We start from the raw sequence: 60,948 nt of genomic DNA, 5'->3' as shown, positions 1-60,948 counted from the left end.
CCGCTGGCGCTGTTGCCACTGGCTGCAGAGTCAAAAAGCCCAGGTTCAATGTTGTAAGCAAGCAATTTGGCTGTTGTAACTTTACAGTTTCTCGGTACATACAAATATTGATCATACAATGTGACATTATAAAAGTTTCTTTTGTACATTTGGTTGATATCCATAAAATGGTAGTTACTGTTGTAACATGTCACAGTGTACAGCATGGAATTTAATTCGGACACTCTAATAATCCCGGTTTCGATTTCGGGCCCGATAATCGTATTCCGTTTCACAGGGTATCAGCACATCGTTAATAATATTTGAAATGTAAAAATTATTCGTTTAATTTATTTCAATAATAATTTAATATAATTTTTAGAGTAAGTCGTACTAACACTGTATGGACGACCAAGGTCTGAAATAAATGATTTTTTATTTTTTATTTTTTTTATTTTTTTTTATTACTGTCTCTAATAGGGTTTTTGAAACGCTTGTAATACCTTCTATATTAACCAAACGTTGTCCTAAAATTCAACTTTTACCCTAAAACGGCTTTAAATATGTTAAATCAACAAAATATCTTTTGTTAGATGCTTTCGCGTCCAAAACGCTCTTTGGAAATTGTGTGACGTCACAGTTTACGGTTTGACACATAACTATATACATTCACACGTAACATCAAGGTCTGGTCACACACATTTACCTATACGCACACATATACAGCTTGTCCACCACCAAAATGGCTACGGCTTGAGTATAAAATTTTGGACTGAGAACATGACAACGGAGCCTTGGTTGATCGAACTGTCAAACCGAGAGTTGTGACGTCATCAGAATCTTCAATGTCGTTTCGACTTGGGTCACGTGACGTGTGTTAAAAGATATTTTAAATTCAATATTTACAAAAATATGCTCATTAGAGGTCCACTAAAGATAGTTTAACATGTTTTTATAATCCATAAGAATTTATTGGGATACAATTCTACGCTAAAATTTGTAAATTGAAACAACCCTATTGCCAAAAATGTTCAATGTTTTATATTTTTGCATATTTGCATTTCAAATATTGTAAACAATGTGCTGATATTTGGTGAAACGGAAAAATATTCTGTCTCGGGCCCAAAATCGGGTCTAATATTAGGCCTGACAAAGTGTGGATGTAATTGGCACTTAAGGAACTTTGTAGAGTTAGAAGCTTGGCCCTGCATAAGATCTTCGTGAACTTTTTGAGAGTGCGAGCCTCATGGTTTCGTCTTGGCTACATTTTACATGAAAATGTTTATTTAGAGGGATAACACTTACTAATGACCTAGTACATCATCAGAAAAAATAACCAGGCCGAAAAGCTACTAAGACACAAGATGTTCCCTTATCCTGCCGCGGCATTTATTTATTCAACATGCTCACATGTGACAGCAAAGAATATAATACTCACCAGGAGCTTGACAGTCACCCTAAAGAAAGAAAGGGGTCTCCTCGAGCTATCTCGTCCAGTACACGGTTTTTGTGGTGAGAGCGCAGTCTATGCCAAAGTTCTAGTATAATATACAGCAGCGGTATCATGGTCGCATTTTTATCAGGCATGGTGACAAATGATAAAGCGCCATCTTAGCCCCACAGGACAGTCTATGCTTGGTCTATTCTTTAATATGGTAAGTCAATGACATTCTCAAGCTAAATGCACCGAGTGCACGAGTAAAGAATTTTATGCACATTTAATTCTGAATGACATGTTAACCATAGATTATAGATACTTCAAAACGTCATGGCATCGCTGTCAGTGTCAACTTCTTTCAGAAAGTTTGACAGGTGAGTGAAGTGCGATTTGTGTATACAATTTAGAAAATCGGTATAAATCTTTGAATATTGGGGTGATTTTTGATAAAATTCGACTGCAATAGACGCAGTGTGTCCCTGTTAATGATTGTGAAATAATATTTTGTTGATAAAACTTGTGTTTTTTTGCAGTTACTTGTCATACTTTGGAACATCTTCAACATGGTAAATATCTCTTGTTTTTGACTTTAATATTAACCAAATACGTGGTCGAGGCCCACATAATGATTAAGCATATTTAAACAGGTATATTTTCTCACATAGTGATTTATTTTTTGGTTTCAACTTAACCTCTCTTGTTGTTATTCCTCGATCGCGGCCCGACCCGACCCAATGAAGCTTGATGTTGTGTTGTATGTTGCAGCCGCGCGAAATCAAGGACATTAAGGATTTCCTCCTGAAGGCGAGAAGGAAAGACGCTAAATGTAAGTAGACTCAAGTTGTAATTTTTCTAAGTAACGTAAAAATGAAATCTTAAAAACGTTCGATAAGTACGCAGTGTCATTTAAATTGGGAGATTTTACGTAAAAGTTGTGAAAGTAGTGATCAGCCGGGTCCACGCAGAGTCCGAGGCGACGCGCTCGGGCGAGGTAAACGCGCGCGCTGCCGCGGCCGAGGCATGTCTACACTGGCCGTATTGTGCGTGAGGAAATTGCCTCGCGCGTATGCTCGCTCTGTGTGGACCCAGCTATCTATGTAAACAATGTTGGTGCAACCCTAAGACAAACAAGACAAGTTTCACCCAATTTGTGAATTCATCAACCTACTACAATGTTGCCAACAAGGAGACTAATAAATATTTTGCCTTGAAGATGGTTAAAATATGTATTCTGGATATGTTCTGTATGTTATAGCATAATTGTTGGTTTTATGAGAGGAACCTATTTTTTCAAATGTAATAATTTTTGCAGCTGTGAAGATAAAGAAGAACCCTGAGAATGTGAAGTTCAAGGTGCGCTGCTCACGCTTCCTTTACACCCTGGTCATCACCGACAAGGAGAAGGCCGAGAAGCTAAAGCAGAGCCTGCCCCCAGGTATGAGCCCCACTGAAATAACTATTACTTTATGGTCAATACAATGAATGTGAAGGAAGGAATTAAGGCTTAGTACAAGAACAAAGTCAATGTCACAGTGTGGTTTTTTTTCCACTGACAATTCCAAATACCAAGTTTATAGTAGTATGGAAACTTTGAAAATCATGGAAGTGGTAGAGGGTAATCCTAATGGTATATCCTAATGTTAGCACAAGTTTTTTGTATTTTAAAATAAATTACATGGTGAATTTAACCTTTTGAACGCCAGACGACAAAGGAACATGCCGTGCCCCGGACGCTGGCTATCACGATTATTTAAGCGAAATTGAACTTTACGGAGTCTCGCGTTAGTCCCTATTGCATTGGCGAAACTGTCGGCTGTAGCCGTCGTTGGCGTCCTTGGCAAGTCGTCGTCAGATGTCGGCCATAGCCGACGGTGGCGGTCAAAGGGTTAATTGCATATAGTGCTTATGTGTTTTGAGTATGATATTGACAAATTTGTTTATGATAATGATGACTAAGAAAGTAGAAACATCTCAACTGTGTATTTTATCTAATTATAAAGCTTTTTACAAGCTTTTATATAATTTTTAACTTTCAATGTTTCCATGTATGTAGTATGAATGTTCAGGTTAAATCTTGCAAGCTACATTAGGTCTAATTTAGATTCCCATTATTGAATTGGGTTGAAACTTAACATACATATTGATACCCTAGTTTAGAGTCATACTAATTATCTGGCAAATTTGGTTGTAATAACAACTTTAATATCTGTGCACTATGGTACTAATTACAACCATTTTTTCTCCGTAATCTATATGATAGTTAACTAGGATATCAATATGTAAGTTGGGTGACAAGGTGCTCACAATTGTACCATTGAGATGATCTGCTCAGACACAGGTGGCCATAGGAACTCGGTGATATAACAATAACAACACAACCTATTTATGTTTGGGTTTGTTAGAATTGTCTTGATGAGTATTATTTGCAATAAGTTTTGTTTTGTTGTACAATAAGTTTGTTTTCATTGTTGCAGGTCTCCAGGTGAAGGAAGTGAAGTAATGACTAAGCATAGCCAATAAAACATAAAATCCACTGCTGTGTTTCACTTAAACTATTCAATTAGGAAAAAGGATAATTTACATGGTATTCATTTTTCACTTAAAAGTTAGAAACAATAAATAGAAAAAATCATCACCACATCTTTGATGATTTCGTATAATCGTGAGCGAATTTTTATTTATTTTATAAATACTAATAAACAAATTATAAAGCCTACAATATGTAAATTGAAATTAAAAATAAATAAATTTTCAATTAAAAATATCATACGAGATGCATTCCATGTAAATAGGCCTTTTTAACCTTTCAAACGCCAAGAACACCTAAAGTCGTCGGAACTAGTCGTGCCCACTACAGGTGTCATGGCGGATGCTGTCAAAGTAACCTTCACACTGTCAAGCAAGGTTTACAGTAGCTCGCTTGCGCCCGGGTTAAAGGTTAAAGGCCCTTTGGAAACCTTTGCTATCACATATACCGTAGCTCAATTACTGAATAAAGCAGAGACGCTTTTCAGCCACATATTTTGACCAAGGTGTTGTTTGTGATGTTAGGGCTTGTAGAGTTAGAAGCTTAGCTCTACAAGAGATCTGATAACTTTTTGACAGTGCGAGCCTCATGGTTTCGTCTTGGCAACGTTTTACAAATTAAGGTTAGATGGGGTTAGCGAATCACCGGGCAAGAGAAACACGTAGGGAATCCCCATACAGCTTTAGTGCTGAGCAAAATAAACTAGAAGTCGGACCAACATAAGTTGGCAGCGATTTTGACAGCTTCGATAGTGCAAGTGTTATTTTAGTGAGAGTCAGAATGGCGGGTGTACCTAAATAAAATTAAATGAAAACCATACCATATTTTTGTACCTAATTTGTACTATTAAAAAGTACCCCCTTAAAAAAAATTTTACTTCACGGTACTTAAAGTTATCACCAAAAAACTACACCCGCCATCCTGACAGTCAGAATGGCGGGTGTACTTTATTACGCTATATTCCCGTGGTTATTGGTAAATTCTATAAAAGCCAAATTTTTGTACCTTCATATGAGCCATTTTATTTGTGGTTTCCAACTTTTACTTATATTTTGCTTGCTATTACACTTTTGCAGGCGTTATAACTTTTTAAGTTATCGATCTCATTTTTAAGAAAAAACGCTAAGGTACAAATATTTTTATTAAGCCAGGATTTAGTACCTTTAATGTTTAATCTGTTAAAGTTCAAATAACTCAGAAAATCATGACTTAAAAAAGGCTAGGCGCCAGTTCAAAGAAATCCTAAGAAAAAACATTTTTAATTCCAAATACCAAGTTCCTGGCGTAATAAAAACAATTGTACCTTAGTGTACCACTTCAAAATAGCGAGTATAACCAAGATTTACTCTATACAAGACTTTATCTTAAAATTAGGTCGAATGAAAAAATAAAATAAAAATACACGTGAGGTTATGTTGCGGGTAAGGCTAGAACCTCGCCAAATATCACCAAGGGGGGGGGTGCACAAGCCCTGATTAGTACATCAGTCGATTTCAAATAATAGGTACATAAATATTTATAAATATTTACATAGAAAACACCCATGACTCAGGAACAAAATATCCATGCTCATCACACGAATAAATGCGTTTACCAGGATTTGAACCCGGGACCATCGGCTTCTGAGGCAGGGTCACTACCCAGTACCCACTAGGCCAAACCAGTCGTCACATAGACTATGTGATTATTTATAAGCCAATGTCTATTCAAATAAAACTCTTTTCAGTCAACACCAAAGATATGTTTGCACGTGGTTTGCACTTCTGCACCTTAATTCTTTAGTAATACCTAAGACGTATTACAGTCTATGTCGTAGATTGATCTTACTCCTTACAGTTGCTGAATCTTGCAAGTAATCTAACTTGACTGATTGTAGCGTTATGGTTCCAAGTTCCAATAATGTTCATAATAGTAGTCGTCCATAATAGGACGTGTCCATTTACACCCATAGCATGTCTGGAAAAGTAACGCAATGGCACCAAGTGTTTACTGACCCGCCTCAACCTTCCACCCTGTATCCCGACAGGCCCGACATGCCGGCGCGCCGCGACAGGACCGGCACCGCGGCGCGGCAGTCACCGCGCACCCGCCGTGCCCAGCGTTCGTTAGGCTCTTCCGCGGCCCCGCGTGTACTTGAACAACTTCGCTGCTTTACGAACTTGTTCAACTTTTCTTTCTGTAGTGTGACTTTGATTTTAAGTTAACATGCATTGTAATGAAGTTTTAGATGGAGGTTTAAGGAGTTTGCCAAGTTTTGGATTGTAACAAGCCGCTATTACGTAAGTGACTTCAATTAATTATACTTCGTTTTTTAGGGTTCAGTACCTTAAAAGGAAAAACGGAATATAAGGGTTCCGTTTAATATAAGCAGAGATCGGACAAATTTGCGTCATTGCTCGCAATAATGTGGACATGACTCCAAAATTAATCAAATATGTAATCATTTAATTAATTTCTTACTTGACTTAAATTTTAATTCCTAGTCAATAAATACAAAAGTTGTGGGCGATAACCTCAAAATCGGGATAAACTAAACAAAGAACAGAAAATAAACTCTGAATTATACTGGAATAATAATATTCCTATAAAACTACTTAAGTTTGCCCATTAACATCAGTGGAGTGCGAGCGGAGTTTTTCAGCACTTAAGTATATTTTTGATGTAAAAGAAATAGACTGACTGCAGAAAATTTGGAAAAAATACTGATTATTTTCTTTAATAAATCTATACTTTATCAAACTTTTGTATTTATTGACTAGGAATTAAAATTTAAGTCAAGTAAGAAATTAATTAAATGATTACATATTTGATTAATTTTGGAGTCATGTCAACATTATTGCGAGCAATGACGCAAATTTGTCCGATCTCTGAATATAAGGGATCACTTTGTTGTCCGTCCGTCCGTTCGTCAGTCAATTCTCTTTATCTCAGGAACGCGTGGAGGTATCGAGTTGAAATTAATACCGTATACTCAGGTCTACAGTCCCTTAATGCAGTGAAAAAATCAAATATCTAAGTTAACGTAAAAAGAGATACGGCCGTTTATGCCGCAAAAACGTATATGTCGACTCTCTCAAGGGAATCGAAATTTATAGGGTAGTTCCGTTGACCTGGAACTAAGAAAGTTGGCAAGTAAGATATATGAGTGATACTTACCTATCGTCTTATTACAGGGAAAATCTGAAAACTCAATTTACTTCAAAATAGTACCGCAAAAAGTACCCGATTTGGAATTTCAAGCTTACTTCTGCGAAGTTCTTTGTAACGCTAAAAAGACGAAGTAGTTACCTGCCTACTGCCCATAGGTATATGTGGACGGTAAACAAAACATGTACCTATCGAGAGAATCGTCTCATAAATATGGAATACATATTACACTGGAATAATATGCTATGGGACATATTTTTGAGTAAGATGTGTACATCCATATTTTTACACTTGACTGTACATTTTATGTTGGTAGGTTATTCATTATTAGTATCGAATCGATATTAGTATGTACTTTTTACTGTCGACAGAACCGCATTTAGACTTTTCGACACAGTTCAATGAAATAGCCGGAAATCGTTATATTTTATAAAGTTGCCAACAGCAACACAAAATAATAGTTATACATTGGTATAACCACCAAGCCATTGCATTGCATTGGAGCCAAGCTTCTAACTCTACAAACCCTAACTTCACAAACTACACCTTAGTCAAAATAATATGAATTACCATTTTTGTATTGATTACATTACCTACGAAATTTCATTAAAAAAAACAATATGTATATTGAAAGAGGTAATAATAATATGAATATAAATTAATTAAAACAAAAAAATGGTCATTATACTTATTTGTAATAATTATGTCCTAAAAACAAAATTAACGGATCGTTTACAAACATTCTTGTCCTTGTAAAATTAAAATCACTACTTAATTGAATAAATTAATGAGTATGAATGTGAGTTGAATTTTTAATTTAATTTATTTATTTAAGAAACAAACAGTCTTTTATAGTTATATATAGCACAGGAACTTTTCTTAAAACTAGACTTACAGTTTCCTTAATAAAAATATTTTAACATCATGCTTATTAAGTAGTTTCTACATAGTAAAACAGAGCTATTTGTGCGCGCAAAAACAAAAAACAAACAAAAGAAAAGAAAAATTATGAGAATAAAAACATAAGAGCATTATAACAACCTTATGGTATTGTTTACAAACTGAAATCTCAAGGATTTATTATCTATTAATAAAGAAATTATAAAAAGCAGTAACATCTAATACTGAGATTATTTCTTTATAGCGCCAATCTAAACATTTGGGTTACTAATTATTACACTGCATAGATAGTGTTTTAAATCTATTAAGTATTTTATTGCTAATGTCGACTCCATAGCTCGCTATTAGTCATACCGTGCGATAAAAACTTCGATGCCTGGTAATGATATTTTTCTCTTTGCGATTCTCATGATTCTCAGTCCGTAGCGCTACGCCGTAGCGTGTTTTCTAAACCGATGCTACACGAAAGACGCTACGCCGACGAACAATTGAGATATAAATCCCAGTAGTTACCACCAACGGCCCGATTCGAAGAATGAGATACGATAACGATAAGTTCTGGTTTAGATAAGTTCTCATTTAGATATCGTTTGTATGTCATATAATTGACAGAAGCAGTTCGATTCCGGCAACCAATGTCACTTTGACGTTAGAAATATCGTATATAGATCTCATTGGGATCACAGCGGAATCGAAATAAACGTCAATTTTGACATGTCGGTTAGTTATCGATTTTTTAAAGATCTATCTTAATCATTCTTCGAATAGGGCCGCAACTCACTTTGGTGGTTGTAGCCGCCGTGCAGGTCAGGATGTCGACGACTTAAATAAAACTTCGATTTATAATGAAGCGAAGTATAATCTTCCAAAGGGTACTGTTTACAAGGGTTCTTGTCAAAACGGTTCAATGTAGAAATTAGGTGTTGATAGTATGGAGGATGATGAAAAAGTGATTTGCAATATATGATCAGTACAAAAAGGTAGTTTAAATTTAGATGCTTCTAATTGGCCGCGATACAGAGTATGTTGAGCGCTCCTATTGGTGCTTTTAAAAAGTGCGCTTAGCTACTGCATTGATTTTTATATAATAATAAGTTGCATTCGCAACAGTGGTAACTAGTGGGAATTTTCATTCCCAGTTGTTACCACCAACAATTCTAATGTTTATTAAAACTGACAAAAATATCATAATCTCAATAAACGTTTTTTTTAAATAAGGTTATCGGTAAAAATATGAAATAATTCTACACAAATCAGTTTAACAATATAGCCACGACCAGCAAAACAAAAAGGAGCAATACAAATACGAGTACACACACATAGTTTACGAAATCACCTGTCGACGTAAAACATTCCCACTTCATATTTATCTAGGTATTTTTGTTAATATTTAACATTAAAATATGTTGGTTGGTGGTATCTACTGGGATTTTTTCTCAGTTGTTACCACTGGGAACAGGTGGGAAAAAAATCCCAGTTGTTACCACACACAAGCTGTTTTTTTAAATCAAAAATCTAAATATTTCTAGCGGTTTTTAGGGTTCCGTAGCCAAATGGCAAAAAACGGAACCCTTATGGATTCGTCATGTCCGTCTGTCTGTCCGATTATGTCACAGCCACTTTTTTCCGAAACTATAAGAACTATACTGTTCAAACTTGGTAAGTTGATGTATTCTAGTAACCGCATTAAGATTTTCACACAAAAATAGAAAAAAAAACAATAAATTTTGGGGGTTCCCCATACTTAGAACTGAAACTCAATTTTTTTTCCATCAAACCCATACGTGTGGTGTATCTATGGATAGGTCTTCAAAAATGATATTGTGGTTTCGAATATAATTTTTTTCTAAACTGAATAGTTTGCGCGAGAGACACTTCCAAAGTGGTAAAATGTGTCCCCCCCCCCCCTGTAACTTTTAAAATAAGAGAATGATAAAACTAAAAAAAATATATGATGTACATTACCATGCAAACTTCCACCGAAAATTGGTTTGTACGAGATCTAGTAAGTAGTTTTTTTTAATACGTCATAAAATTAAAAAAAAATATTTTTTTCATCAAACCCATACGTGTGGGTGGATAGGTCTTCAAAAATGATATTGAGGTTTCTAATATCATTTTTTTCTAAACTGAATAGTTTGTGCGAGAGACACTTCCAAAGTGGTAAAATGTGTCCCCCCCCCTGTAACTTCTAAAAGAATAGAATGATAAAACTAAAAAAAATATATTACATACATTACCATGCAAACTTTTGAACGAGATAAGTAGTTTTTTTTTTTAACTTTTTTTTTTGATAAATGGTACGGAACTCTTCATGGGCGAGTCCGAGGCCGCTTTTTTCTTCTTCCTCTTCCTAGCGTTTGTCCCGTTTTATTGCCACGGCTTACGGGAACCTGGGGTCTGCTTGGCAACTAATCCCAAGAATTGGCGTAGGCAGTAGTTTTTACGAAAGCGACTGCCATCTGACCTTCCAACCTCCTCCTCGGTTTCCTCACGATATTTTCCTTCATCGAAAAGGGATTGGTAAATATCAAATGATATATTGTACATATGTTCCGAAAAACTCATTGGTACGAGCTGGGGTTTGAACCCACGACCTCCTGATTGACGCACGCTCTTACCTCGTACCGCTAGGCTTACCTACAAAGCGGTTTCCTCTTTTAAATAATTTATAATTCAAATGTTTTAATTTAACCACCAGATGTATTCAGATTGGTTGGGGAGCCCAAGAGGGGATTTTTGTAGTTACTCGAGCGAGTGATATCTTGCTACCCCGTGGAGTCTACTTTAACCACTTTTAGCCGTCTATGTTGATCCGTTGGTTGGTGTGGTGTTCAACTAATTGTTAATCTAATTCTGCTTTACTATTACTAAATTTGACAATTATTTGTAAGAATTTTCTTAATCTGACGGTTATAATGTGAAAATCGTGCGTCGAGCTTGGGATAGTCAGATTAAGGAAATGCATAAAAATAATTGACAGATTAAGTTATAGAAAAATTATAGCATTAACTTGGACCAAAATGACCAAAGCCACAATCTACCTAACTATTTTTTTACCCTCCACCATCCCCCCGAAATTTTCAAAAATCTGTAGACGCTGTCGTGCTCAGTACTGGATAAGACAACTTTTTATATCCTTTATTTCTTCCTATCATCTAATCCTTCGATTCCAATAGGTCTCTAGGTCTCTACGGCGCTCAAGTAATTACACATTTAGCATCGCCGGCTCCCCAGCTAGAATGTTTAGGCACTAACAATGTGTTGACAGTAACCGAGTCGTGTTCAAATGTTTGTCAGCGGCTTGTATTGTACACGACGTATGTAAACGTCGATGGCACGGCCAGTTGGGCGGGGGCGGGGACATCGTGTCCGCAAAACGTTATGCAGTTATACTTACGTTCATTGAACAGATTAAACGTTGAACCGTGGACTAGACACAGCAAATGCTTTTGTACTTTTTTGTACGCGCTCCATTAACAATAAACAATAATGCTTGGGCTCTGATAATTATTGAAAATAAATTTTGCTATTGATGTTACTTATCTCATTTGTATTTTAATGTTGGTAATTGTGTTATTTAAATTTAATTATTTTTATTATTATTTGTGTGTTTTTAGGGTTCCGTAATCAACTAGGAACCTTTATAGTTTTGCCATGTCCGTCTGTCTGTCTGACTGTCCGAGGCTTTGCTCCGTGGTCGTTAGTGCTAGAATGATGAAATTTGGCATGGACATATAAACCAATAAAGCCGACAAAGTCGTACAATAAAATCTATTTTTTTTTTGCTTATTTTACTCGTTCTATTTTTTTTTAATATTTAATTTGTCTAAAATAGCTTGATTGGCTGTATGAGTAAATGAGTAAGGTACTCATGTTCACATGTACACATGTTCTTGGCCGGTTTTTTTAATAATAATAATAGAACCCATAAAGTTATAACATAAACTTTATGGGCTCTTGACCTGAATTGTAACGTTTTATTATTTATTTATTTATTTACTCTCTTGTTCCAGGGTTTAATTTTGTCAGATATTTGTTGTTGTGGATGTTGACTGTATTTAAAATCATTTATTTCACACCATCCATGAAATAAAGCATCACCAGGGTGCCTAGCCAAGATGCCAATCGTTTGCGCCGTAGCGAACGAAACGGTAATCTCTCTAACACACTTGATAGATACATTAGCGTTTCGTTCGCTACGGAGACGATTGGCCTCTTGGCTAGGCACCCTGAACATTGACAGAGAAACGTAGGCAGCAGTTATTAGTACGGTCGCCAAGCCGCTCCGAGGCCAGATTTAATAGCCATAGTTGCCTGAAAATAAATGTTATTTAATTTAATTTAATTTAATTGACTCAGCTCGGCCTTACCCACAACCGGTATCAATGTGTTCGGACAGTTCTCCTGATCACCGTACATGCGGTAGTAAAGCGGAAAAATGGTGGAGGGGATAGTAATGACGTCACAAAGATGGCGGCCGGACCTATTCTTTTTGGCGGTGTATCTCGAAAACCACTTAACCGATTTTAATCATCGAGGTGTCAAATAATAGCTTATATTATGGAGATTATTTCCTTTTCTACAAACATTTACGTGAAACCTATAGGAAAAAAAATAATCACAAAAAACAGTTTTTTTATAAAATTATTATTTTTTATTTTGTAAAAATCTCCGTAAATATTAGCATTTCGCAAATTTTGTTTAATATAAAACATATTGCTTCATTATCAAGGAATATAATGAGCCTTAAAACATACAGATCGAGTAATAAACAATGAAGCTACACTCGTTTATTTGCGCATGGGTAACGATAACTGGCTTTTACCGGTCGAAACTGTGGTGACTGTTACGATACGTATTGAATGGAATTTATAGAGTATCGGTTTTAATTACTGAAATTATAATTAAAATTATAAAAACCAGACACAATAATGTTACCTTACTTCGACGTTTAGTCTCTTTTTTCGTCTTAATCATAGGTAGGTACATATTTCTTTTTACTTAAAAATTTTATACAGGGTGAACTTTTAACCACCAGTCATACTCTGCGCAGCGACTTTATAGGTCATACTTAACAACTTTTACTATGGGACCAATTCCGAAATCGCGAAAAAATTTTGACTGTCCCATATAAAGGTGCGACCAACTTTACCAGACCAACACTTTTCCAAACTGAGCTACAGCTGTCCGATGAAGTTAAGTACTTAGGACTAACTCTCGACAATAAACTCAATTGGAACAACCACATCAACAAACGGATAGACAAGGCGGGAGTTGTATTCTGGCAGTGCAGAAGGATGATTGGTAAGAGGTGGGGACTCAACCCGAAAATTACCCTCTGGCTCTATAAGACGATAATCCGCCCCTTACTCTGTTACGGTGCTCTGGTTTGGTGGCCAAGAACAAACCTAGGCAACGTACGAGACAAACTACAAAGACTTCAAAGGCTCGCATGCGCGGCCACCACTGGCTGCACGAGGTCTACCTCGACTGCAGCCATGGAGGTCATGCTGAACCTTCCACCGCTGCACCTACACATACAGCAAGAGGCCAGTCTCTCAGCGGTAAGGTTGCGAACCCTCAAGATATGGTCTAACATCACAGGAGCTCTTCACACAAAATGCCTGGAAAAGGTGTATGACGAATTTCCAGTGCTTAGGTCAGGCACGGACCGGATTCACAAACAAGCTATCTTCGATAAAAGGTACAAAATACAGTTATATGAGGACGACAATCATGAAGGACTCAATCCCCGGGAGCTGAGAATCTTCACTGATGGGTCCAAAACAGACAGCGGATCGGGCTCTGGAACCTTCTCAGAAGACCTGAACATGTCGATCACCACTCCGCTAGGAGCCCATAACTCGGTATTCCAAGCTGAGTGCATGGGCATCATAAACGCGGCGGCTGCCATCACTGCAAGGAAGGTAGTAGGATCCTCCATCCGCATACTCTCCGACAGTAGAGCAGTCTTAATGGCTCTAAATAGCCATATAGTTACATCCAAACTTATACACGAATGCCACGAACGACTAATGGAGGTATGTCATAATAACAAGATCACCCTACAATGGATCAAGGGACACAGTGGATCCCGAGGTAACGATGCTGCGGACGAGCTTGCCAGGCAAGGATCGAATGCGGGGGCGATTGGTCCGGAACCGATTCTTCCGATACCATTTAGCAAGGTACGCTCAATGCTGCTGGCACGTACAGGGAAACTACACACAGAACACTGGCTGAACCAGACTGGATGCAGACAGGCAAAAGAAGCCATGCCTGGCATCAACGGAAAACTCACAAGGGCGCTCCTGCAACTAGGGAAGGTCCGACTGAGTATGGTAACCAGTGTCATAACAGGTCATGGACTATTTAACAAACATCTTTTCACAACAGGTGTCACAGACAGTCTCCTGTGCCGAGGTTGCATGGAGACAGAAGAAACAGCCTCTCACGTGGTGCTGGAATGCAGCGGAGTGACTCCATACAGGGCTAAACATCTCGGATCTCCGAGAGACCTCCCCGAGGTCCTACTCAACATCAAAGGTTTGATAGGATTCCTCGAGGAGCTGGGCTGGCAGGACTAGCCCACCCCCAACATATCACGCAAAATAGGCGCAAGTCGTCGAGTTGCGGAAAAATCGCCCGAATACAATACAATACAATACAATACAAGGTGCGACCAGACCGCAGCTTAAAAAAACGGTCACGATACGGAATCGCAGTGACGCGTCGTATGCGTACCGTTTTTGACGCATGCTCCCCACACCGCTGTTTAAAAAACGGTGACGGTACGGAATCGCAGTGACGTGCTTCACGCGAATCTTTTTTGTTCGCAAAACAGTTGCGTCTTTTACGTCACCGGTACGGTGTCTGCCATAAGATCTCCGTGTAATATTTTTTGCGATTTTTACGCAGTTCAATTTACGGTGCGTCAGCTTATTTTAAGCAGCGGTGTGGCGAGCATGCGTCATGGACCCGGGTACGTCCTTAAACTACGTCCAAAAGAGAGGTATGGGCATTGTGAATATCATCTCGCTTTGTGTGGTAGGGCACAGCCAGTGGGTGTCATTCCAGATCCAAATTTTCTTGCGTGATTCGGCATTGGTCCCATAATAAAAGTTGTTCAGTATGACCTGTAAAGTCACTGCGCAGAGTATGGCTGGTGGTTAAAATTTCATCTTATACCTATATTCGACACAAGTAGTAAGTACTTACAGACCAACTATGATACACATTTTGCCTGTATAGTGATACATAGTGAATAAATTAATACCTGATTTAAAAAATAAAACAAAAATAACAAATAGCATGTTATTTAATTCAGTAATCACTAATCAGTCTTAAACAATGAACATCATACTTTTAGATTAGACAACAAAATGTATATTTATACTGTGTTTCGACTTGAAAGATTTTACTGCTTTAAAACATAAGACAAACCTACCAACCAAATGTATAAAAAAAAATGTTTTTTGTGATTATTATTTTTTATTATTTTAGGTTTCACGTAAATGTTTGTAAAAAGGAAATAATCTCCATAATATAAGCTATTAGTTGACACCTCGATGAATACAATCGGTTAAGTGGTTTTCGAGATACACCGCCAAAAAGAATAGGTCCGGACGCCATCTTTGTGACGTCATTACTATCCCCTCCCACCATTTTTCCGCTTTACTACCGCATGTACGGTGATCAGGAGAAACGCCCGAACACATTGATACCGGTTGTGGGTAAGGCCGAGCTGAGTCAATTAAATCTGGCCTCGGAGCGGCTTGGGAACTACTAATAGTAAAAGTTGTTCAGTATGACCTATAAAGTCGCTGCGCAGAGTATGACTGGTGGTTAAAAGTTCACCCTGTATAAAAATTTTTAGTAAAAAGAAATATGTACCTACCTATGATTAAGATGAAAAAAGAGACTAAACGTCGAAGTAAGGTAACATTATTGTGTCTGGTTTTTATAATTGTCATTATAATTTCAGTAATTAAAACCGATACTCTATAAATTCCATTCAATACGTATCGTAACAGTCACCACAGTTTCGACCGGTAAAAGCCAGTTATCGTTACCCATGCGCAAATAAATGAGTGTAGCTTCATTGTTTATTACTCGATCTGTATGTTTTAAGGCTCATTATATTCCTTGATAATGAAGCAATATGTTTTATATTAAACAAAATTTGCGAAATGCTAATATTTACGGAGATTTTTACAAAATAAAAAATAATAATTTTATAAAAAAACTGTTTTTTGTGATTATTTTTTTTCCTATAGGTTTCACGTAAATTTTTGTAGAAAAGGAAATAATCTCCATAATATAAGCTATTATTTGACACCTCGATGATTAAAATCGGTTAAGTGGTTTTCGAGATACACCGCCAAAAAGAATAGGTCCGGCCGCCATCTTTGTGACGTCATTACTATCCCCTCCACCATTTTTCCGCTTTACTACCGCATGTACGGTGATCAGGAGAACTGTCCGAACACATTGATACCGGTTGTGGGTAAGGCCGAGCCGAGTCAATTAAATCGCGTTTCTAGAGGGCTTTTGAGATTTGGCGACCGTACTATATGGCCCGGCCGCGCTTGCGAGTTGAGCCTCGCGGTGTATTGTAGAGGGGAGCGGGGCGCGGGGTGCGAAATCGCTCTAGCCGGCTTGCAATTGTGGACTCTTAATTGGTGATTTTAATTTTATAATCAAGGACAAGAATGTTAACGAGTGTCTAAACGGTGCTTTAGTTTTGTCTTTGAATATACAACGTATTGCACCAGCCACTGGAAGTTGTATAATAGGTCATACTGAGCAAATGTTACTATGAGACAATTTCGGGGTTGGTCCCATAGTAAAGGTTGTTCAGTATGACCTAAACTATACAACGTGTACCCACCCCAATTTCAGTGGCTGTACAAAAAGAACCATTTTTTGAAAGGACCATTTTTGTATTGTTATATTACGAAATTTCTTACAAAAAAATATGTAAATTAAAAGAGGTAAAAGTAACATGAATATACAAAAAAATACATTATTCTTATTTGTAATATTTATGTCCTGAAAGACAAAATTGAAGGATCGTCTATAAGCTCGTCATTATTCCTGTCTTTGATGATAAAATTAAAATGACTAATTAAATAAATGGGTATGTATGACTTGAATTTTATTGCTAATGTTGACTCCGTAGCTCGCTAACGTCTTACCGTGCGATAAAAACTCCGATGCCTAGGTATAATATATAGTCCAGTTTCAATACGATCAAACCAACATGTTTATAGTCCACAGTTTCAATACGATCAAACCAATATGTTTATAGTCCACAGTTTCAATACGGTCGAACCAATCGTTTCAGCTTTGTGTACATTATTTCTTTCATTTTGAAAATATTTTGTCTCATTCAAATATTAGTCATCATAGTTGCTTGTTTTATCTAGTCAACCTAAGCTCCTTGCTGCGAATAACGGCTACATCAAGTTATTTCCGCTCGCCGCTGGCAACCTACCAAATCCCGAGGGGCGCCCGGGCAGCTAACTTACTATCCTTGCCGAAACCATGAAACTATTTCAGTATTTTATGCATTTTGCCTTCTACCATTTAGAACAATACTAAGCCAATTGCAATTTCTATCACTTGGTTGTTTGACTACGCTCCGAGTACTTGATAGTATTTTAAATAATTAAATGCTAAAAACTAAGCAAAGCTTGTACTATGGGTACTAGGTGACGATATATATACGTACATACATACATGTAATCACGCCTATTTCCCGGAGAGGTAGCTAGTTGCTACCATTCCTCATACACACTTGTCGGCGTCGGTTTAGGGTGCTCTTGACCTGGCCTTTCTTCAGGATTTCCCCGATTTGATCAGAGAAAGTCCGCCGAGGTCTACTTCTTCCAGCTCCCTCTTCTACTTCTTCTTTGTACACTCTCTTTGTTAACCTTCTTTCACTCATTCTTTCCACGTGTCCAAACCATCTCATCACGTTTCTCAATTTTTGTCACTACATCTTCGTTCAGTCCACACTTTTCCCTTATCATACTGTTCCTAATTCTATCTTGTAATTTCACCATACACGCACTTCTCAACGCTCTCATTTCCACTGCATTCACTTGGCTCTTGGCTTATATAGATAAATACATACTTATATATAAAGAAAACACCCATCACACAAATAAATGCCCTTACTGGGATTCGAACTCCAGACCATCGATTTCATAGGCAGGGTGGTGACCCAATAGGCCAGACCGGTCGTCAGGTCGTCGATCAATCGTCGATGATGACTTGTTCATGAAAATCCAATAAAAACGTCGACTCGGACCAAGCAGCATGGCAATTGCAACGACAAAGTGTGACAATGTTAAACTCCTATGAAAATATGACGTTTATAATGAAATTCTTTCACTTTGTTCTATTCAAGTCGGTGTATGGATAGCTAAAAGACGAGACTCTAGCGTCTTTTAAGCGTTGGGGTCTTGTCAGCATTATGAACAATGGTGTCGCTGCACACTTGCGCTAACGTTGCGTCGAGCAGCAGCCATAGAGTTAACTAGATGCCAACGCTCGGGACACGCCAGCGTGGGGTCTCTCTAAAGGTGCGTGTGTGTAGGGAGCGGTGGCGGGACGGTGGCGCGCGCGGCGCGCATGGCGGCGCGCGTGCTGCTCGCGCTGGCGCTGGTGGCGCCGCGCCGCGCCGCGCACGCGCCGTGCGTCGCCGCGCCGCTCTGTCTGTGCGCTGATGACCGCTTCACCTGCGACGCTGTGCAGTTTCACCGGTTCCCCAACACAGGTACACTTTGAACATGACCTTGAAAAAAAAAATGAAATCTCTCCCCCGGGCGCTCCACATCTCGGCGCTAAATATATACCCAACCACAACGCAATCCCGCTTACTTCAGCCCTGCCAACCAACCAACGCCAACGGTTTTTAAGTGTAAATACTAGCACACATAAAAAAAGCATACATAAAAAATAACGTTTGAAAAAGTTACGAAACCTTAAAATTACCAATTAATTATATATTTAAGATTGCATGTCAGGTTAGGTGGCCTTTGAAATCAACACCGTCATGATATGGGTCGCGAGTCTAGATCTGGCGAATGTCTTGCGCACTGCTGGGGTGGACATCATTCGCTACATACAGTTGGTCACTACAGTTAGCGAACTTTAGCCATACCTTTAGAAAATCATCTTAAAAATGACAACCGTGCAATCAGCTTGCTTGTTTGCTGGGCGCGTGTACCTCTCGCTTAGTCTTTATATAGGAAGACAGCATAGTTTATACGGAACTTGACTCCATACGCCGCGTACAGCGTCAACCTACACTCATAGTGTTGTGTTCCTGCCGGTGAGTAAGGTTCCCAGAGCTCAACGAGGGGGCGGGGGTTTAGGGTCGGCAACGCGCATGTAACGCTTCTGGAGTTGCAGGCGTACATAGGCTACGGACACTGTTTACCATCAGGCGGGCCGTATGCTTGTTTGCCACCGACATAGTATAAAAAAACCTAACGTGCGTGTTTTGCAGAGGTTAACGTGCGGCACGTGTCGGTGTGGGGCGCGCGGCTCGGCGCGCTGGACGACTCGGCGCTGGACGCGCGCGTGCTGCAAACCCTCGTGCTCGTCGCATGCCGGCTGGGCGCGCTGCAGCCTGCTGCGCTCGCGTCGGTACCCTTCTCACAATACTTTCTACTACTAAGACAAAGATGTTTCTTCCTTCTTTCATAAATCTCACAAATACGGATCGAAGGACCACTCTTCGTCCGTTCTTTTAGAAACTGTAACTGCATTCTACCAGGGTGAGGAGTACTTTCTACACTTTACTAGACGACGACACATATAAATAAAACTCGTGGAAACTCTGGAACACTTCTTATGAGACCTATGTAGCTTTCGTAGGTAGGGTCCGTACCGAGTAGTAGTAACACCTTAGTCAAAATGGTTTGGCCGTTTCGCTACCGTCACATGGGCGTAAGGTGAAAAATGTATTCACTGTTTATGACTTTTTTGTTATAAAATAGTTCTTGTACTTGGTAACGAAACGGCCAAGCCACATAATTATTTTGACTAAGGTGTGGAGTAGGACGCTTATTATGTTTTGGCGGGATAGTATAGTTATTTCCCTACCTTTTGGTTAGCGCGATTCAAATAACATGATGTTTAATTTTGCGTCTTGGACAGGTCGATGCGAGAAACGCTGGCATCCTTGGATCTGGGCCACAACGAGCTCACGGAGGTCCCCCACGAGGCGCTTCGGGACCTGAAGGTGCTCAACTGGCTTAATTTGCAACAGTGAGTCCTGTTTCCAAAGTATTTGTTAACTGACTTTAAACTACCATTAATTTTCCTAAATCAAAAAATAGTGGTACTTACACACTTATTGTTACTGATTAGGTTCAGTATTTTAATAGATGAGAGCAATAATATCACTAGTTATTTATTTCAGTAACTTTATTAGCGACCTGGACGGCGTGGAATGGGGCGGGCTGGTGGACACGTTGACCAGCCTGTCTCTGAGCAACAACCGTCTGACTTGGCTGAGCGCCGGCTCACTACGCCCACTGCGAGTTCTCACAACGCTAGAACTGGACGGAAACAGGATCCGCGCGGTGGATGCCGGCGCGTTACCACGAGCCCTTATGACCCTACGTCTGTCCGATAACTTGCTGCGCGAGCCACCAACCCTCGCCGCGCTACCGCGCCTCCAGCACCTCACACTCCGCGACAACCTCATACACACCTCCAATGAACTTAAAACCGATGTGCAACTACATGCACACTTGCACACGCTCGACCTCACTCACAATGATCTAGATGATGACTTTAGCTTGGAGCTAGGCGTAAGGTTACAGTTAAAAAATTTGCTGCTGGACCTGAATGATTTTACGGCATTGCCGGCTTTTGTCTTTGAGTGCAGCCGTTTGGAAAAGCTATCGGTGTCACATAATCGACTTACAGCGATACCAGATACACTTAATGCACTTGCGAGTGATCTGCGTCAGTTAGATTTAGATTACAATGAGCTGCTTGCGTTGCCCTTGGCAATGATTGAGCTGGTGAGACTGCGCAGGTTGTCAGTCGCATACAACCGGCTGCGGGTGGTGCCGTCGTTGCCACCGCGACTTTACGCGCTGTCGCTGGCCGGAAACGACTTAATAATTTTTCCAGAAGGCCTGATGAATTTGGAGGCGGGGACGCTTACACACTTGGATCTCGGCTACAACCGCATCGCGCACGTGGGAGCGAGTACGTTCGGTGCATGGGCAACGGGGCTGGATACGCTGAGTTTGCGCGGCAACAGATTAACAGCGCTGTTGCCAGGCGCTTTCCCGCCGCTGCGCTTGCGTGAACTAGCGCTCAGCTTCAACGAACTTTATTCTCTGTCATCGGAAGCGTTATCTCCGTTGCGTGCGTTATCCGTGCTGGAGTTATCGGGCGCACTGGCGGGAGGGTCCCTGCCGCGCGCACCAGCCGCCGCGTGGCTCGCGCTCGACAACAACGACATCCGCCGCGTGTCGGCCGCCGACCTGCGCGCGCACCCGCTCCTCGAACATCTCAACCTTGACTTCAACAAGATAGTGGAATTCCCGAGCGACTCTAATGGTTGGGGCAACGCTTCGCTTAAACTGAGAGAGCTAAGACTAGCCTATAATCATATCAGCATCATCAACGGGGAGTTTCTGACGATGCTATCAGAATTACAAAGCGTGGACTTGTCTTATAACCGCATGGTGAACGTGAGCGAACGGACTTTTGCACATTTAAATAACCTAGTGTTTGTAGGCCTCGCGGGGAATGACATAGAGTGTATTGCGGCGGGGGCATTCCGCTCGCTTCCTCGGTTGCAAGCTCTGGAACTGCAGTACAATCACGTGGAACGTTTTGCCACCGACGTTTTCGAGCACGTTGCAAGTGATGTGCCTAACTTGTCTGTAAACGCTAGCCACAATCGGATTTCAGTGCTAGCAGGAGGAGGTACCGCGTCTATTAGCGTGTTAGATCTGTCGTACAATGCGCTCGAAATTCTGCCTGCTGCATTTTTCGAAGGCGTGGCGTTGAATCTGCGGCGACTGCTGCTAGCGCACAACCGGGTAGTGGTGTTGGATACGTTAGGTTCTCTGCCGCGGCTGGCCGTGCTCAGCCTACGCGAGAACGGGCTGGAGGTGGTGCGGCGGCGCGCACTCGCGTCCACGCCTGCCCTGGAAGAACTCGACTTGACGCGTAACCGTCTGGCTATCTTACAACCTGAACAGTTCCGAGCATTACGGCGGCTACGCGTGCTGCGTTTAGCCATGAACCAGTTACGGGGAATTCCGCCGGGTGCATTCGCAGGCACGCTTCTAGAAGCGCTCGATTTACGTGACAATCGGTTAAGCAGTCCACCGGCTGCCGCGATCGGCGCGGTGGGCTTCACGCTGCGTCGACTGGAGCTCGGCGGGAACGAACTGGCGAGGTTAGACACGGCCGCGCTCGCCGGCGCCGGATTCTTGCGTGAGCTGGGTCTAGCGCGCGCATCTTTGCGCGTGCTACCCGACGCGGTGCTTGCCGGTCTCGGAAAATTACGGCGTCTGGACTTGTCACACAACCTGCTAGTTACTAACTATCGGGAGCTGCTGCACCCAGTGCCGCTGTTGCGACGGCTGTCGCTGGCGGGCTCGGGACTGCGTGCGGTGCCGGTGCTGCCGCTGCCGGCGCTGCGTGAGCTCGACCTCAGCGGGAACGCCATCGTCGCTTGCCGCGAGGAAGACTTGCGTGCGCTACCTGAACTGCGAGCGCTGAATCTTTCCAACAACCGTTTGACGATGCTACAAAGTGGCGCGTGGGTAATGTTGCCTAGACTGGCGGTGCTGGATGTGTCGCACAACCCGCTGCCGTCAATAGACGGTCTGGACGGTTTGGGACGGTTGCTTCAATTACGTATACAAGGCTTGCACGTGTTTGAGCTCGAACGTCATGTGTTCCGATCGCTGCTATCTCTGCGTGAACTCGAGCTGGACGTTGGGCGGTCGTCGGTCGGTGCAGCGTTGGCTGGTGCGCCTCAGGTTCAAGCGTTGATACTGCACGTGCTTGTGGATGTGTTAGACGGGCAGGTGGTAGGAGTTGATGCGCGTAAGCTGCGCGCCGTGGAGCTGCGTGGAAGCGTGCGCGTGTTGTCGGCGCGTGCGCTGGCTCCGTTGGCGCGCGCGCGGGCGCTGGCGCTGCGGCTGCGCGGGTCGCGCGTGGGCGCGCTGCCGGCGCTGGCGGCGCTGTCGCGCGTGCCGGCGCTGGGGCTTGAGCTGGCCGGCAACGCGCTGGCCGCGTTGGCGCCCGCCGCGCTCTACCCCAACCTCACCGGCTGGAACACGCGGGCCACGAAGCTGCTATCTGGTGAGTGCGTCATCCATTTACGCGGATGCGGTCTTAAATTAAAACAAAACAAAATGATTCCGTTTATCCTTAAATTAGTGTCTGTATCGTTGAAAAATTGAATTTTAACTTTTAGAATATGCTATTTTATCGCGATAATATAGAATGCAAATACTAGTGGGATCGAACAAGTCTTCAATTAACTATTTTGAAATACGAGTAAGTAAATATATTATTTTAGTGATACTTAAAATGAAGCCGGAACATAAATTCGAAGCTGTTTTATTAAGTTTTGAAATTTTTAAGAGAACTACAAAGAAGTTAAAATCCGCCCCTCTCGGTTAACGAACCCGGACAAAGGATTACAGGAGAGCGGAGGGGGAGGGGGGCCGTAATTAATGGTCGGTAATGGCCGCCGATTTATCGTATTTCACACTTAATCAGCACAAAACCATTAAATCTTGTTTACCTAAAAGGGTAATTGGGATAATAGGCGTTACTAAACTTTAATAAGTTTCAAGACCGTTTCTAATTAATACCGAAGGATTGAATTATTGTTCAATATTTATTTAAATAAACTTCGCAACTGATTTATACTTAGATTGATTATCTACAAAAATTAAAAAAAAAACCTACTCCATTCAATTCAAAGTATTTATTTCAAACTATTGCCCATAACTGACACAATAAACAGTAACAATATCAAATTAAAATACATTAGCACAGTCGGAATAGAACAAACCTCGAAATTTCTTGGACAGTCCTGAAATTTGGTATGTATATAAATTAAAGGCCCCTTATTCATGTCCATACCATTTGACATTTGGGGACCTCGAGGAATCGCAGCCATCTACCGTCATAATAATAAAAGAAAAATAAAATAAAAAACCAGTGCCTCCAAAATGGTACACATACCTACCAATCGGATTTCCAGGGATTTGCTGAAGCAGGCTGTTGGAACTGTCGCATATCCGGCGCATGAGGGAGGCGGTACGTTGGCGGATTATCGCACTGAACGCGTCCACTCTAGCCCCCGCAAACATCCCCGAGGCGCTATAGTAACGTGGCAGTCCCATCAGCATGTTGAAACCGTATTGTTTCTTTTAAAATTACTTTAAACATCTCCTATTGAACCTAAACGCTTGGTTTGATGTAGGCGGGCTGGTGGTGCAGGAGGCAGGACTGCGGTGCGGCTGCGGCGCGGCGTGGCTGGGCGCGTGGCTGCGTCGGTGGACGCGCGAGGTTGGAGGCGGCGCGCGGGCAGCACTGCGCGCCGCGCGGCGGTCCACGTGCGCGGCGCGGGGCGGTGCGCGCGCGCTGCTGCAGCTGGAGGTGAGTGGCGTGGCTGCGTCACAGGCTGACGAGGTTGGCGGGAGCGACCAGCACTGCGGCGATCTACATGCGAAGCGTAGAGTGGTACATGCGCGCAGCTTCAGCTGGATTTGAGAGGCGTAGGTCGCTGGGTGCGCGAGGTCGGAGGAGGCGCGTGAGCCGAACTGCGTGTCGCGCGGCGGTTCACGTGCATGTCGCTAGTGTGTATTAGGATTTGTATTGGAGCGATAAAATATAATGGAAACATGCAATGAATATGGCCAGGTGATAGAAAATTATTTCAGTATATAAAATTTACGTAAAAAATGGACATGGATATCTAAAGTGAGAAAATGTGTTATTGTGTTAGGTGGATGCCGCAGCATGCCGCGCGCGCGCGTTGTCCGCTCGCGCGAGCACAGCGCGCGCTCCCACGCTGGCCGCGCTGGCTGCACTGGCGCTCCGAGCGGCGCGAGCGTAATGCGGCCTCGCATGCTGAACACTAAGGGAGCACTCTTGCACTATACTTGCTGCAAATCTAAAAGGCGAGTCAGGTTGTAAATCATCTAAATTATACTAACGATTTCGCACTTGCACGGCCTTATGGAGTAGTAGTGCAGGTAGTATTTACGTGTAAAAGATACTGTACCTGACTTTCATTGCCTGACTCGCCACTGGGTGCCGCGGCCATTATGGCGCTAGGGACGCTGGCCCTGCGAGCTCCACAAGCGTAGCGAGACAAGACACTATTACGGTACTTACAAATCTTGTAAAAAACTGGTTACATGTGAACAAACATTTGAGACAAGGAAATATGACATTGAATTACGTCATTTGCCCTCTTTTACAAATCACTTGCCATGTAAGAAGCCATATTCCTAAAAAAAAAAATATGGGTGATGTAATTCAACATTTCCTTGTCTCAACTTTTTTTGTTCTGTGTGCAATCTCCAATGTTTATCTATAAGCTTGTGTCTTGAGAGCGCTACTGCCCCTGTATAGGCCGTACTCGTATACCCTACAGAAAGTAAGCAATAACAAAACAGTGTTGTGACAATGGTTTGCAGTGTAAACGGTTTGTCCTACAATATTAAAATGAATTGTGAGGTACGAGAACAGTGAAGTGATTTTCTACGGACAATATTTAGTGTAAAAATGAAGTGTGTCTGTCCAGCGGTCCGAAAAGTGAGGTCCTTTATTATTGGAGATTTTGTATCTCTTTAATATATTCGAATTCTCTTTAGTGATTTTTAGAATAATTTAGTAAACTAACTTTCAACATTTTATATAAATAATATAATATTAGAATCTTTTGTACTTTGTAAATTGCAGTATCTAAATCGCCATGTAAATAAGGATACTAGGGGAAAACGATGGCATTCCATTTATTTTAAATACCTATACTGTAAAAAAAATTGGGTCGTTTTTATTGCTGACTACCTCTTCTGTTTTGAATGTCTATCAAGTACAGAACCTAATTGTCAAGACCCTTTCAATGAGCCTAAACTTGATGTGTATGTGTTTTGCCACCGAGGAGTTCCTTTGGTCTCCTTCCGACTGCATCATCAGATCAACTCCATTTTAGCATTATCGTCGGAGTTACGGAAGCACTCCAAATTTCCACTGAATTATGGGAGCGCTCCAAATTTCGGAACATCGGAAAGTGCTTATAATTCAAGTTACAAGATTTGAAGCACACACATATGTACTATAGATATACAAATATACGCAGTGAAGCTAATAAAAGTGAATAAAAACTTAATTAACTTGCTATACTTACCCATCGTTTTTCCTTTGGTTGAACCAGAGTTTAACCCTCCGGAGGAAAGTCATCCAGTGATCTAAATCCGGGATCACATCCGACACTTGTTTAACATTTGTGTGCTAAATTCGTCTGCGGATGCTTTCCTTCTGCAGGTATAAAGTTTCGCCTGGGAACTTCGCTAGTTATAAGTTGTAGTGGAAAGACGCCGCGACACCTCGCCTTCCAGTTCACTTACAACTCCAACTTGGAATTTAGCTGACAAGTGTATTTTTGGATTATAAACCAATTTATGTGCACACGCGCGTTTTAGGCAGCGTTCCCACCGAGGCGTTTGCGTGCGAGGATGGGTAGCGAGATGCGTTTGACCAACCAATAAAGTCAATACTTGAAGTTTATATTTAATATGTAATTTATTTTTAATGATACACACATTCTATATACTTCGCATAGAAAGTGCTTTATATGCACATAAATTCTTTTGACGTGCATAAACTGTGTCAATACAAATAATTCTCACGTGCTCTGAGGCCGAACATATCAAGAGTCAATAATGTACACTTAATAATATCTAGGGAGAAGTAAACTAATTTGAGACTTTGTGCTGACAGTTGGTATACGTACTTGTGTAATCTAATATTTGAACGAAGTGTGTTTTACTGAAACTGAAGAGTTAAAGTATTAAGAGATTTAGTTGAAATGATTGTAAATACGAGATTAAAGTTTAATTTGTATAATGCTTGCCATTTAATAAGGCGCGATAGTGTTGAGAGAGGAGAGTTATATTTACCTACGTTTTGTCCATTTTTTATTGAATCGTGCTTAAAGTAAACATGTTATTAGTTGTTCACATATTTATTTTATGACGTTTAGAGCATTTTCGCATTGCCCGATTGAATATCGGAAGTAAAATATAAGACATATGTGTTTTTCTGTATTTATTTATACATTTAATTTTTTTTATTAAAAAACTATAGATAACGCAAAAAGGCTATATGGCACTCTCCTGCAGCTGCTTTTTAGGTGCATTCCGATATACGATATCGGAAAGGCGCTTGTGATAATTTCAGCTATGTCGGAACCCCCGTCAGCTGTCGAACCGATAATATTTCCCGAATGTTTGTATGCATACACAGGCATAACGTTTGCTGTAATGTGACTGCCTGTCCCCCACGGCCTGTCTACGTGGATGTAGGATCCTACATCCCATATCAGATCGGACAGTGTGAAAACGCTCTTACAGTATTGTTTTAGAGCGGGAGTGTCGCGGTGCGAGTGAGCTCTCAAATGCATAGAATCGAACAATTGTGATCTGTGGAATGAAACGAAATTTATTATATTTTTATAAATACAAAGTGTTTAATTTGTCATACTTTATTTCCTTTTAGATATGTGTCGTTCACGAGTGAGTGATTTAAATGAACTTTATATTTTCAACTCCCTCACTCTTCAACTCACTGAAGATTTAACTCGCTTAGTAACTCATTTATGTCAGTGTTCCTTGCTGGCTCTTCCCGCTGATGATTCAAATGAGCCGGCCGAGCGTGACGAGCAAGTGAGACGATGCGAATATGTAAATAAATATTTGGGAACAATCTTGCACACACCGAGCCCCAAACTAAGCAAAGCATGTGCTTCAACTTCTTCAACTTCAACATTTATTCAGTAAATAGGCCACAAGGGCACTTTTACACGTCAACATGGAATTTACATACAAACAAATAACTAAAATAATAATAATAATAAAAAAAAACAAACAGATACAAAAAAAATCTAAAATTATTTAGAGGTGTAAATATCTCTAAATGTCAGAACTAAATGACTTTTATCAAATTATCCTTAGAGATGTATAGAGTCTCTAAGAGTCAAAATTCCGTTGCTATGGTACTAGGCGACGATACGAGTATACATACGTATATAGATAAATATATGTGTTCATCACACAAATAAATGCCCTTACCAGGATTCGAACCCGGGACCATCGGCTTCATAGACAGGGTCACCGTCCACTAGGCCATACTGGTCGTATTTCGGAGCGGTTCGGAAGAATTCCGAGGGTATCGAGAAAACATGGCGGGATCGTATCGCGTGATTCGCCATCTTGGTGGCAAATTATGGCTGTGTGTATCTGATTGATTGACGTCTCTTTTTACTCACTCGTGAATAATAGTCTACAGATCCACTGAGCGAAATGAGTGATATATATCACCGTGAACGAAAGATATGAATCAATCTTTTCAATTCAGTGAAGCGTTTTGCGCATCTCTATTTCCTTTAGGTGCATTCACATCGCAGTTATGTTTAGTGCAGCGACTGCGGAGAAGCACTGTGCAACAGTAAGTAACTGGGCGAGCTACCTACCTAAAGTTACTGTATGATTGCGGGGTGGGCGATGGAATACCATATGTTTAATTATATCATATTTTAAAATCTCAATACGCGCTTAAAAGTCGTAGTGCAGCGGTAGAGCCGTAGCGCGCTACGCTCTGCGTTCGTAATTTGCTCGTAGACTGCTACGCTCGGTGTGCAATTAGTAAAAATAGATATTCACGGACCGATTCGGGTTATTCCCACTAGTTACCACAAAGTTGTTACCACTGGTAACTACTAGAAAAAAACCAGTAAAAGGTGGGAATTTCTTTTCTCAGTTAAGTAGTTACCACCAAAATGTTGTAAGAGTTTAAATTCAATACTAATAAAAACAGTAGAAATAGTATTTTATAAATATAGAGTGTTTTATTGAATAATTATAAGTTAGTTAGTGTTTGAGTAAACTGCCTTAAAAGTGATCAAAAAATATTAAAACTGTTTCACCGATGTAAGTGAAAAAACTAAAATAGTTAAGGTGAATTTAACGTTTGGATGAAATTTTGAATTAATTGTGACGTTATCCATGAAGCATGGACCTTTTGTCGAGGGCGCTTACGCCGCACTGCGTACCGCAGCATTGTATTTATATAGGAGCATCGTTGATAATGTTGTAAGCGCCATCGACAATAAGGTCCCTTTCATTAAATAACGTCAAAATTATATGAACAAACAAAGCGACGATTTTTGATCGCTTTTAAGGCAGTTTACTGAAACAGTAATCGACTTATGATTACGGATTAACGCACTCTATATTTATACTGTTTTTAATAGAACGCTAACAAAATTTTGGTGAAAAAAATCCCATCTTTTACTTTTTTTAGGGTTCCGTAGCCAAATGGCAAAGAACCGAACTCCTATGGATTCGTCATGTCCGTCTGTCTGTCCGTTTATGTCACAGCCACTTTTTTCTGAAACTATAAGAACTATACTGTTGAAACTTGGTAAGTAGATGTATTCTGTGAACCGCATAAACATTTTCACACATAAAAAAAAAAAAACAATATATTTTGGGGGTTCCCATATGAACTGAAAGACAAAAATTTTTTTTATCAAACCCATACGCGTGGGCTATCTATGGATAGGTCTTCAAAAATGATATTGAGGTTTCTAATATCATTTTTTCCGAAACTGAATAGTTTGCGCGAGAGACAAAAATACATATTGGTAAAATGTGTGTCCCCCCCCTGTAACTTCTAAAATAACAGAATGATAAAACTAAAAAAATATATGATATACATTACCATACAAACTTCCACCGAAAATTAGTTTGAACGAGATCTAGTAAGTAGTTTTTTTAATACGTCATAAATGGTACGGAACCCTTCATGGGCGAGTCCGACTCGCACCAGTGGTAGACCAGCAGTAAAAGGTGGGGAACAATTTACGAGTAGTTACCACTGGTAACATCTTGGTGGTAACTATTGGGAATAACCCCCGATTCGAACTTTAAGATACGTCAAATATTAGTTTCGATACGATATGGATCAGATATGCCAGTGTTAAAAGTGACGTTGCATCAAACAAAAACGTTTAATATTTGACGTACATTACATATGTATCTTAAAGTTCGAATCGGGCCGTTATTCAGATGTTCAAAATACGGTCTACTGACTTAATACTAATATTCTAACGTACTGCTAATATAATGCTAAAGTATTATTAATAATGTTATATACTACCACATATTAATAAGACAGACAGAAAAAATATCTGATAAAGTCTGTATCTATTAAATTACTTCATTGTTAAGGGAGTTAGAGCATGTGTAGATTATTTTGATCTCCTCAGCCGCTAGGCTACTTCCAAATTATTAAATTTCTCATTCCTCACAAAGTATGCGATATCTCTAATATCTCTACCCACTCGTAATATCTCAGATATCAGACGAGATCTCGAATCTCCAAAAGCGTTCGCTGTGAGCTACAAAGTTCATAAGTATGCTTACAAAGTTATGGAACTTGTACGTATACAATGTATTGCTCATTTTCTATTTTATACATACTCATAGCTATCGCATTTTTCAATGGGATAGAATAGAACCCATTAAATATACAAGGTGTAACGATATGTAGCGGGGATCCGTTTAAGGCATATTCGGTGTCGTATTCAGATCACTACATGTAGTATTTGTTACACCTAGTAATTAATTAACCAATCAATTGTTTATTTACAGGGAAGTTTTTTTTTTAATCCGCTAAATAACGAGTAAAAAAGTGAGTTTGCCTGTCTGTGTGTCTGTTTCTCTTATTGATCGGCCTTAGCTAGATGTCTTAATTTAATTTTTTTAAACGGTAAATTATTTATATAACGGGAGTAATGTGCGATGTTAAAATGCCACTGAGGGTAAAAGGAAAACTATATAAGACCGCGATTAGACCCGCCATACTCCATGGTTCAGAATGCTGGGCCACTACTAAACAACACCTAAACAAACTCCATTCTACAGAAATGCGCATGTTAAGATGGTCGGCGGGCGTCACTCTAATGGATAAAGTAAGGAACGAATATGTCAGAGGCAGCTTTAAAGTCGCTCCTATTAACGATAAAGTTATTGAAAAACGCCTTAGATGGTACGGACATATACAAAGACGACCCGAAGACCATATCGTCAAAACAGCGTTAAACTTGTCGACGACGAAGCGTGGAAGCGGAAGGCCCCCCGCCACTTGGTTGACGACGGTCCAAAAAGACCTTATAGTACAAAAAATCGACAATAACCTAACCAGGAATCGTGCCACCTGGAGGCTTAGGACAAGGAAGGCCGACCCCAAATAGGGATAAAGGTCCAGGATGATGATGGTAAATTATTTATGAGCTTTGATCTTTGATGGCTAGACGGGACTAGGAGACGTTAGACGGGTTGATTCAAAGATTACTTAATATTTTACAAAAACTCTGATACATATTCGGAAGCAATCAAATTAAGTATAAACTTAAGAAGAATAAAACCATGGTCAAACGTTACCCAGTATAATACCCATAAAATATTGCTGCTTAACTAAAATGATTTACCAGCAAATTGAAACAACCAAACTTAATCCGAGCCAAGTCCACATAACTTGGCGCATACTGGAAAAATGCAGCTGGCGCGTCGCCAAACAATTGAAATTCAATATAAAATAATATACAAGTACCATGCGCCGGTTACTAGTGAAGTGGCCTTATTAGAACATAATATAAATATTTTTATTCGTAAATACAAACACAAACGCAACAAAATACAAATAAGAAAAACGAATAAAGAAGTGCCACAAAATGGCCTCATCTCAGCATCTTGCTGGCGACTTCCATCGCTGATCTTCCGATGAGACCATGTTTATAGACAAATTAGATTAAGTTTTACGAAACTGCGGTTAGCAGAGATGTAAGTATATTTTTAACCGAGTTATTTTACCTTAATACCCACAGCTACAAAATAGGTTTAGCTAACTTGTCGTAAAATAATCGTATAGTAGGTATCACGCTCTCAAAGTCTTACACCAACAGTTCTAAGCCATTACTAGCCCGTGTAAAGAGCTACTTAAAATAGGTTCTACATGAACCATTCTCAGGTTAACTGACAGCTTGTAAACCTTAATGCGAAGACATAAGGTTCACGATTGGTGACTTAAAAGTGTTGCTAGTAGTTAATAGCGGGCTCTGTAATAGGTCGGGTCAAAGTAATCATGTTAATGAGAAAATTGGTGCCTCCGCTGGCGCCCGTTCATTTGCTCGCACCTTTAGGACTTCTATTTGAATGTTAGGTACCGTTTGGAAGGAGGAACTTTACGAAACGAAAGCCGCTTCTATTCGCCAAAATAGGTTTAAATAAAAGGTGTTTATCTGGTTTATAATACTAGAATTTAAAAAAGATTTAACTTTGAGTAATTATATCTCACAATCTCTAAGGGAAAACCAAATGTTAACTTATTTATTTATTATTCGGAGAACCAACAGCTATAAATTGCACAATAGTTATATAATATATAAATAACAAAGAGCCAATTATAGGTTCCCACCGGTAGCAACAGGTTAACAAACAATTGGTGGATAGAATTAGCACTAAATTTATTACATATTACCGTTTTTGCGCCGCTTTTTATTTCAATATTTTATTTTCTAGGGCGCTACATCGGGGTGCTTTTCAACGAGACCTACGAACTTGAACCACGGGACGAACTCTGAAATCGCAAAAAAGCCTTAATCCTAATATTTGTTACCTTATTTCATACATTCCGCTTGATCAATAGTTGAGTTTTGTATATGTTTCATACATTTCGCTATTTTGGGGTCGGTTCTCAAGACAAAATTGTTCAATATGGTTAAAACATTCAGCTCACAGACTTCTGTATAAGAATAAAAGACGGATAAACTCTGCCTCCGCCTTTGAAGCTATAGAATATCAAGCAAATTAAAAAAATATCTTTAAAAAATGTACCTTTAGAAGTTTAGACAACAAAGCATATATCTAAGTAGGAGGTTCATTAGATCAATCTACGTCCTATCAATAAATCAGAGAGAGGGATTAGTCCCAACATGGATTAAGAGCCCTTATTCCTTGGAGCGTTCTCCGATTTCACGAAATAACGCTCGATAGATGGCGTTGGCGCTCGGTACGCGAGCGCCGGCAACGCGACGCGCGTTTCAATGCAGACTAGAATAATCTTGATAGTTTTCAATATAATGTCAAGCAACATTAATTTTAGTGTTATATGATATCATATGGGCACACTTTATTTTATTTTATATGCACAGTAGTTTTTTTTATGTACACTACTACTAAGTGTACAGACTACAGAGTGTACTATAACCCTTGCTCTTTATTCTGTCTCTTTCACACCAATGGAAAATGAAAAAGTTAGTAAATGACTACAGGTATAAATAAAGTATATTAGTGCGATAGAGAGACAGATAGTGTTTCGTTGTCGTGACGTAAAAGATTGTCATGTTGGCTATGCAACCATGGCGCCTAGCCAACATGACCATCGTTTGCGCATGTTAGTGCTATAGAGAGACAGTAGTGTTTCGTTGTCGTATCATAAACAATTGGCATGTTGGCTACGCACCCATGATACCTAGCCAAGAAGCCAATCGATTGCACATATTAGTGCGATAGAGAGACAGATAGTGTTTCCTTGTCGTATCGTAAACGTTTGGCATGGTGGCTACCAGTGGCGGATCGTTCAAAGAACTCGATTCCCACCGGCTTGTCTAATTTCAGCCCGTTAAGTACTTTCACGATCGGTTTATGGAGAAAAGGAAAGCAAAATTAGCTCCGGGTTTCCTACGAATATTTGTGACGCACCGCCACTGGTGGCTACGCACCCATGCTGCCTAGTCAAGATGCCAATCGTTTGCGCACATTAGTGCTATAGAGTTTCAGTTTTATTTGAAATCACGTTAGGGTTTGTATTATTATTTTTGACCCGAATGAAGTCCATCCAGGTTCTCATGATGGAGTCAGGAGTTGGTCACCAGGAGGCCTACCGCGAACCACGTTCGACGTGTTGCCTCTCTGTCGCACTTGTAAATCCGTACGTAAGTGTGATAGGGAGGTAACTTGTCGAACGTGGTTCGCGGTAGGCCCTCTGAACTCCTAATCTATTCATTATAATTCCATCGTGTTTGGGCTCAAAAGATTTGCCCTGACGAACACCATCGATCTAGATGAGGTCCAGTGTCTCATGACGGAGTCAGGAGTTGGTCACCAGAACTCCCCAGAACTCCTAATCTACTCATCATAACTCCATCGTGTTTGGGCTCAATAGATTTGCCCTGATGAGCACCATCAATCTAGATGAAGTTCAGGGTCTCATGATGGAGTCAGGAGTTGATCACTAGAACTCCTAATCTACTAATTATAATTCCATCGTGTTTGGGATCAATAGATTTACCCTGACGAGTACCATCGATCTAAATGAAGTCCAGGGTCTCATGATGGAGTCAGGAGTTGGTCACCAGAACTCCTAATGTACTCATTATAATTCCATCGTGTTTGGGCTCAATAGATTTGCCCTGACGAGTACCATCGATCTAAATGAGGTTCAGGGTCTTATGATGGAGTCAGGAGTTGGTCACCATAATTCCTAATCTACTCATCATAACTCCATCGTGTTTGGGCTCAATAGAGTTGCCCTGACGAGCACCATCAATCTAGATGAGGTCCAGGACAAACACGATGGAGTTATGATGAGTAGATTAGGAGTTCTGGTGACCAACTCCTGACTCCAGCATGAGACCCCGGACCTCATCTAGATCGATGGTGCTCGTCAGGGCAAATCTTTTGAGCCCAAACACGATGGAATTATAATGAGTAGATTAGGAGTTCTAGTGACCAACTCCTGACTCCATCATGAGACCCTGGACTTTATCTAGATTGATGGTGCTCGTCAGGGCAAATCTATTGAGCCCAAACACGATGAGGTTATGATGAGTAGTTTAGGAGTTCTGATGACCAACTCCTGACTCCATCATGAGACCCTCGACCTCATCTAGATCTATGGTGCTCGTCAGGGCAAATCTTTTGAGCCCAAACACGATGGAATTATGATGAGTAGATTAGGAGTTCTGGTGACCAACTCCTGACTCCAGCATGAGACCCCGGACCTCATCTAGATCGATGGTGTTCGTCAGGGCAAATCTTTTGAGCCCAAACACGATGGAATTATAATGAGTAGATTAGGAGTTCTAGTGACCAACTCCTGACTCCATCATGAGACCCTGGACTTTATCTAGATTGATGGTGCTCGTCAGGGCAAATCTATTGAGCCCAAACACGATGAGATTATGATGAGTAGTTTAGGAGTTCTGGTGACCAACTCCTGACTCCATCATGAGACCCTGGACCTCATCTAGATCTATGGTGTTCGTCAGGGCAAATCTTTTGAGCCCAAACACGATGGAATTATAATGAGTAGATTAGGAGTTCTAGTGACCAACTCCTGACTCCATCATGAGACCCTGGACTTTATCTAGATTGATGGTGCTCGTCAGGGCAAATCTATTGAGCCCAAACACGATGAGGTTATGATGAGTAGTTTAGGAGTTCTGGTGACCAACTCCTGACTCCATCATGAGACCCTGGACCTCATCTAGATCTATGGTGCTCGTCAGGGCAAATCTTTTGAGCCCAAACACGATGGAATTATACTGAGTAGATTAGGAGTTCTAGTGACCAACTCCTGACTCCATCATGAGACCCTGGACTTTATCTAGATTGATGGTGCTCGTCAGGGCAAATCTATAGAGCCCAAACACGATGAGGTTATGATGAGTAGTTTAGGAGTTCTGGTGACCAACTCCTGACTCCATCATGAGACACTGGACCTCATCTAGATCTATGGTGCTCGTCAGGGCAAATCTTTTGAGCCCAAACACGATGGAATTATAATGAGTAGATTAGGAGTTCTAGTGACCAACTCCTTACTCCATCATGAGACCCTGGACTTTTGATGGTGCTCGTCAGGGCAAATCTATTAAGCCCAAACACGATGGAGTTATGATAAGTAGATTAAGAGTCCTGGTGACCAACTCCTGACTCCATCATGAGACCCTGGACCTCATCTAGATCGATGGTGTTCGTCAGGGCAAATCTTTTGAGCCCAAACACGATGGCATTATAATGAGTAGATTAGGAGTTCTAGTGACCAACTCCTGACTCCATGATGAGAACTTGGACTTCATCCGGGTCAAAAATAATAATGCAAACCCTAACGTAATTTCAAGTAAAAATGCGTTTTTCAGAATATCGCCGCCAAATAACACTAAACCCTACTCATAGTGTTGTGTTCCTGCCGGTGAGTAAGGTTGCCAGAGCTCAACGAGGGGAGGGAGGGGGTTAGGGTCGGCAACGCGCATGTAACTCCTCTGGAGTTGCAGGCATACATAGGCTACGGATACTGCTTACCATCAGGCGGGCCGTAAGCTTGTTTGCCACCGACGTAGTATAAAAAAGGACCACTGAAAATCCATCGATAAGCGAGTCTGTTGTTAAGCATAGTGTAAAAAATGAACTATTATTAAGATTTTCTAATCGCAGTATATAGCACTTCTCGGAACTCCGTAGCTGATTACGAACGTAACGAATGCCTTACAATCGAGCACAGGTCCGTCCTCTAAGCGCGCTCCGCGCGGACTGAGAGCGGGGCGTCGCTGCTGCGTGATTTATACGTGTTTTAAAAAAATATAAATTTACAGCAATGTAGGTCCCATAGTTATGTTTTTTTTTTTATAGGTTAACATAAAGTTACAGTTTGCTATAATATTATTTTTAAAGCAAAATATGCGTACAATTTGCGGAAAAAAAATATAATAAAACCCTGTTTTCGCCAAAAAAATGAAGAAAACTCGGAAGGTTATTTATCAGTTTTTTCAAATGAATCTTCGATTGTTCATCATTCCAGCCCCTCGTACGAGATATGTTGAATCAAATTGTAGTCATTCATGTACCAAATGATTCTTGTTTACAGCAAAATTGAGAACCGAAACGCCACATCTCACTGCAAAATTTGGAAAAGACTCCCAAAAAAACTCATTAAAAAAGAGGTTTAAAAGAGAAAATGAAAATTTGAACTGTTGGAGCCGCTAGTTTAGGAAACGATTATTTAAGTACGTTACCAGTTTTTGAATAAATACTAATAGTTACGTCGTAATCTTGAATGAAAAAGGAAGCATTTTACAAAATACGCTCGTCTGTAGGAATAAGGACTCTTAACGCGACCGATAAACCACGAACGGTTTGTCCGCTTACTGGAGGCATACCTATTCGAACTAAAAAATATAACACTTCCAACTTTATTTGATAATGATTTGTTATTACTTACACAATCAAGGACAAAAACATCGATCGTACATACGACAACACGAGTTGTATTGCCAAGTGCGCAATGGAATATACCAGATAGCTTTGTTACCTTAAGAGTCCTTATTCCTACAGACGAGCGTATTTTGTAAAATGCTTCCTTTTTCATTCAAGATTACGACGTAACTATTAGTATTTATTCAAAAACTGGTAACGTACTTAAATAATCGTTTCCTAAACTAGCGGCTCCAACAGTTCAAATTTTCATTTTCTCTTTTAAACCTCTTTTTTAATGAGTTTTTTTGGGAGTCTTTTCCAAATTTTGCAGTGAGATGTGGCGTTTCGGTTCTCAATTTTGCTGTAAACAAGAATCATTTGGTACATGAATGACTACAATTTGATTCAACATATCTCGTACGAGGGGCTGGAATGATGAACAATCGAAGATTCATTTGAAAAAACTGATAAATAACCTTCCGAGTTTTCTTCATTTTTTTGGCGAAAACAGGGTTTTATTATATTTTTTTTCCGCAAATTGTACGCATATTTTGCTTTAAAAATAATATTATAGCAAACTGTAACTTTATGTTAACCTATAAAAAAAAAAACATAACTATGGGACCTACATTGCTGTAAATTTATATTTTTTTAAAACACGTATAAATCACGCAGCAGCGACGCCCCGCTCTCAGTCCGCGCGGAGCGCGCTTAGAGGACGGACCTGTGCTCGATTGTAAGGCATTCGTTACGTTCGTAATCAGCTACGGAGTTCCGAGAAGTGCTATATACTGCGATTAGAAAATCTTAATAATAGTTCATTTTTTACACTATGCTTAACAACAGACTCGCTTATCGATGGATTTTCAGTGGTCCTTTTTTATACTACGTCGGTGGCAAACAAGCTTACGGCCCGCCTGATGGTAAGCAGTATCCGTAGCCTATGTATGCCTGCAACTCCAGAGGAGTTACATGCGCGTTGCCGACCCTAACCCCCTCCCTCCCCTCGTTGAGCTCTGGCAACCTTACTCACCGGCAGGAACACAACACTATGAGTAGGGTTTAGTGTTATTTGGCGGCGATATTCTGAAAAACGCATTTTTACTTGAAATTACGTTAGGGTTTGCATTATTATTTTTGACCCGGATGAAGTCCAAGTTCTCATCATGGAGTCAGGAGTTGGTCACTAGAACTCCTAATCTACTCATTATAATGCCATCGTGTTTGGGCTCAAAAGATTTGCCCTGACGAACACCATCGATCTAGATGAGGTCCAGGGTCTCATGATGGAGTCAGGAGTTGGTCACCAGGACTCTTAATCTACTTATCATAACTCCATCGTGTTTGGGCTTAATAGATTTGCCCTGACGAGCACCATCAAAAGTCCAGGGTCTCATGATGGAGTAAGGAGTTGGTCACTAGAACTCCTAATCTACTCATTATAATTCCATCGTGTTTGGGCTCAAAAGATTTGCCCTGACGAGCACCATAGATCTAGATGAGGTCCAGTGTCTCATGATGGAGTCAGGAGTTGGTCACCAGAACTCCTAAACTACTCATCATAACCTCATCGTGTTTGGGCTCTATAGATTTGCCCTGACGAGCACCATCAATCTAGATAAAGTCCAGGGTCTCATGATGGAGTCAGGAGTTGGTCACTAGAACTCCTAATCTACTCAGTATAATTCCATCGTGTTTGGGCTCAAAAGATTTGCCCTGACGAGCACCATAGATCTAGATGAGGTCCAGGGTCTCATGATGGAGTCAGGAGTTGGTCACCAGAACTCCTAAACTACTCATCATAACCTCATCGTGTTTGGGCTCAATAGATTTGCCCTGACGAGCACCATCAATCTAGATAAAGTCCAGGGTCTCATGATGGAGTCAGGAGTTGGTCACTAGAACTCCTAATCTACTCATTATAATTCCATCGTGTTTGGGCTCAAAAGATTTGCCCTGACGAACACCATAGATCTAGATGAGGTCCAGGGTCTCATGATGGAGTCAGGAGTTGGTCACCAGAACTCCTAAACTACTCATCATAATCTCATCGTGTTTGGGCTCAATAGATTTGCCCTGACGAGCACCATCAATCTAGATAGAGTCCAGGGTCTCATGATGGAGTCAGGAGTTGGTCACTAGAACTCCTAATCTACTCATTATAATTCCATCGTGTTTGGGCTCAAAAGATTTGCCCTGACGAACACCATCGATCTAGATGAGGTCCGGGGTCTCATGCTGGAGTCAGGAGTTGGTCACCAGAACTCCTAATCTACTCATCATAATTCCATCGTGTTTGGGCTCAAAAGATTTGCCCTGACGAGCACCATAGATCTAGATGAGGTCGAGGGTCTCATGATGGAGTCAGGAGTTGGTCATCAGAACTCCTAAACTACTCATCATAACCTCATCGTGTTTGGGCTCAATAGATTTGCCCTGACGAGCACCATCAATCTAGATAAAGTCCAGGGTCTCATGATGGAGTCAGGAGTTGGTCACTAGAACTCCTAATCTACTCATTATAATTCCATCGTGTTTGGGCTCAAAAGATTTGCCCTGACGAGCACCATCGATCTAGATGAGGTCCGGGGTCTCATGCTGGAGTCAGGAGTTGGTCACCAGAACTCCTAATCTACTCATCATAACTCCATCGTGTTTGTCCTGGACCTCATCTAGATTGATGGTGCTCGTCAGGGCAACTCTATTGAGCCCAAACACGATGGAGTTATGATGAGTAGATTAGGAATTATGGTGACCAACTCCTGACTCCATCATAAGACCCTGAACCTCATTTAGATCGATGGTACTCGTCAGGGCAAATCTATTGAGCCCAAACACGATGGAATTATAATGAGTACATTAGGAGTTCTGGTGACCAACTCCTGACTCCATCATGAGACCCTGGACTTCATTTAGATCGATGGTACTCGTCAGGGTAAATCTATTGATCCCAAACACGATGGAATTATAATTAGTAGATTAGGAGTTCTAGTGATCAACTCCTGACTCCATCATGAGACCCTGAACTTCATCTAGATTGATGGTGCTCATCAGGGCAAATCTATTGAGCCCAAACACGATGGAGTTATGATGAGTAGATTAGGAGTTCTGGGGAGTTCTGGTGACCAACTCCTGACTCCGTCATGAGACACTGGACCTCATCTAGATCGATGGTGTTCGTCAGGGCAAATCTTTTGAGCCCAAACACGATGGAATTATAATGAATAGATTAGGAGTTCAGAGGGCCTACCGCGAACCACGTTCGACAAGTTACCTCCCTATCACACTTACGTACGGATTTACAAGTGCGACAGAGAGGCAACACGTCGAACGTGGTTCGCGGTAGGCCTCCTGGTGACCAACTCCTGACTCCATCATGAGAACCTGGATGGACTTCATTCGGGTCAAAAATAATAATACAAACCCTAACGTGATTTCAAATAAAACTGAAACTCTATAGCACTAATGTGCGCAAACGATTGGCATCTTGACTAGGCAGCATGGGTGCGTAGCCACCAGTGGCGGTGCGTCACAAATATTCGTAGGAAACCCGGAGCTAATTTTGCTTTCCTTTTCTCCATAAACCGATCGTGAAAGTACTTAACGGGCTGAAATTAGACAAGCCGGTGGGAATCGAGTTCTTTGAACGATCCGCCACTGGTAGCCACCATGCCAAACGTTTACGATACGACAAGGAAACACTATCTGTCTCTCTATCGCACTAATATGTGCAATCGATTGGCTTCTTGGCTAGGTATCATGGGTGCGTAGCCAACATGCCAATTGTTTATGATACGACAACGAAACACTACTGTCTCTCTATAGCACTAACATGCGCAAACGATGGTCATGTTGGCTAGGCGCCATGGTTGCATAGCCAACATGACAATCTTTTACGTCACGACAACGAAACACTATCTGTCTCTCTATCGCACTAATATACTTTATTTATACCTGTAGTCATTTACTAACTTTTTCATTTTCCATTGGTGTGAAAGAGACAGAATAAAGAGCAAGGGTTATAGTACACTCTGTAGTCTGTACACTTAGTAGTAGTGTACATAAAAAAAACTACTGTGCATATAAAATAAAATAAAGTGTGCCCATATGATATCATATAACACTAAAATTAATGTTGCTTGACATTATATTGAAAACTATCAAGATTATTCTAGTCTGCATTGAAACGCGCGTCGCGTTGCCGGCGCTCGCGTACCGAGCGCCAACGCCATCTATCGAGCGTTATTTCGTGAAATCGGAGAACGCTCCAAGGAATAAGGGCTCTTAATTGTAGTTGCCTTGAAGGGGCCCACTGATTGCCAGTTCGCCGGACGATATCAGCCTGTCAGTTGTTCGCGATTGTCAGCTTTTGCGAATAACGGACAGGCCGATATCGTCCGGCGAACTGGTAATCAGTGGGCGCCTTTATGGCCTTGACTTGACTGTGCATCTCGCGCAACAATAAGCACGAGAAATCACTTTAATTAATTTACTGCTTAGTATTATAAGGGGTCTAACCATAATATTAAAAGAACGGTAGGTGTGATCAAAATACATTTATTTGGCACAATGAATATAACCTCTTCCAATCTAACTAACCACACGACAGTAGTACGCTTGTCGCTCAGACAAGCAATTATATTGTATCGAGTTCTAACAAAACAAAACGTACTGACCTGCTAATAATACAATCAACGTAACCACTTGTAATTTGCATCGACTGTCATCGTTCGACTGTCATCGTTCGAATGTCCCCTCCCGAATGCTCGTTCAATATTTAAGATGGAGGGATCGATCACGTGACTCTTCACGTGATCGATCGTTACAAATACTTTTAATACTATAGTTAGCTTATTTAATCTAGAAAAATGTATTATAATGACAAAATATCTATATAAACTAAACAGTATCCTTACAGTATATATTTTTAATAAATTCCTAAACACAAGTCTTATTTTTGTTAAATCATACAAATTATGTAACATCGTTAATAATTAGATCAACATCTCGAAATTAAATGAATTGAATATGGATCGTTAATGTTGGTACGAGTATAGTTGGAATAGGTCCCTCGTGCTCTCAGGCCCGTTCTGACGGGAGGACCGAACCGTTGTAAACGTAACAAATGATAACATGGCCATCAATCGGCACAGATAAGGTGACTTCTGCTTTAGAAAGAGTATGCGCCATGAGTGTGGCCCATAATTTCCGAAAATCATTTTTTCTTGGTGGCAAATTTTCCGTTCCCATATTTTACCAATGTTATGTTTCCCCAATATAAGTTTTTAATGGTATTAATTATTCCGTTCTCACATTTTACCAATGGTATGTTTCCCCAATACAAGTTTTTCTTGGTATCAATTGCTCCGTTCTCACATTTTACCAATGGTATGTTTCTTAATCACCATATTTTTATATTTCTTTTTATTTACCTTTTTCGTATTTTCGTTTTCTTAATTATCTAGAAAAATATTTTCTTGTTACCATGTTTACTACTGAGGGAAATTGGGGGAAATGGTAATGAAACATAAATGTAAGTTCTATTTAGGTATAATGTAATTTGTTACGGTGTTTTTATATTAAAAAAGTATTGTCTTAAAAATTAAACTGAAATACACTGCTTTCTCTTAAAACATTAAATACTGCCATCGCCCCCAAAATTTTCCACCGTGGCTACTATCAATAAAACTGAAATCACTAGGTTCCTTCATGATTTCACTTGGCCCCGTGGCATTTTCCTTTTCACCAGGTTCGTTGCTAATTCCACTTGGACCTGGTGTATTTTCATTTTCAGGCTCCATAATGTATTATATTTTACAAATTTGATAAAATGTAACATATGCGTATTAGACAATCAAAAATGTCAATGTCAATTGTTGTCGTAAATAAAATTGCTCGTAGGTACACAATCCTCTTTATTTAATCTGAAGTATTAGTAGCTTCTATTCAAATTCTAAGAATGTATAACAGTGCGGTATCAAACCGTGTGTAATTACAATAGGATTGAGCTAATAATAATATAGGTTAGGTCAGTTGAAGATATGCGTCAATTATTTTGTATGATTTTAGATTAGTAGTCTGGTTATTTTTAGCACTGGGTTAAAAAAAAGATGAAAAAATCATAAAGGAAAAATTTTGTTTAGGAAAAAAACACTCCTGGTTATTTGCACCAACGGGGCTTAAAAGAAAAGTAATAAATGGGGAAAGGGAAAATTAAGTTTATGAAAAAATGCCCAAGGTAAAATAAGATAAAGTGAAAAAAATCTATTGGTAAAATATGGGAACGGAAAATTTGCCACCAAGAAAAAATGATTTTCGGAAATTATGGGCCACACTCTGCGCCATCATCATATTTATTTATTATTTATTCAGAGAACAAAGAGCTAACAAAAATGTGAATGATAAGACCGCCTGTTGTTACCTAATGTAATGTGTGTTGTTTTTAGGGTTCCGTAGCCAAATGGCAAAAAACGGAACCCTTATAGATTCGTCATGTCCGTCTGTCTGTCCGATTCTGTCACAGCCACTTTTTTCCGAAACTATAAGAGCTATACTGTTCAAACTTAGTAAGTGGATGTATTCTATGAACCGCATTAAGATGTTCACACAAAAATAGAAAAAAAACAATAAATTTTGGGGGTTCCCCATACTTAGAACTGAAACTCAAAAAATCTTTTTTCATCAAACCCATACGTGTGGGGTATCTATGGATAGGTCTTCAAAAATTATATTGAGGTTTCTAATATATTTTTTTTCTAAAATGAATAGTTTGCGCGAGAGACACTCCCAAAGTGGTAAAATGTGTGTCCCCCCCCCCCGTAACTTCTAAAATAACAGAATGAAAAAACTAAAAAAAATATATAATATACATTGTCATGCAAACTTCCACCGAAAATTGGTTTGAACGAGATCTAGTAGGTAGTTTTTTTTTAATACGTCATAAAATTAAAAAAAAAAATTTTTTTCATCAAACCCATACGTGTGGGGTATCTATGGATAGGTCTTCAAAAATGATATTTAGGTTGCTAATATCATTTTTTTCTAAACTGAATAGTTTGCGCGAGAGACACTTCCAAAGTGAAAAAATGTGTCCCCCCCCCCCCTGTAACTTCTAAAATAACAGAATGAAAAATCTAAAAAAAATATATGATATACATTACCATACAAACTTCCACCGAAAATTGGTTTGAACGAGATCTAGTTTCTAAAACTACTCAGTTCTTTTTAATACGTCATAAAATTAAAAAAAAAAAAATTTTTCATCAAACCCATACGTGTGGGGTATTTATGGATAGGTCTTCAAAAATGACATTTAGGTTCCTAACATCATTTTTTTCTAAACTGAATAGTTTGCGCGAGAGACACTTCCAAAGTGGTGAAATGTGTGTCCAAAGTGGTAAAATGTTGAACAAGATCTAGCAAGTAGATTTTTTTTTAATACGTCTCAAATGGTACGGAACCCTTCATGCGCGAGTCCGACTCGCACTTGGCCGCTTTTTCTGTATTCCCTTTTCATTATGTGGTGCACAATTAATAATATATTATTATTTGTATGTCTCTTACAAATTCTCGAGACCATGGGGTTCCGGGCATTTGGAAGGCGTGCGTGGGGCCGAAACCAACACGTAGAGGCCCCTTGTAATAAGACAATTTACTCTAAATGTAATGTGATACCAACCGACGATTATTCCTGTTTGCACTATAGTAGTGCACCCAAGGGCAAGCTCCGGTCACTGTAGGACTATGGTAAGAAAAAGTTAAAAGGTACAAAAAGAAACCGGGCTATTGGGTTGAGTTGCTAGTGGACTGGCAATCGGGACTATGGAGGAGACTATGGCACCTGCCCTGATCATATGTTAAAAAAAAACGCGAAAAAATGGACAGGTGGTGACTCACAAACTCACAATATGGATCCCCGAAACGGTCACTCGCATGGAGCGACAAGGGGACAAAATTGCGTGAGCGGCTCAGGGTGTGGAGAGGTGTGCACCGCTTTCTATCCAGTGGCTGTAAATATTATTATTGATAATAATAGATGTATAGATCTCCACTAAGAAAGGATATTTTGAAATATTAACCCATATAAGGGATGAAGATGGGATTGAAAGCTTTTAACATTTTCTACGCAGACTAATTCGCACGCTAGATTGTATATTTAAGTTTTAGGTATATTAGTAACTATGAGAGCGCCTATGCCAATGTGCTGTAACTGTAAGTCATCTTTTAGGTAGGTACGAGTATGCTTCATCTACAGGAGATTGGAACAAAAGCTTAATGAGGTAACGACCCAAATGCATCGCGCGGCCGCACCGTGCACCACCCGGCCGCGGCGGCTTGGAGGATTGAGACATGAAAATAATGTCAGTCGCGCGTGCATTTCGTTCGTATTTGTGCGTACATGTATTGGCGCGAGCGAGACGCACGCTGGCTTCATTTAAGACCTAATTGACGTCACAATGTAAGTTTGAATTGGCCTTTTGGACGCTAGCGTTGTTACCCGCTCGGCTTTTAAAGCTTCTAGTTTTATTCCCTCGTAAAGAAAAGTGCCGGACCGCTGTATAGTTTAGTGAGTTTGACCGGACTTTTAGATTCTCGAGGACTTCTTTTCAGAAGTAGGTAGAACTAAACTAGATATAAAAAAACTTTAACGACTTGTCACGAGGCCAGAGTCGCGGGTAACAGTTTTCCAAGTTGAAACAACCTTATTGATGAATTCAAGACAACTCTACTCTCGGAACGATAAAGATAAGAGCCTGATACGATTAGATACTGAACCCAACCCACCTGTCCGGTGATTTCCTTTACGGATATGTTGGTTGCAATGTTATCGTCTATTGCGTCTCGAGTCATAAAGTCAGTCGAATTACCTTTACATTTCAGCAGCATTATGATTAATTTGCATTGTTGACCACAAAGAATGGTTTATTTATAGTAATCTGTGTCATGAGGGAAGTATGTAACTGTGATAGTGTTGACGAGTGTCAGTGGAATTTTTGCGATTCGAGTGTACAATTTAAATACCTCCCGACAGTCCCGACCCTCTCATGTTACACACAATGTCTAACACATGCGAAATGTTAAACACATGCGAAGAAAAAGTTAAATTTTAAGGGAAACACGGGCTAAATATTGTAGAATAAGTAAATGTTGTATTGACTTGTAAAAGAGCCCTTGAGGCCTACTTGCAGAATAAATTTTTGTATTTGTAATTATCTGTAATTCTAATGAATTACAGATAATTACCGCCATTCTGTTTATTATTCGACGTAAGGGCATGAAAGACCCATTTGATATAAATTAAATCATTAATAAAAGAAATGAAAAAATACGCATCAGTGCCTACTTCGAAAATAAAACTTATTTTGACCTTCTTGGTTCATTTGACTTTATGACTGTGACATAATTAAAAGAAATCTATCACCTCCCTAGAGATTTTTCCTTGTTATGAATCCCGCTAAATCTGCGTGAAATATCACCCTTTATGAGCAAGTGTGGTGACTATAAATAATTGCTATAGGTAAATCGTAAAACAGACCATCTCTCTACCTGTGGAAACATGTAATTGGCTTACTGTTTCTATTTCGCAACCTATTCTGTTACTCCACCTGTAAGTTTTCCTAAGACATCAAATAAAATAAATAAATAAAGAACAATATATTTTATAGGTACCTTTGCTTGCCTACTGCCATGAGGCCATGAGTTAGCGTCTGTAGCTAATGAACCCCTCTCGGTCGCAGCCGGAAGTGCTCGTGAGCATTTGCGTCGTGGCCGGAAACGCCTCCAGCTGTCCCAGCCCCCGCCCGATGGCACGCACCGACGCAACAGTTGGCCCGTATTGACGAACTAAGTTTTAAGGGCTCGATTCACAGTGTCGTGCTCAATACTGATCAAACGAAGGCTTGTGTCGATGATTCCGAAACCATTAACCTAAGGTTACTGAAGGGTTGTGTCTATTCGGTAACCACAGAGAGCGCTCTGCGCTCACAAAATCGGTCAAAAGAACTAGTTCGGTCTTTTAGTTAGTTACATTTTTGGGAGTTGGGAATGAATAGGTAAGGTAACTGAATACTATACCTACAAATCAATTTGTACGATATGATATTACGACAAATCATTAAGGCACCTTTTTTATCTTTTATCTGCAATCGGCTAGTTTTAGCCATAATCAGATGTTCTGTCTTTTTTTATGAGGGTATTGAGAGATTCGAGAGGTATTCCATAAATAACTCTCTCTTCACTTTGATACAATGTATCTCGTCTGGTCTAGCCGCAGTTTTTGCCATTTTTTCCGCCTACTCGGATTAAAAAAATAAATAAATAAAATAATTTGATTTTATTTCAGGCAAACACCCATATAAAACGAAGTGATATTTACACAAATAATTAAGTAGTTAGCAGCAGAACTGGCTAAGCGTATTAGCGTACTATGTCGTAAATCACATTTGAAAAAAAAATATGAACTAAAATATAATAATAAAAAATAATTTAAGTTTTCAGTACGCGAAAATAATGTGTACCTCTGCTCATGAAACTAGTAGGGATCCATGAAAGTTGTAGAAACATGTGCCGCGTTAATCAGATACCTAGTGTTGTTCCGCTGGAAATATTCTCCATGCGGAAAATTCCCATTCTCCCATTAATTTTCTCTAAGCGAGGGATTATTGAATGCAGGTTACCGCGTTTAATTTCGCCGCTAGGGGCGCTAGTGTAGATGGAGGTCTTTCAAAAATTCAAAATGTCAAATGCATAGAGTTTTTGGGGGTAGCAAATGTTTCTGCGCGATATTTCACTCCTTATTCATAAATGTGGTAAATCTTATTCCATCTTTGATTAATCATGCTAAACATTATATAAAGTTCAATAAATGCTTGTGGTTTTTCATAAAAATGGGAAATATAGACATTAAAATACTTTTGTGTATATCAGAACGTTCATGGACCTACATCTACAATGGCGCCAACTGGTGATCGCCAAATACGGTAGCCCTCATTAAAAAAATAAAATAAAATTGAATGGTATGCCATTGCTAATTATAAGTAGTTGACACAAGTGTCGTGAGCGCTATGAATCGTTCGGCTGCCTTCCCATCGAGACGAAGATGAGAGGAGACGTGCGGGAATCAGTCAATAGCATTGCTTGTAATCCAGCGGAGCGAAAAAGACAATTCCTGCTGTTGGTGGATTTCCGCGTGTCTCCTGTCATCTCCGCTCATCTCTGCCTCATATTCGGGGTAGTGCTATCGATAGCGTTTATAAATTTCAAGGATACAAAGTGAATACATATTTAAGGTTACATCGATAACTTAATTTTGAATGATACCTAAGTTAAAATTAAATAATCGCATAGCGGCACCTGCAGACGTTCGTTTCGTTACGGTTACGGGTAACTTTTAACTTCTTGTCGGTGTATGATAAGGATTTCTGCGGTGACAGCATGGTTGCGTTTTTATCACCCGTCACTTCGCACTACACACTTGTTAGAACGTGACAGGCGATTAAATGCGACTGTGTTTAGCTCGCTGCCGAATTTTTAGTCGTCTTTTAGTCATCAGACTGATTTTGTAAGATGCACAGAAATACAATATTATTCTTAGACAAAAATGTAATAGTCTTCTGCGGAATATTCTAGAAACGTCACATCACTCATTACATACCGCCTGCAGCGCGGCGCTGAAAACGACCACCTACATCCAAATTACGTTGTAAATATGCTTTATTATGATCAACGCGTGTTATGTATGTATTATTATGTTCACACTCGCTTCGTACATAATATTATTATGTATTACTGAACACCATTTAGTTTAGATATGGCTTTGGTTCAGATACGCTGCTTTTAACGAAGATCGTTGTGAGTTCTGGAAAACTGGAAACGAATGAGTTTTCACATTGCCCGATCCGAAATCTGATGTCGGATAGGACCATAGAGAAGTAAAATGTAATAAATACAATCTTTATATTTATTAATTCAAGATTTAGTGTTTATTATAAAATTGAAAACATAAACCCAAAAAGAACTTAATCTCTTAGGGCTCTTTCGAGGGGCTCTTCTCCAGAAGGTCATCCAACATCCGATATCCGGATCGGAGGACGTGAAAACGCTACTCAGACCATATTTAAGTATAGTGTTATCTCATCGACATATACAGACTTTTATGATTAAAATATCAAACCTGTTAATCATCTAGATAAAATATTTGTACTAAAGCTCGTTTTATCGTATTTCAGTTTAAAACGGGCATTTATTTTCCTAACAAAATATTCTGCAAAGCTTAACGACGGATACCTTTCGTGCGCTGGCAGTGATTCAGGGTTACCACTCTCTATCAACTTACAATACATATTTATAAATACTAGTAATGATGAGATCTGAATAATACAGGACGGTAATTTATTAAATTTTCTTCTTCTATGCCGTTTTTTTACACACTCATAATCTTTATTGCATATCACAATGTATCTTAACATATTATATAGAATTATATACAACATGGCACCCTGTATGGCACAGCAAACAGTTTTTGTCGTGGTCTTGTTGAGAATTCTATTAAAATTGCCGCATATGTATACATACTGGGTATTAGTTGCTAAATTGCTTACTAGATGTTTCTTTTTAAAATGAAAATTAGCTATATAAGGTTTTTCCTAACACAATCGGGTTCAAACATAAAATGAAAGTGTACAGTCGTGAAAAATAAATGAAGTTAGTGAAATAGCCGTGCTAATAGTGTGATAGGAAAGTGAACATTAAAGTGAAGTGGTTAAGTGCGGATTTTACACTTGATTGCAATTTATAACTTTGAGACTCTGAAAAAAATAAATCGCCATACAGCGGGGAAATACGGCCAGCCTTCTAGGCACCTTGCCCGTCGACGGCGATTTGGGACAAATTTTCTATCTTTAGTTTAAGTTCTTAGTAAGTTTTATTATGTTTGTTTATTTCTTTGTTTTTGGATATAAGAATCTCTCTGAAAAATGTTCCGGTATTTGTGAAATCAAGTTGCAGTCTGCAGTGATTTGACTCAATTTTACCGAATCCGAATTCTATATTTTCTTTCTGATGTCTTGCACAATAAATAATATATTACTATTATGAACTACACAGAGAGAGACACAGAGCCCTAGCGTACACAGCAACGCACGCACTGTGCCGGAAGGCCAATTCGAACATTTTGATATCAGAACGAAGTTATTTTGTTATCATTTGCGCGTGCATTTTTCTCGCACTTGTTTGTGCATGTAATGGCGCGAGCGAGACGCACGGGCGAATGATAACAACATTACATCGTGTTGACATCAATGTATGTTTGAATTGGTCTCCGGACTCGCTGGCGCAACTCCAACATGCATTTGCATGCAATCGCGGGATTCAATTGCTCCCCCCACCCCCAAGTGGGGGGGTGAGATCGCCGCGTGATGGACGAGTGCGGCACGTGGACGGGACGAGGTAACAGCAACACTCTCAGCACGAAACGGGACGACGTGCACGTGACCGCTTCTCCAGACAAGCGTAGTCCCCATTTTCCTCTCTGGACATTATATAAAATATTTTTACGTAATTTGATGTCGTTTAATTTTTTCCTTATTATTTGTTATTATTTTTTCCTGCACCAACATACACAAATGTTTGACCCAATGGTTGACTGGTAGAGAATGCCTTTTGGCATTAAGTTCGCCTTTTGTACATTTTTCTTTATGTGTGCAATAAAGTTTAAATAAATAAATAATATATAAACGAAAGGGCCGTTTGATGTTTTTCGATAATTAAATTATTACAAGAGTTAAGAGCTTTTATAAAATTTGTATGGAAATAGTTGTTTGGTCTTAGTTCCTTTAATAATAATAAAAAAATAAAAAATCTAAAGAAATTAAAGGCAGGGGCTATATAGCTATGGTTAATATACTTCAATTTGTGTAAACATATTTTGTATCCAGAGAGGTAAGTGGGGAAAGATTACGTATGTTTGGAGAAACAGTCGTCCACCACCCTCTTTATTGACCATCGGTGGACTTTAAGTCGTTGCGATAAGGTTGGTTGCGAAGTTGACCTTTCAGCGTCCATATTTGGAGAATGCGCCTGTTTGTAAAGTCACACTTATTTCTTACTACCAAGACAGGCCTTTCAGTATGGAGATACCGATACTGGAGAACCGGGAACTTTATAGAATAACCGTGTATACACATGTGCAGTCAATACACTTTACAGCGTAGTCAGCGAGGCAATTTTACGATTGACCTGCTATTCGTCGTCTCGAAAAGCTTTGTATTTGTAGAATGACTCGTATCGGAGGAGAGTTTTGTAGCGATCGTTGTCACACTGTTATTTACAATGTAGTGCGCGAGGCAACTTTATTAATGATCGGACTGCAGCGGCACCTGCCTTCGGATTCAACGGAGATTCATCGTCCCGCTGCGTGTCGTATCGGAGGAGAGCTTTGTAGCATGACTAAACGTGTGTAGACTACACTGAACTCCGTAGTGCGCAAGGCAACTTTATGAATGATCGGACTGCAGCGGCACCTGCCTTCGAATTCAACGGAGATTCATCGTCCCGCTACGTGCCGTATCGGAGGAGAGCTTTGTAGCATGACTACACGTGTGTAGACTACACTGAACTCCGTAGTGCGCGAGGCAAATTTATGAATGCGCCGACTGCAATGGGGCACCTGCCCCGTGATAGGAAGGAGATTCATCGTCTCACTACGTATTGTATCGGAACGAAAGCTTTATAGAATAACTACACGTGTGTACACTACACTGAACTCCGTAGTGCGCGAGGCAACTTTACGAATGCGCCGACTGCAGCGTGAATTTGCCCCGCGATAGGAAGGAGATTCATCGTCTCGCTACGTGTTGTATATTATCGGAATAAGAGCTTTATATAAAATAAATAAATAATAAGGGCTAAGAGGTTGATGAGGTAATTCGATAAGAAGTATAGGCAGATCTAAATTTTGTGCGGGCTCGGTACTACAAACAGGCCTGGGGCTACCTCGCTACATTAATTCGAAATGCCGAACAATTATCTGAAAACTGAAAACACATAGGTATGTATTTAGGTACTTTTTAAAATCTAGTACGACTAGAGTAGCTTATTGAATTGAATTGAATTGAATTATTATTTATTTCAGGTATTATACCCATATATGTAAATTAGTTACAAATTTTCTTTAAGACTATGTTAGTAACTTAGTATCTACAGTATAATTATTACATTAATTTTAAATAAATAATCAGTCACAAATAAATTAATTAATTAAAATTATTATTAAATAATGAACTAGCATAATATATAAATTAAAATAATATCATAATTAAAATCAAGTTCAAATGAAAATTAAAATCAGATTAAATAGACTATAAAAAAATAAAATGTCAGCAGCAGCATGTCATAAAGCCATATGAATGTCATTCCATTTCTGCACAAAAGGACAATCAAATTTGGATGATAATGCATTCAGGAGCGCGCCGGGGCCACCTGACAACCTGCGCATGAGAGACGCCACTCTCTTGCGGATGATGGCGTGGAACCCGTCGGTGTGTGCGTCCGCAAACATACCCGATGCGCTGCAATGCCGGGGCAGCCGCAGCAGGGTCCTGAATGCATTATTATATTGTATGCGCAGGACATTATATGACCGCTGTGTATAATTCGTCCATAGGCTACAGGTGTAAAATGACTGGCAGAATGCTTTAAAAAGGGTTATTTTAACCTCTCTAGTGCATTTAGCAAATCGCCTAGCCAGCATATTACACCTGACAGCCAATGCCCTACGCTCTCTCTCCATGTCTACATCGTCAGTAAGGTCCTCCGTCACCCAGTGCCCAAGATATTTAAAGGATTTCACATGGTTCAAAACAACACCAGAAAGTTGAAACTGCGGTATCGGATATGTTTTATTACCCGCTTTAAAAAGTAATATTTCACTTTTTCTAGCATTATATTATAAACCATGCGACTCTGCGTAGCTCTCACAAATATGCAAGAGCTTCCTTAACGCACTGACCGAAGGACTCAACAACACCATGTCATCAGCATAACTTATGTTATTGACACAATTACCATCTATAGAGCATCCGACCATGGTGTTGCTGAGCTCACTAATCAGTGCGTTAACATAAATATTAAATAACCGGGGTGAGGAGAGCCCGCCCTGCCGTACACCACACTCCAGTCTGTAGTCACTCGAGTGCACGCCCGCCCATCGAACACTGTTGATCTGGTTCTCGTACCAATATTTGAACAACGCTAGCAGTTCAGGTGGAAGGGTTGTTTCTGTTTCCAGTTTATCCCATAGAATGTTGTATGAGACCAGATCAAATGCCCGCGATAAATCTAAAAAGCAAGCGTACACTGGTGTTTTCTTACTAGTGTAGTATTTGACCGTACTCTTAAGGCAAAAAATAGCTGACTCAGTAGACAATCCCGACTGAAAGCCAAATTGTGCCTCATTCAGACTTACATGCGCACTAAGTTGCTTATCAAGGAGGCTGTCTAACACTTTTGATATCACAGTTGCGAGGGAAATCGGTCTGTAATTATGAACATCCGACATATCTCCAGTTTTGTTTTTTATGATCGGTATTACAATTGTACGCATAAGATCAGCCGGGAGATACGAGTGGCAAATACATAAATTAAAGAGCAGTGCCAACACTCTAGGAAGATGAGGACCCGCATTTTGAAGATGCTCGATGCTCAAATCATCATGTCCAGGTGACTTACCTCTAGTCATGTTCTTAATACAAAGCTCTATCTGACGAGCATTAAAAAAGGTCAATGAACCAGACGTCCGAGCACCGAGCACCGATATTGGCCCATCTAGTGGAGACTTGACTTGGAAGTGTTCGCTAAACAGGTTGGCTATATCCTTAGGATTAAACTTGTCCTGGACGCTCACAGGAAGGCTAGGCCTTAGATTAAATTTATTCGTCTGTTGCCAGAACTTACTAAAGTTTTTCGATGAGTGATGGCTAGCCATTAAATCCATTTTAATTTGCTGCTGATTTTCCTGGCACCATTTAAGTTTAGCCTTAAAAACTTTACGCGACTCGCGCATGTTATTATAAATGGTCCCAGATCTCGGCTTATTGCATAATACCCACTCATTAAAGTAAAGCCTAGCAGTTCTGTGAGCCTCCCTCACATGCTTATTCCAACCTGCAACATACTGCTTCCTCCTCCTAGGTCGTACAATATAAGTCCGCACTGCTCCTGCCCTTAAGGTACAAACAATGTCCTTGTACAAAGTGTCAATGTGCCGATAGTGATCCTCATTATGGCAAACCTTATCCGAGCAGTCACGAAAAACGGAGGGAAATTCAATATGTTTCAGTCTCTCATTACATATTGCCCTATATTGCTCCGTTGCTGATAGCTCTCTAGATCCCCATTTCACTCTATTTTCCGTAACCACCCTACCCCCACAACTTAATACTGGCGATACAGAACTTAAATTACATTTTATTTCCAAAGGTAGGTGGTCAGACCAAAACACATTTTGTTGCACTTTAGCGTCAACTACACTCTGCCACGCTGCCTCAGTCACCAGGCAATGATCTAGCCAACGTTTACAGTCTTTATGTATGTCACTTACAAAAGTGTATGTGTTAGAGTCAGCGCCTAAAACATCCATATCCGCACACCGCCACCTTTGCTCAGAGCAAAAGCTCAGGAGCTCGTTGCCAAACAGCTCGCCCGGGTGCGAATTAAAGTCACCCAACATATACACTGATGCTACCTCTTGGCTGTCAATAATTGCACTAATCTCACTTAAACATTCAGTGAAAACGGGTAAATTTTCACTTGAGTTTGTAGGCATATAAACTGAAAAAACTAGCAAAGAACGCTTATATTTTATTTACACAGATTTAGGTACCGAATGATATTCCTTCGAATGAATATTCCTCCGAAACAAGTCCATAAAAGTATGAAATATTCAGCAGCATGTTGCCCCCTCCCCTCCCTCAGAGAGATGTGCTCTGTGTCAAAGAGAATTGTAAACCATAACACGATCAAGTACTTAACCATACGTAGGCATATATAATCTACATGTTACTGATGCGCTGAGCATAATTCCATTCCATTGTATCAAGGCAGGCACCGTGAATTAGAGAACGAGAATTTCGTGCATTGACCCGATAGTTCCTATGTAAGTATCATGGACAGGCCGGTCGATTTTCGAAATTCCTCGTGCTAAGCAGTCTTTTTTTACAAGGAAATCGACAGTTAGGGTCTCCCCAGATATATCGACGCGGAACCGACAAAAGCCGATAGAAGAAAGAAAAAAGCTTTACGTCTACGAAATAAGGACGAAAAACACGTCGACGTCGACGCGTCTGCAGGCGACGGCGAGCCGATCCGCGGCGAACGACGCCTTGCATTATTGCGACATTACTGCTGCGGACTTGTCGCGGGTGCTGTAACTACTGCAATTATGATGATCAATCTGTCACTCATTTTATCTAGGCAATTGATGATGATGATGATGATGATTAAAATGAGTGAGTCCGAGTTAAAATCGCGGCAGTAATGTGGCTACGAACGTCACTTATTTTATCAAAGAATTTGACAGATATATATACAACGGCGACATCAACGCAACGATTAATGTCGGAACAGCAATGCAGCTGCAGTTACTATCCGAATGTCACCTTTAGTGGTAAACTACAGTGTCGCCTCATGGTCGCCTCGTAGTAAAAACTATTGACCTGCCTAAAGTAACAAAAACGTTGTAGAGAGCAAGACGCGTCGCACGACACAAGTGAAGAAGTCGTCTTGGGAAATAACGCATTCCTTTGAGCAGATATTAAAATATAACTGCCTAAAAGCATTCGCACTTTTGTCGAGCTCTAGGTAATGCAAAATTCACTATATTAAGAAATCTTTATTTCACACACTGATTCCAGTATTTAAAATGCAGATACCTTCATCCAAAAAGCTTTGTAAAAACAGAGATGTGTCGTGTTGAATTTACAAAGGAGTTTCTCTAAAAACGTTACAAATTAAAATAATGTTAAATTTGGTTTTAACGATAGATATTTATGAAATAGAATTAGAAGCCGTTTTTAGTGACGCCTGAAGGTGTCGTCAATACACATTACATTATACACATTCACACATCTTTTCATTTGTGAAGCCCGAAGAAGTTGTTAATTCACATTCATATGTTCATGTGATAAGCCTCTCTTGTCTGAAATGTCGCTCTACCCACCGTTGCCACACACCGGGGGTGTGAATGACCTACACTTGATTTTTTTGTTAGCGAGCCCGTAGGTGTGGTACACATTCATGTATTCATGACCGGGATGACCGTCTCTTGTGGTATATCGCTCCACCCAACGTGGTAGACCCCCGTGTGTGAATGGCCTAAACTGGAATTTTTCGAACCGTTTCATTAGCAAACCCGCAGGTATCGTTAATACATATTCATGTTTTCATGAGCGGGGTTACCGTCTCTCCACAAATGCCGGTGTGTGAAATGCCTAAACATGATTTTTTTGAAGCCGTTTAATTAGCAAATCAGAAAGTGTCTTTAATACACATTCATGAATTCATGAGCGGGATTAGCGTCTTTTGTAACGCGTGTCGATTGCGGTGTGTGAATTGCCTAAACTGGATTTTTTGAGGTCGTTTATTAGCGAGCCCGAAGGTGTCCTTAATACATATGCATGCATCCGTGAGTTGGATTAGCTTCTCTCGTGTGATATGTCGCTCCACTTACCGTAGATCGCGGTGTGTGAATTTTTTGAACCGTTTCATTGGCGAACCCGAAGGTGTCGTTAATACACATTCATATATTCATGAGCGGTCCTTGCGGCGGCGTCTTACGGCGGTGACGTTAATCTTGAAGCAAATAATCAGTTGGGTTCTGTTTATATCTCGGCCTTAGCAGGAATGGCATTTGTCTAATGCGTTGCGACAGTATATCTTCTAATTAAAATTCAGGCCAATTCGAACGTACACTGATACCAGAAAGACATCTGATGTTTCAGTTATCATACATTTCGCTCGTACTTGTCTGAACATGAATTGGCGCGGGCGAGACGCACGATAACTAAATAACACGATTTAAAAATCATTCTGAGAGATCAGTGTACGATCGAATCGACCTGATAGTTAGAAAACGATGGGTAATGTGTCTTTTTATTTTTATGATATTCCTATGGTAAGATAGAAAACAAAACGCATCCCTTCCCCGGCTACCCGTTTATTAGCTGTCTTAAACAGCGAGGTCCCTCGAGCCCCTAAAATTAAGCGCGGTATGGTTCGCTAAACGCCGTATGTAGCACCATACATATGTATGAGCCTCGGCACGGAGGTATATTCTACTTCGAAAATCACATCTTAATATGTTATTACGAGTAATAAACGAGAGAGAAAACGTACACTCTAAAAATAATAGTGCCCTTTAGTTGGACAGCTGACATAGTTGGCGCTTTACTGCACCATGTGATTTGTGGTCACTAGATTGTCAAACGTCAACTTTTGGTCAACCAGAGTAAAGGATCGACCACACCGCTTCGCACCGTCAGCGTATTTTGAGCAGCGGTGTGGCCGAACCTTTACCGTATAATATATGGAGCACAAAAAAAGTAAAATGTAAAATTCTGAGCACGAATTTGTCTTAGACTATGCACATGTCATAACTCATAACACAACAATCGAAGTGACCACTGTGAGAGGCTGCCCGCAAGGGGTGTCCTATCTCCCTTACTCTGGACTCTTGCAGTGGATGGACTTCTGCATAAGATGGCGGAGCTCCGAATCGACACTCGGGGGTACGCAGACAACTTGACGCTTGGGCTTGGGCTTGTTGTGACCTTACGCAGAGGGCTCTCAACACCATAAATACATGGTGCGGAGAGAATGAATTGTCTATCAATACAGATAAGACAACTATAGTTCCATTCACGAACAAGCGGAAACTAGATAAACTTAAATCGCTTGTCATGAATGGAAAAAACTATTCCGTTCTCAACAGAGGTCAAATATCTGGGGGCATTACTGGACCAAAAACTGACCTGGAATAATCACGTGGATGGAATCATACAAAAGGCTAGATCAGCCTTGGCAATATGCTGTCGTTTAGCAGGCAATCTATGGGGTCTAAAACCCAAAATTGCCTTATGGTTGTACAGATCTATAGTGAGGCCGATAGTGTGTACGCCTCTGTACCATGGTACAGGAAAACGACACATAAGGTAACGGTGGCGAAGCTCGAAGCTTAGTAGTCTGCAAAAAACGGCCTGTGTTATCGTCACTGGAGCCATGTCATCCTCCCCGATGGCAGCCCTAGAGGCCATACTAAGTTAGCGCTGTCTAGGAACCACCTTCGCAACTTGGTAAGGGTACTTACTGGGCATTGCGGTCTAAATAAGCACATGCTCACTATGGAGAAACGTGACATGGGGTGGTGCAGACTCTGCATGGAGGCAGAGGAGACGCCTTTGCACATCCTCGCTGAGTGCCCTTGCCTAATGCGCACTCCTGACTCAATCCTGAGCAGACACATATTACGCCCGGAGGAGTTAAGGTCTCTTGAGATCAAGAAGATTCTGAAGCTGTTTAAAGTTGCAGGTTTGGATCGAGAGTTGTAGTAGGTGGCGATCACAATAGGAATAAGCGCGGTGATATATACCCCTACAGCCCCTGACAAAGAAGAAGAAGATACACATATCATGTTATAAAATGAGTGGATCTTTCCCATTATATTTATTATATTGTGATGGTCAGATACCTATTAATAGATAATAATAATTCGGCCATTATATGCCCCACTGCTGGGCACAGCCCTCCTCTCATGCGTGAGAGGGTTTGGGCTATAGTCCCCACGCTGGCCCACTTCGGGTTGAGGATTTCACATACACCTTTGAATTTCTTCGCGGATGTATGCAGGTTTCCTCACGATGTTTTCCTTCACCGAAAAGCTAATAAAAAAATAAATAATAGCTAATAATATCAAATGATATTCCGTTCATAAGCTCCAAAAAACTCATTGGTACGAGCCAGGATGTGAACCGCGACCTCCGGACTGAAAGTCGGACGTCAGGTCCACTTGGACGCCATCGCTTTTATAACATTGTTGTTGATGATATTATTTTGTAAGTTCGAATAGGCCTCGTGGTAATCGGTATATAGTTTTGGTCGCTCCTGCGTTGGCCACAGCGTCTCTATCAATATCTTGCGGAAAAAGTGTTAGTACTTCGCGGCTTTCGCGTTAGCTACATTTTGCCTTCATTCACTACATTGCTCTATCTTTCTATAAGCAGGGACCGGCCCGCTATCCCTTATATTTCCTTCCTATTAAATGGAAATTACGTATCGTATGGGTTTTGACAAAGCTTAACTTACCGTACCTTTTGCCCGACCAAAACCAGTTCATTTTGCTTTTAAAGCCCTTATCTAAGCGCTAACAGATATGATTGAGGAGTATCCAAATACCGTTACAAAACCCTTATCATCCGCTCACCAATACAAGCATATTGCTTATAATGTTTAGCCTTATATAAGGGTACCCTTTTGGCAGATCAAAATGCTAATTAAAAGTATTTAAACAATTTACCCTGTTCATAAAGCACACATTACTTCGCATCGGATAGCGAACGATCGTCTACTATATGACGTGCTCCGAATTGTCAGTGTCTTTTTTACTGGAGATTGTCAAAGGTTTCATTGTATAAATGTCAATCAATACTTACAAAACGTGGCTAAAATAATAAGGGAGCTTTATGAAAAGCGTTAACTTGTTAGGGTACCCCTTACAAGCTTTATTGTTTGGTAAGTTTTTGTTCAGGGATAGTCAAATGAATGGGCTAGCAGTTCGAACTGGTAACTCTTTTTTTTCTGGGTTAGCCATCTTAAAGGGACGCTCGCGCCCATTGAAAGGCTTTTATCGAGAAAAGGGTTGTCCGGTCCCTGTCTATAGCAGTGTTAAAGGCATGCTAAATACCAAGAGCTGCACAGTCTAGTTCACAAATATCCTTACAAGCTAACCTTCCAGAATTATAGTTAGTATATTTACAAGCCTCTAAAGCGAGGTTTAGATTAGTAAGAATTTGTGTGCAACTTTCATTACATTGTATTTATGGCAATTAGCCGCTTTAAGGGCCTGTTTCACACAAGTAATCTGAATAAGCTACTTGTCACTTATTTGACGAATAAAGTCATGTTGACATGAATTTATTCGTCAAATAAGTGGCAAGTAGCTTATTCAGGAGTCGTGTGTGTCAGTCAGTCACAATCTTCAAATAAGCTTAACTGGTAGATAAAGTGCTAAGTTTTGCAGGTAGTTTATCTGGAAGTTAATTTATTTTTTAATTAGATATCCAATACTTTACATGGACATTGGGAAATAGGCCCTAAGTATTTAGCAGTAACACAATGGATTACCATAAATA

The 60,948-nt window shown here is 40.2% G+C and overlaps 1 protein-coding gene across 2 annotated transcripts; it reads left to right on the top strand.

Annotated features, from left to right (window-relative positions):
- Window positions 1-18,572: 18,572 nt before the first annotated feature.
- LOC133522465 (chaoptin-like) lies at window positions 18,573-27,758 on the top strand. 2 transcript variants are annotated; one of them, XM_061857831.1, is made up of 6 exons: window positions 18,573-18,777; window positions 19,513-19,648; window positions 20,166-20,276; window positions 20,431-23,351; window positions 24,487-24,662; window positions 25,012-27,758. In XM_061857831.1, the coding sequence occupies exons 1-6, from the start codon at window positions 18,633-18,635 to the stop codon at window positions 25,120-25,122; spliced, it is 3,600 nt and encodes a 1,199-aa protein (XP_061713815.1). In that variant the 5' UTR covers window positions 18,573-18,632; the 3' UTR covers window positions 25,123-27,758. The 2 variants fall into 2 exon arrangements, with proteins under 2 accessions (XP_061713815.1, XP_061713814.1); XM_061857830.1 differs by lacking the exon at window positions 25,012-27,758 and having other exon boundaries at window positions 24,487-24,884.
- The last annotated feature ends 33,190 nt before the right edge of the window (window positions 27,759-60,948 follow it).

This window comes from Cydia pomonella, chromosome 10 (genome assembly GCF_033807575.1).
Source record: "Cydia pomonella isolate Wapato2018A chromosome 10, ilCydPomo1, whole genome shotgun sequence".
NCBI lineage: Eukaryota > Metazoa > Arthropoda > Insecta > Lepidoptera > Tortricidae > Cydia > Cydia pomonella.
The sequence above is the reverse complement of the archived record's forward strand: the minus strand, read 5'-3'. Positions and strand labels throughout refer to the sequence as shown.

Bases quoted from the DNA above. Each gene is read 5' to 3' on its own strand.
- LOC133522465 (XM_061857830.1), top strand. From the start codon at position 18,633: ATGGCGGCGCGCGTGCTGCTCGCGCTGGCGCTGGTGGCGCCGCGCCGC. The intron at 20,277-20,430 runs GTGAGTCCTGTT...TATTTATTTCAG, and splicing joins AACTGGCTTAATTTGCAACA to TAACTTTATTAGCGACCTGG. The intron at 23,352-24,486 runs GTGAGTGCGTCA...GGTTTGATGTAG, and splicing joins GGCCACGAAGCTGCTATCTG to GCGGGCTGGTGGTGCAGGAG.